Below are 72,089 nucleotides of genomic sequence, written 5' to 3' on the forward strand. Positions count from 1 at the left end.
GTAATTTTAGATAGGTAGGGGTTCTAAACTCACTGCAGTCAACTTGGTGTTTGTCTGTCTCCATAAAGAAGGGTGAAATTACATGATTTTTGCATTGCTTTTGTGCTTGTACAAACATCCGTGTCTAGCAGTCTTGCAACCTTTTGCCCCCCACAGGGCCTAATGATGTCAGCTATCATCAGATCAACTGCAGTCCTGTTAAAGTTAGACTTGTGCCATGGCATGTGCGTTATGTAATATGTTCTCTAGTCTGTAAAGTTAGATAAGTAGGGGTTCTAATCTCATTGCACTCAACCTTGTGTGTGTGTGCTTTTAGTGGATGTTATACAGAGCATTTTACCATTGCCTATAGTACACTGTCCTCATATCTTCAACAAACACTGCTGATGTCATCAGCTATATCAGATTATTGGATACATATTGCTCACAACAGGCCATGGGCACACAATGGCATGGCAGACAGGTAGACATAATCTCATGCAATATAAGACAGATAACAGTGACATTCCTTTTAAGCTATGCCTGAATATCATGACATCTCTATGTAATGTTGATGAACAGGTTGACACAGCAGATCACACGGAGTTCCCCATGGACTATGATGTATGTGGAGGATATTTTGATCAGATAACATGTTTACGAGACCCTGGAGATGTGGAGTTATGTTATACAGAGGAGAATAATGAATAGCATAAGGACTAACACAGAATATATGTCTGTGAATGAGAGGGAGGATAGAGGAATGGTGAGACTGCAGGAAGTGCAGTTGGAAAAGGTGTATGATTTTTAATACTTGGGAGCAAAAGGTCACATGGAGTATGGAAGGGAGGTGAAAAAGACAGTGCATGCAGGGTGGAGTGGGTGTAGAAGAGTGTCAGGAGTGATTTGTGAGAGATGGGTACCAATAACACTGAATGAGAAGTTCTACAAGAGTGCACTGAGAACAGCTATGTTATATGGTTTGGTGATGGTGGCACTGACAAAAATACAGGCATCATAACCGAGCTGCCAGAGTTCCAGATATTAGGATTGGCATTGGGTGTGCTGTAGATGGACAGGATTATTAATCAGTGTCAGCTCAGGTTTTAAGCCTTAGAGACAAGGCCAGAGAGGTGAGATTGTGTGTCTTTTGACATGTGCTTAGGCGGGATGCTGGGTATATTTGGAGAAGGATGCTAAGGATGGAGCTGGCAGGTAAGTGTAAAACAGGAAGGCCTAAGATAAGGTTCAGTGATGTGGTGACCGAGGATTTTCAGGTGGTCAGTGTGACAGAACAAGATGCAGAGGAAAGGAGGAACTAGAAGCAGATGATGTGCTGTAGCAACCTATCATGGTAGTATCCAAAACAATAAAATGATTAGGATGACATCTGAATGAGTGTACATTAGGAGTTTCTATTTGAAGGTTAGTATTTCTGGACCCAGTGTGAGCTTTAACAGTGTTTCCTTGTATTACCTGTTCTGTTCTGGTTTATGTGTAGAGACGTTAACACTTTGTCCTCATTCATACAGAAATGACAATATAGTTATTTCCCAATACAATCAGCTGCTGCTGTGTAGCAGAGCGAATCTTCAACAGCTCTAACTATCTGTTATACCCTCTGTTACATAACAAGCAGCAATTAAAACATTTTCAGATCAATTACAGAACCATAGATTTATCCTTAAGAAGGACCTCCAGATGTACACACCATAGGTTACTCCCTGAAAATACCATTCAGATCACATATACCCCTCCTTTTAGCATTTGTTATGCAGATACCAGGTTCAATCTTCCCATCCTCACCTATCAGTCTCCCTCTGTTTCCCTTGCAAGACTAGTTGACATGATTTTTTTACCCAGTGCATATAATGCCTCACATGGATAATTATAGGAGGATAAACTCACTTGCACAAACATAAGTGGATTTTGCAAACTGAAATGCCATGGAAGAAAAAGTGCACCACACCACAAGGGTCTGTAATATGTCAGACCTGTCCTCAACATTATGAGTGAACAATGTAATGGCACATGTATAGTGCCTGCGCTGTTAATCCAACCATAAAACAGTATGTGTAGAATTTGGAATACGTAATGAACTCCCTAAAGGAGGACTTAGGTTCAAAAACATCACCCAAGGTAACTACATCCTCCTAAGGGATGGTATAATCAATGTCCAAGCTCAGGTTTCCACAAAAAACATTGGCAGCTGTAGTAAGTTACACCCTGATACCCTGTCTATACATCTGCACAAATCTATACACACAGCCATGCCTGATACACTCAAAGACAGATCCGCTGGTGTATGTCTGTCATTGCTACATTCTACAGTAAGTGACAGAATCTGCTGTTTATCAATACAACACGTACAAAACAGTCCTGGAAGGCCACTTCCCTTTGTGTACCCCAACAAAAAAGATAACATGAAAAGCCCTCATATAGCAACTATGCTAATAATTTATGACACATATCTAGGGATAAACATAAGTCTGTCTTCATTTACATCTGCAAACTGATATATATCACTCTGATGTATTTTGAACTAATTGTGGGTGGTATTGCACACACTGACCCACTGTAAATTGCAAAGCTGCTAGCAGATACAGGTGGCTGAAAAGTGTCCTCCTTCTCAACCCCTCTCAACACCAAGCTTACTACATGTGTGCATCATCACCGCCAAACTGTGGTACCTACAAAAAGCAGAGTATTGGGGATTGCAATCCACCATTTGGTCTCAATTAGAAACTAACCAAGGTGAATGTCACACCTTCTTTTAACAGGTAGGTTGCAAATCAAATCACAGACCAATACTCACTGCTCTCTTCAAGACTAGGAGCACAGTCTCCATGGGACCAGATGACATTCCAGGCTGTGTTCTTCATGTGCTGCAATAGTGAGGTACTCCACTAGGCACCATATCGACCACGGTCTGAGTACTGGTGTTGTCCACACTGAATGGAAAACAATGACCATTTCCCATACAATGGAGGGTAGGCAACATACAACTGGAATTATAGTCACATAACTATATTCAAAATTCACATTAAGGCAATAGAAACAATCAGTAAAGGACAAAGGTGACCTCGAATGAATAACTCTGTTCCAGTTAGCTGTTCTCATGGGTAGCTTGTGCCTGCAAAACCTGTGGAAAATCAAGACTATGAGCAGAGACATATACAAGGCTGTGCACTCATTCTATCTTGCCTCAGCCAGGTCCTTCAATGCAATCCAACATTTGGTCTCAATGAGAAACTAACCAAGGTGAATGTCACACCTTCTGTTAACAGGTAGGTTGCAAATCGAATCACAGACCAACAATACTCAGTAAAAGTGGGAGACCCTACCTCAAGCAGCAGATGTATCACCCATGTGGTAACAGATGTGTCAGTGTTGTCTCCCCTCTTTTTTTGCCAAATACTTATCAAAAGGCCCCCCAAAAAACCACAGGATGTGGGGCAAAACATCTCTGTGCCACTAATGACTGCTGACGAAGCAATGGGTGTTATAACAACTGCACAAACACGTATCACCATACCCTCTATTAATAAGTGTTCCTGCTTACTTAAAAAAAACCCAGAGGATAGTATTCCCAAATTCTGCATCAATATACCTTGGAACACGTGTTGACTGCAAAATGTATGTACTGTGGGGAGGAAGGCATTCTACATGTTACATCCCATTAGCAAAGGCATTACATCGAGATCAATTTATTTTATCAATCCCCAATACTCAGCCATCATCAGCCCTATTAATGCCTATAATCCTCACTTTGATAAGTATTGTCCCAGACACCTGCAGGAAGTTGACAGACCTCAGACATCTCTGAGTAATAAAACATCAGGGGGTCTCCAACATATGTCTTCTGTGGGCAGAATGAAGTAGGTGTCAGTGTACGCAGTATCATATCTATAGCTTTGAGGCAGAATATGTATGCATTATATGGCTGTCTTTGGCACAAATAGTATGAATATGCTGCACATCCATAAGTCATATGGAACCACAACCACCTGTTCCAGGGACCTCAATGTACAGTATGATATACATAGGACATGCTGGGGAGACACATACCTGTCTCAAAGGTTGTCAGTCATCTGCATTAAGCCTCCATTGTATGTCAAGCAGAGCACATCCATTAACCTGCTTAAGGACAGGTTGGGTGACTTGATGTAAAAATGTTATCTACCATGGATCACTGCTGATTCTATGATTCATGGGTGGTCCTTTCTGTAAGAATAATGGAAATGCATAATATCTGCCATTTCATATTATATTGTGATGAATCACCTACGGTTCTATACACCATCAGGCCAATACCCTTGTCACAGCCTATGAACCTATGGTGATGTGCATGAAAAAATATATATATTGTATTACTGCTTTGAACTTTGTCTGCAGTGTTTGCATACAATCCAGAGTTCAGAATCTGAAGGGTTGACTTTGGATGTGCACACATAAGTTAGCACTAAACAATGCTTAAAGAGAGGGTTAGATATATTTATGTGACACGTCACTGACTGACTTCACAAGCCTTACAAAAGCATCAACTAGAAAGTAGAGGAATTATATTGCTAGCAGCTGTCTAACTGGCTAACTACAATATAACTGATAGTTACAATTATCAGAACAACAGCACGACTTGAGTTATAAAATACATAGGTTCATAGGTAGGTACTAGGCTATTGGCCCAAGGGCCTATGTAAGCCTAGCCAACAAGGCTCCTTGGCTTTCACCACCCTAGAATGATATTTTCCTGTGCCTCTGTTGAGCAGGGCCACAGAAGTGATCTCTGGGGTGAATTTCCTATTTCCCATCCACTCATCAAGATTTTTCTTCAAGAGTGCTAGGGAGGAACTCTGCTTGACATAGATAGGTGGCTTGTTCTGAGTATGGGAAATCTCTGGGACAGGAATATATCCCTTCAGCATGTTCTGTTTATTGCGGTGACAAGGTTTAGGTCTCTAGAGTATGTAGCTCAGAAGGATTGGGATTTCTTTAGGTGTAGCATGTCCAACAGCTCTGGATTTGACATAGCTTTGTATGCTAGGCAGAGATCACCTCGTTGTAGGCAATATGCTATGAAATAAAGCTGGAGTTTTTTGAGACAGTCAGGGTGGGGCATCTGTTTGAGTCCCATGATCCTCTTTGTGAGACATTTTTGTGCCCTTTCCAGCTGTTGCAGATGTCTTGTGAGGCACATTCCAAAATGGGCATTGTACTCAATAATGGGTCTTAATGAGAGCTGAGTAGAGGGGAGCAATGACCTTTTTTTTCCTGGATGAGAACCCTTTTGTGATGAGGTGTGCCATGTAGAAGGATTTCCTGACTACTGGGGTGATGTGATTATCAAAGGAGAGACTACTGTCCACCTGAGTCCCAAGGTCTTATCACACCTTTGGCGTTAAGTGGACTGCACTTATGTGGTAGTTCATGGGTACAGAGTTTTTAACAAAGGGGATGCCAATGCACTTTTTGGCATTGAGCTTGAGGCCATGGCTCTGACACGAGGCATCAGTCTCTGGGAGGCCCTTATGTAGGATGTCCACGTCATTTGAGGATTCGACTATGGCACCTAATTTACAGTCATCTGCAAACTTCGTCAATCAGGGGCCCTCTGTGTTAGACCATACTTCAGTAAAGTAGATCCCAGACAGGAGAGGGCCCAAGACTGAACCCTCTGGTACTCCACTTGTCACAGGGTTGAAGTCAGATTTGGAGTCTGCAGCTTTTACAGTGTGGGTTCTGTCAGTGAGCCAGTTGGCAATCCATCTTGTGACTTATGGATTTATGCACAGTTTAGTGAGTTTATCTATGATTCCAGAATGAGGGATGGTGTCAAAAGCCTTGGTGAGGTCAAGATAAGCTGTGTGAACTGCCTTACCCTCATCTATGGCTTTGGTGACTGTTTCAAAGAAGTCTGTCAGGTTCAGGAGACATGATCTGCCCTTCACAAACCCAAACTGGGTGAGGTTCAGAGTTTGGAGGTTACCAATGTCTTTGTTTATAAGTTCCATGATGATACATTCCAAGGCCTTGCAAACCAGGCTCATCAGGCTAATAGGGCAATAGTTCCCAGGGACTGTGATGGCTCCCCCTTTGTGGAGTGGTATAACTGTTGCTGTGCACCATTCAGTAAGTACAAAGCCTGTTGTGAGACTATGACTTAGCATGGTGCTTAGGTGGGGAGCCAGTTCATTCTGAAGTTTGTGTAGAATGCAGCCTGGGATGTTGTCCTGTCCCATGGATGCTGTGTTCATGGCTTTGGAGAGTGCAATTTTTACCTGCTCAGTTGTGATTGCAGGAGTACTGCATTCTTCTGGTATGGATATGGGTCCTTTAGGGGGTGAGGGGGGGGTAAAGTTAACACTGAACCTATCAGCCAGGATGTTGGCGATGTCAGTTGGTTCCGTAATTTTCGTGCCATTGTGCTGTGACTCAGACCAGATCTGGGTGTTGCCATTGATATTCTTGACATAGTTATAGAATGTTTTGTGGTTGTCCTTAGAGTCAGTGGCAATCTTGTTTTTGTAGCTGGCGTTGGAGGGTTTTATGAGGGATCCTAGCTTCTTACTGAGGCTGACCAGGGAGCTCCTCCACTGATGGGATTTTACTCTCTTTTGCAACAATTTATTCCTTCTGTTGCGGAGTTTATTTATTGCAGGGGGCCACTAGATTGGTTTCCTTTTTTTGGAGGATAGTGTCTTGGTTCTGTTAGGTATAGCATGATCAATGCACTAGTGTAAGTGCTTTTAGAGTGCATTTGTATAAGTTTCAGCAGTCGTAACTGTATTGTCCGTCTGCATGGGTGTCATGAAGTTGGCCACTTCTGTCTTAAGAAGCATGAAGTTAGCTTTGGAAAAATGTTTTACAGTGGTTTCCTTAATGGAGGTGGGGGCGGGATGTGGATATCTATGGTGATTAGTTTATGGTCGGATCTGACCAACGAGGAGTTGACTTCAGGTGTGGAACACCGGTCACTCATGTTGGTAATTATTAGATCTAGGATATTATTGCCCCTGGTGGGGTTGTGGATAATTTGATCAAGGGCAATGGAGTTTATGAATTCTAGAAAGTGCTGAGTGAAGGGGTTGGTACATGAGTAGTTTTCCCAGTTAATGGTGGGGTAGTTGAAATCACCCATTATTATGTTGTTTGGTTGAACCCTAATATTTTGTAGTATATCAAGAAAAGAGGAATGGGAATCCTGGGGCATGGCGGGAGATCTGTAGCAAGCTACAATATGGATTGCAGTTTTGCCCAGTGTTAGTTGCACTTGGATAATTTTGGATGCATTATGTTGGGCAACTAGCCTGGAGGTGTGGTTAGCCTTAATGAATATAGACACACCTCCACCCTTGGTGTTCTGGTCCTGGTTAGATGGCCAAAAGGTATGGTATGAGTTATATCCTGGTAATACAGGGGTGCTCTCTGGAGCCTTGAACCAGATTTCAGTCACTGCACAGTTATCGATGTTCTCCATTTTAAGGAGTGCATCAAGTGAGTGCATTTTGAGGTTTAGACTTCTAGCATTGAGTAGCATTACCCTCAGTTTTTTCTTGCCTGCATCTGTTACAGTGGTGGGTTTGTCATTTGAACCTTGCCTAAAAAAGGCATATTAAATGTAGGTAGTTGCCCTGTGCATCAGACACATATCTTTAGTATCCCTGAAGCCAAAAGATAGACAACAGGGATGTGGCACAGTCATCACTTACACAGTGTGGTTTGTGGGGGTGCAGAAGGCCTAGGCTGGCACAAAAGGTCAGTGTGTGTGTGTGTGTGTGTGTGTGTGTGTGTGTGTGTGTGTGTGTGTGTGTGTGTGTGTGTGTGTGTGTGCGTCAGTAAGGCCAGCGGCCAACAGGAAACATGTAAATGTAGCGTGTGTGTCAGTAGGTGCCCTCAATGTGACATTAGTATGTGTGTATGCATGAAGACAGCCAAGCTAGCCCTACATGCCTGTATGTAATACAAATGTGAGCCATGGATGGTAGAGCTGACAGTTCATCATCTTTATTCCCAGCCACAAGAACTGTCTCTGCCAGGAGTTGCACTGGTACCTCCATGCCCAAGATCAGATGGTGTGCTACTACCTGAGGGTGACTGAAGTCTGCTGGATATCCTTCCCTCACAGGCATGACCAGGACCATGAACCCATGGCCTGTTGCATCTGCATGTCGACAGCACACTCTCTAATACAGCAAGGGATGTATGCCACTATGAGAGGTTGATTGAGCATGGCCCCATTGGCTCTGAGCAGATGTATTTGCTGACCTACGCTAACAAAGTTGATGTTCCCCTCTAAGCAGATGTTCCAGCAAAGACAATGTACATTCCAAGATGGGTGCTCTGCACTCCTCACGAACACATCCCATTCATACATGTCATTGAACCATTCCAGTGTATCAACAACATGGTGGAAGCAGTCACATATGTCAGACTCTGCCACATGTAGAACCCTGAGCATTCTTCTGGAGTCACATTCTGAACGTGACTGTGCCTCCATTATGGCCTTAAACATAAGTCTAGTGACATGTGAAGCAATACCTGCACCGGGTGGTGGAAGGACAGCAGACCTCTGATGAGCACCCTTATTTACCTGTCTGTGTGGCACCTTACCAACAGTTTGGTTATGGACAGTGTCAACAGGCACTGAAGCTGTGGTAGCCACGCTTCCCCGGTCTATGTCCTCACCCTCCAACTGTCATATATCTGTGGCCTCAGTGGACTGGGTATGCGTAGGTATACTGGCTGTGTCCCGGGACCCTGAGTGTGGGTGCTGAATGTCAACTTTTGTGCTGGATTCAGCCTCTGCAACCCTCAACTCTGCCTCACTTTTCCCACCATCATCATCTGACTTTGATGACACACTGACATCAGGTGGCACAAGAGACATAGAGCTACATCTGTGTTCACCTGTGATAAAAAGAAAAACAGGCCAACATTAATACCTGCACTACTATGCTGCAATTTACACTTCTGTCACTATTAAAGACATTTAAATCTATCAAATGGTTTTTATTTGTTTTATTTAATAAATAAATGTAAATAAATAAATAAATAGTAAAGGCCCACCCCTTTAGCTTCTGAACCTTGAATTATCTCATTATCTTCTCTCTCTTCACTTTCTACTAAAAAAAAAAAAAGAAAAATGTACTTTCTACTTCATTTTGCTGCTTGTGCTTAGGAGTTCAACTGCATTTAGTTTGCCGTATTTATTACTGCTTGTTGGTAGCTTCACTAAATTGATGACAGTATTCATGAGCTACTGTTTCAAAGCAATCTACTGATTAACTATATATCATTGCTATCTACTGCAATTCATTACTGTTTAATTGGATTTTACTGCATTTCATTGCTGTTTAACTGTATTTTTTCATACTGCAAATTCTATTCTTTTGACTTAAAGTGATTAATATGTGCTTCATTGTGAGTTTTTTCTTACTGAGTTCTTAACCTTAAAATTGAGTAGGATAGTCTAGATACAGGTCTGCTGCATCCAGAGCTTCAGTGGCATGGTTATTAACCCATTTTGAGGTATTCCAGCAACAAATTTTCCCTCAGTAGCACTTGTTTTATCATCTAGTAGTACTACTCTTCCTCCCTTTACCCTATTACCTCTTTTGGTTTCTGACAAATATGGATGGAAAGTTTCCTACATTATCTCCTGCCAGTCTGGTCAATATGGACATCCTGAGACAGTGTAGCAACTGTCGCATGTACATGGACAACCCTCTGCTACTACAACCTAGGAACACAATTTGTGAGAGATGCAAGTACATCAAGCACCTAGGATCATTGCTCTTCTCCCCACAAACCAGTAAATCTGGCACTGAGAAGGTTGGCAGCATGAATACCACACCTCAAACACCATGCACACCTATGCAACACACTCCCACATATGCAGAGGTTGTCAACAAAAGCATACCCAAAAAAGAGACCTCCAAGGGATAAATACACACAAACTCCACTGCCCACCACACCAAGCACCACACATAGTCCACACACCTGTTTCTCACAGCCACTAAGGACTAAACATAAAACCAACATATTAGTCATAGCAGATGCCATTGTGAGACACACAGATGTTCCCCTCACCAGGCTGGATAAGGAGAAAGTCACAGTTAGTTGTTTGATGGGTGCCAGAATCTGCCACATCACCAATGCACTCAAGTCTCTTAACAGGTGCTGTATGACTCTGTCATAGTCCATGTTGAAGTGAATGACTTGAGATGTACCTACCCGAACTATATGAAGAGAGACATGATCGAGCTCACTGAATATGTGCCCCAGGCAGGTATGTCCCTAGCCTTAAGCAGCATTCTACCATCACCCAGAATGATGCCTCAATGCAAACAGAAAATGATTGACTTTAACAACTGGCTAAATTTCTGGTAGGATTCCAAGGAGATCCAGTACCTGACAGCCTGGGATGACATGATTGACAAGCCCCGATACTTTGCCAGAGATGTCCTGCATCTCTTTCCCTTGGACTTCAGGCTCCAGCCAAAGGATCTTGCCTCCCCCATAGTGCCTTTTTTAGGCAATGCCATGAGGTCAAAACTACCAACATGAAAATTACATCAAAATGTAAATTAAAGTTCATGCTGCTAAACGGTAGGAGTCTAAACATGAAACTGCACTCATTGCAAGCATCCATAACCCTGGAAGAAGCTGACATTTGTGCAGTCACAGAAACCTGGTTCAAAGCTCCATAGAGCATTCCGGCCATACCAGGTCACTCATTCTATCATTTATTCAAACCCCAAACCGTGAGCAGCAAAACAAAAGAAGGTGGACTTGCAATATATATATAAGACATACACACCTCTAGGCTGGTAAAACAGTATGATGCACAGGAAATACTCCAGGTGCAGTTAACAATTGACAAGACCCCTATTCAAATCATAGCTAGTTACAGGCCTCCAACTCTGACTCAAGTTGCCCACTCCACCTATCTGGATCTCTTTGAATCTTTCACGACTCAACCCTTTACCCTGATCCTGGGTGACTTTATCCAGCCATAGATTGGTAGAAATACTGCTGCCAAAACAAAAATACCCAGAGATTCCTTGATTTCATCAATCAAATGCCTTGGACTAGTTGGTTGACACCCCACAAGAGGTGAGAATATCTTGGACTTGGCATTAACCAACATGAATAACCACTGAAGCATCCCTACAGTATCATCATCCCTGGTAAGATCCAACCACAAAGCAGTCACTTTTGAAGTCACCATCTCCCCTGACCCCCTCCCCCATCAGCTAGGGTCAAACAAAAAACTTCTCCAGTGCTGATTATAATCTCCTGAGGGAAGGTATAAACAGCTTCACAGCCCCCTCCCCCTCCACAGGAACTGAAACATATGTCCAAACCTAAACCAAAGTACTGCATGAGCATTTATATAACTGTGTGGAATCAGGACCCAGACAGGATGGAATCCTCCTCCTCAAAGAAGACTAAACCTGTCTGGTGGACATCTACAATAAATAAACTCTATAATAAAAGGAAAAAACTGCTGTCCAGGACCAAGAAGGAGCAGGTGTCTAATTGGAAGCATTCTTTCCTTAGCCTGAACAAGCAAATAAAAGCACTAGCTGAATCCTCCAAAGCAACTTCGAGTCCAAACTATCCAAATCTGCTAAAGACAATCATAAGACTTTCTTCACATATGTCCGTAATCTCAAGGGAAGCACCCAGATCTGCTCAGAACTGGTGGTTAAGGAAACTGCATACACAAACCCTGTAGATATAGCTAACCTGGTGGCAGACAGATTCAGTGAAAACTTCACTCCTCTGTCCCTCCCATCAGTAAAACAGGACATCCCCAGTACCTGCTCCCTTCCCCTTATCTCTAGGGAAAAGTCATCATTGCCCTTTCAAAGGCAAAAAATACAGCCTCCATGTGACCCGATAACATCCCAGGCTGCATCCTATATGAACTCAGGAAGAAGATTGCTGCACCATTAGGTACTCTATTCAACCAAAGCCTGAGTACTGGCTTCATCCCAGCTGAGTGGAGGACAGCTGCTGTCATCCCTTTGCACAAAGCTGGAGCGTCCACCAATCCAGGAAATTATAGACCCATCAGCAAACTAGCTTGATCTGCAAAGCCATGGAGTGAATTATCATGGACCTTATTAACAACGACATTAGTAACCTCCAGACACTTGATCCCACACAGTTTGGTTTTGTCAAGGGGAGGTCATGCCTGTTAAATTTGGTTGACTTCTTTGAGACAGTCACAAAGGCCATAGATGAGGGGAAGACAGTACACACTGCCTACCTTGACTTGGCCAAGGCCTTTGATCCTGTTCCCCACACAGGTATAATAGATAAACTCTCTTAACTAGGCATCAATCCATATGTTACCAGATGGGTAGCAAATTGGCTCACTGATAGAACACACCTAGTCAAAATAGGGAAAGCCACCTAAAGTAGTAGTCCCGTAACAAGCAGTGTACCCCAAGGATCGGTCCTGGGGCCTCTGCTCTTTGGGATATACTTCTCAGAGGTGCAGGCCAAATCCAGTGGGCTATGGATGGCAAAGTTTGCAGGTGAATGCAAGCTGGATGCTGTCATCAATTTGCCTAGTCATGTGGACATCCTCCAAGAGGGTCTCACCCAAACAAATGACTGGTGCCAGAAACACAACCTCAAACTGAATGCCAAAAAATGCATCATCATCCCTTTTGGGGAGAGTAGTGACATCCCCACAAATTATTACATTGATAATAAGGCACTAAACACAATCAGTCATGAGGGTCTTAGGCACCCAGGTTGATAGCAAACTGACTTTTGACCACCATATTGCCTCCATTGTAAGGAAAGCTTTCTACATGGACTACCACATTAGTAAGGGTATCTCATCCAGGACAAGGTGGTCATAACATCCCTGTATTCTTCCCTTATAAGACCCATTATTGAGTACAATGCCCCTTTCAGCATCTACATCACAAAACACATGCAGCAGCTGGAGAAGCAACAGAGATTCCTCACCAGGAGAATCCAGAGCCTCAAACATCTACCCTACATGGATAGGCTAAAAGCCCTGTCCCTCTACTCAGTCTCCTACAGATTTCTCAGAGGTGACGTCTGTCTGGCATACAAAGCAATCTTAGAAGCCACCCTGATGGGACTGCTGCATATCCGCAAGTTAAGCTCCACTCGAGTAACCCACATGCGTGACCTCAACCTGGTTTGTGACATCAATAGGACTTGTTGGTGGGAAAGATTTGTGTCCCAGAGACTCCCCTTTTTGTGGAATAGACTCCCTCTCCATGTAAAGCAGAGTACCTCATTAAACCTTTTTAAGCACAACCTGGATTACTGTATGGGGAACAGACAATACACCCCTGGGATTCCACATGTGTCCCTGCTGGACAGTGGCATAGGGTGCTGACTTGCTGGAACATGGGCTACATTCTTGGCTAGGCTTGTAAGGGCCTCAGGGCCAATAGCCTAGTAATGTCCTATGATCCTATGATCCTAAGTTGATTAAACTGTAAATATTCAACATTGTACATTAAATAACAAGAGTGGTTGCAAAACCAACAGAGTAACAAGAGCAAAATAATGTTATTTACTGTGACCTAACAGATAATGAACTATGTCTCCCACTCAACATAACTGTCCACTCTAGATTGTTCCATAGCAGGACTTCATCTCTCTCACCATCCTCTCAAAACAAACGAAAAAATACATGGGTCATGAACAATGTTGTTAAGCAAACAATGGGGAAATCTTATCAGTACTAACAAAGGGTGTTTTCATGGAACATGTGTACATAGTTAGCACACATCATTATACTTATATGTCTACCCTACATTCTGTGTACCTCTCACATTGCTGGTAAAGAAAGCAATGTAATAAGTATGTTTCTAACAAATGCATATGGATTTACTTCACTTTTATTGTTATCTACATTCCCCAAAAAATGTGTATCTGGGTTACAATCATGTACTAACTCATCCGCATCAGTTTATCCAGCTACTCATTTGCTTTTTTATAATGGAGTACATCAATAATTGATTGCAGGTGTCCTACTCTGTGGATCAGAGATGGTCATTACAACATACACAGCTGAACTGCATGCTAATCAACCAATCCTGTGGAGCTAGTCAACAAGATATAAAAGCATCCATGTTGTCTCCATTTCCTTTTTTTTTTTTTTTTTTTTTTGTGGATTTAGAAAATACTGGAGTACAGATACAAAGAAGGCACAAATAGATTGTTATTGCCTGCTTCTTTTTGAATACATCTGTCTGTAATACAGGTTGAAGACACTGCTGATGCTGGCCATAGCCATACACACAGAAACTGAAACTTTTCCAGGGCACATAGACCCTGGAGGAACTGAGCGAGCTCTCTCAGCATTGACTCACAGACAGACATGAGTACAGGATACCCTCCAAATGGAAAGTAAGGTATGTGTTTAAATGCAATTTCTAGTCATAGGGGCACTTCACAGTGTAGCAGGGGGCATGCTTGGTGTGTACAGGCATCACCATCAGTGATCTTCAAAACATCACTGCATGGTATGCTACAACATGGTAAATGTCAACATTAGTTCTGACTGCATTTTCAGAAGAATGCAATAATTGTATCATGTATTGCATTATCCTAAATTAATGTGTGCCTTAAATTGGAGTCATGTACACATGACAACAATAAATGGGGAACAGGGTAGGGTCTACATTAACCATGAGGTCTACAGCTGTAACTGCCATGGTATGTTAAACAGCATGTGTATCATATGCCACATGTGTGCCGGCATACTTGCCAGATAACATGAATCACATATGTTCCCCTTCTCCTAAATGCTCCAGCTGTGTGCTCTGGGGGATATCTCACAGGCTCAGGGGTGGATGCCTTCGCTCCACACCCACCACATAACAGTCAATGCTTGTTCATGCTAGCCAGCATGGTATTACTTATTTGCAGACTGCATAACATATTCTAGTGTAATATCCTTAAACATTGTAAAGGCAATACTAAACAATTGTTTTAACACACAGTCAGAACCACAGTACCAGTCAGATTATTGCTGTTTGACCAAGGGACACAGCATGTTAGAACAGTGTCTTATATTTGAAAACAAGAATTATAACAGCCTGTGTATGGAGTAAGTGAATTATTTTGCAAGTTGAACATGCAATTACATGTATATCTAACATGTACTATTTCAAAATAGATGTACATTCCCTGTTGAAGTTGCTTGTGTGCTGAATGACTGTTACTGCTTGCTACATTGGTGTATGTGAAAACAACAGCTTTAAAGTAGCCGATGCATGCCTCTGAAACCACACTCCATATTGATTTGGATTGCGCACCAATGTAGGCATTTTCCCTGTGTACTAACAAACTGGACTGTATATATCATAAATTGATTTCTTTTTCTGCATGTTATCACTTCTTTTTGTTATAGTAAGCCCACATGAACCTTACAATGAAGACAAATGTAGCCACTGACTATGCAGCTTCTCCTGTGGTGCAAAGAGCTAAGTGACACTTTTAAGTTCAAATAGCCCTGCGTTTGGATCAAGTATTGCAGCCTTGTTTTTTTTTTTTTTTTTGTAATGTGTCCTCAAAATAGCTAGAAATGCAATGAATACTAGACATGTTTCTTGTTGCAGGAACAACTGTGAGTGTAGGACTGTAATAGCTAAGGTTCAGGGTTCTAATACTGAAGAATTTTGTCCTTTTTTAATGGTATCCCACTTCACATGATAAATTCTAGTAGCTGACCTAATATTTCCTATATAATAATTATTGTCAGGATGGAGGAGGCAGCTTTTTTAATGATATCTGTATTATTTCACATATTGTGCATATTTAGCTTCATGCAAACACATTGCCTGTGTTTGTGGGATGGTAAGCAGCGCGCACCATTTTCAAATGTTGCAGATTACAATGTTCTGCACCCTTAGTATATGTAATTGGTGGGAAAACACATTGTGCATTGGCGTTCATCCACATTACAGGTGGCTGGCATTCAGGGTGAAGTTTTGAGATTTCATTCTCAAAGGTGGGGTGTGCAAGAGTCTGTAGTTTTTGTTGGACTCCTAGTGAATGATTATGGTCTCTGACTGTTGCAGGTGCACTATCATGGATCAGATTACAAATTGGATGGATGGAAAAGTTTCTCCCTGGATTTGTCTGCAGTTACTGGTATCCTCTGCACTGGCAAACAGTGCAGAAATCACTATTGAGACCTCAGGATGAGGCAGACGGATATTCTTGATCATTGGATGGATGAATGTAGGACTGATGGCACTCCACAGATGTGTGAGTATCACTTACAGGCACAGCTTGTATGATAAACCAGCTGCATCTGTTTCTGACTGCTGATCTTACTGTGTTTATATTTTTCCTACAGCTAATGCAGAGATAATACTAAATGCGTGAGCCTATGAGGGAAGACTGAGAAGGATGACAGATGGAAGAGGTATGTATGCTTCAAAACAGTACTGGTATTTTACCATTAGGAGACAATTCAGCTTATTGTGCTAAACACTAGTATCACTTTGAATATGCATTTGTCCATTTCATTGCAATATTGTACATGCATTAGTATGCTTAGTAAAACAGCAGTCCAGTATTAAATGTAGATAGGGGTTGTCATTTAGAAAACTCCACTTCAAAAGTATACAGGACAAGTTTCAGATGACATATATATTGCAATGTAAATCATTACCTATACACCAGGGACACCAACAGCATTCTGCAGATTGTTATCATTATAACAGTAAACTTAAATTTACAGCAGTGTAATAGGAAAGAGTGTTGGCGTTATGCTGTAATCCAAATGGAAAGTACACTATTACATTGGTCACTGCTTGTGGTTTGGATAACACACTCCACAAATGTAAAGGCAGCTCCTTGCAATAATGTTTTAGCTTGTCTATAGGAAGACTGAGTACTGTTACCTATTCCTAATGATAGCAGTTGAAGTGCAGACCTCTATACCTGTGCCCCAGATGGCCTGCTGTCAAATGTAAACATCATACATGCAACATGCATATGTTCAAGATATGCAAGCATGAATGATTCCTGGATGCAATCTGATCTGTAGTATAGTGTGTCTGTGTTAACATAAGGGTAGTATTCCATGTAATAAAGGTATTTCTTAGCATTTGTTATTGTTATAAGTAACATATAACATAATATAGTACATTATTTGTAGAAAGCTTTGTACATTATCTGTGCAGTTACTAATGTTCTTTTTTTCTCTCTCACTCCACCCCATGCTTCTCTTCTTTTTCTTTTATTTTTTTTTTAATTATATTGTTATTATATTATGTTCCTAATCATATTTTCCATTACAATACTTATTTTGTATTTTGTATGTAAATGTTATTTTGTACATTATTTTGTATTATGTTTATGTTATTTTTTGAATTTTATTTTCATTTCATATAACTGCAGCATGGCAGGGTAGGACAGTTCCCCCTGGAATGCCTATAGTCCCTCCACCGGCTACAGCACCAAGGCCTAGCACTTTTGGGCTGCAGCCTTGTGGCACCCCCCCTTGCAGCCCCTGTCCCAGACAATAAGCCTGTGGTTCCCTCTGGAAGCAGAGACAGGGTGTTGATTTTGTTACCTGAGCTGAACTGCCAGGTTTGGTGTGTACGATTATGCACCACACAATTGATGCAAAGCTATGCCCAGTGGAGACACTGCTCTCCATAGTCATAATACCACAGGAGACACAGATGCCAGACACAGTTACCACTGGCACAGTGAAGTGACAGTGATGACAGTCCATTGGGTGGTGACTTGATTTTCACTGTCATCAAACATGATGTCCGTAGGCTCATGATTCCCCCACCCTAATCAAGATGTTCACCCCCCCCACTTTTGTTCTTCATCGAACGTGTCCTTGTCTTGTATGTGTTGTCTGTCTGCAAATGCGTCACCTTCCCAACTTGCTTGGCCCACACTTGCCTATGTTATACCTCCAACATTCCACTGTCTCCTTTAAAAATTAAAATAAAAAAGGAACCTGTCCCAAAAAAAAAACAAAATGTCCCATACATTGCTCCCCATTTCACAGATGTGTCTATTTGACACACCTAATTTGATCTAATTGGGTTCACAATTCAATTATGTTGTTGTCACCTCTCTGTCTGGAGGTAACAGTCCAAATACAGTTTAAAATGTGAACACGTGTCCAGTTGTTACTGTTGAAGAAATGTATTGCTATGGTTCTTCCTTACACCTGTCCTGCACATTCTTACCTTCCTGTCACTTTGCTTTTTCCCCTGCTTGCTCTCCATTTCACCACTTTCCTATTTTCCCCATTTCTTTTTGTCGCAGAATTATTGTACAATGGTGTGGGATGTGCAGCTCCTCTATGCCATTGCATTGCGACGTTAGGCTCCACATCACTCACCATTTCACCTCTTTCCTATTTTCCCCATTTCTTTCCTTTGCAGAATTATTGTACAATGGTGCATGACGTGCAGCATAACATCACAATGCAATGGCATAGAAGAGCTTATTCGTTTATTCATTATTATGTAATAATTTTCCACTCGGTGCACATTAGGCATAATCGCTGAAATGCGAGAAAATATGTTGCTGTAAAACATCATTTCAAACTGCCAACACATATGCAAAGAAACAAATAAAAAGAATTACATGATGCTTTTTTTCGAACCTACTACCATCTGACCCATAAATGTGAAGCATGGTCATGTTTTAATGCTAAACCATGACCACACCCCCACATAGTTAATGAAGCAACTGGTGTTCATATAGGTATGGGAACATATCAATTAACAGGAAGCAACAGGTGTTCATATAGGTATGGGTACATATCAATTAACAGTTTGTGTTTATAATTCTTTAAATGAATTGATACTTAACTTACTGTGTGGCCCTGTGCATTAAAACAGTGATATTTTAATTTGTGTTAAAGGCTATGGTGCTGGCTTCCATTTTATATGTGTTACCAGTTCTTCACATTCATGCACAGTGCACACCAGCCCACAGACATTGCATATGTCACAATACATGGGGAAGATGCCACAGAGAAAGCAGGGTGAGGTTTCCAATAGTTACTTTGTAACTGGCATGTTTTTCCCACCAATAGCTCTGATGTACAAATTGGGATACTTTTGAAAAGGTGTGTGCTGCTTACCATCATACACACACTTTAAAACAACTAACTTGGTTTGCATGATGGTAACTGATGTGCACATTTTGCAAATCTATGAAAACATAAGTTCCAAAAACTGCAGTTCCACCTTGAGTTCATTTCTGTCAGCTGCAATCTCAAAATAAGAGAAATAAAGTATGCATGCCCTGGATTAGGGCCCTGGGCTACCTGTACTGCAGTCTAATGCTCTACACATGTCCCCACATGCATTTTACCACTGCTAGTAAAAGAAACTGCATACTGTTGAATTAATATGTTGCTGAGTGATGCAATGCGATATGCAGCATCTCACAAACACTCTTGCTTGGGAAAATATGACAATTACTATTCATTGTTTAGAATACAGCTGCTCATTAATTGACTCTGTGGCTTTATGGTTTAATGCATTATTGTGGAAGTCCAATGGTATCAGGTTCAAAATAGGGTACCGGCAAAACTTTTACCAGCGTGCACTATAGTCTTCTATATATTTCCTTGCACTACTGCTGATTAACATTGCTTGGTGTGCATCACTCACGTCGCCCAATAATTATTTTAAATAAAAGAAGAGGAGATGATAGGAAATTGATGAAAAGGGGATCAAGCAGGGGGAAAGCAAAGTGAAAGGAAGGTAGGAATGTGCAGGAAGAGTGTGGGGAAGAACCATAGCTATTCATTTCTTCAGCAGCAATAGCTTGAGCACATGTACACATTTTAAGCTGCATTTGGACTGCCAGCTCCAGAGAGAAGGCTGACAACAACAAAATTGTGTTGTGAAGCCAATTGGACAAAATTAGCTGTGTCGAGTAGACACATCTGCGAAATAGACAGCTATTTTTTTTTGGGGGGGGGGGCAGGTGCCCTTTTTATTTATTTATTTTTTTTTAAGACAAAAGTGGAATGTTGGTGGAGAAACATAAGCAGGTATGGAGCAGGCAAGCTGGGAAAGTGAAGAAGCATTTGCAGAAAGACATGACATGCAAGACAAGGACAGGGTCGGTGAAGAACACAATAAGGAATAGAACACCTTGATTTGGGTTTGGGTGGGTGAGTCGAGGTCCCATGGATATCAGCATAACAGTGAGGCTCAAGTCCTAACCAATTGGGCTGTCAGCACTATTCCATCACTGTGCCTTTGGCTGCCATGACCAAGGTCTTGGCATATGGCCTGTCTGCCATACAAGGATAGACAGCATGCTCTCCATCTGGCATAGGCATGTGCCCATGGTCTGGTGCACAATCCTATGCACCACATCTGGCAACTCTGCATGGGTGATGTAAGCACCCTACATCACCCTCTCTGCATCTGTTCACAGAGGGGACCATACTCATGGTCCCTGGGTCAGATCTACCTGAGGGTCCAGGTGAGGCAGGGGAAGCAAAGTGGTGCCACCAGAAGTGCTGGACCTTGGTGCTGCAGCCAGTGAAGCGAAAGTAGGTGGATCACCAAGAAATGGCCTACCCTGCTGTGCTGTACTAATAATATAAAGAAAAAATGAAAAACAAAATAAAAAAAAAAATGAAACAAAATTAATCAAAGATTTTGCAAAAAGAAAAAAAATATAACAAAGGTTAAATAATATTAATGCAAACAGAATGATACATAATGAAATTTAACATAAGCAGAAGATACAATTATACATATTAAACAAAACAAAGAAACATAATAAAAAATAAAAATATATATAATAAGGTAAAATATGATTAAAGTAATAATATTAGAATAATAAAAAATAAGTCATAATAAAAATAAGTAATAAATAAATAACAAAAAGAAGATATGAGGAGGGGTGAGAGGAAAAAAAAAGAACATTAGCAACTTCACACATTATACAACAAGCTTTCAAAAATAATGTTATTGTCTTCTGTTACAATCTACTTCAAACAATAACAACTGCTAGTAAATCCCTGTATTACTTGGACTACATGTACAGTGCTTACACATGGCAGCAGGCCATTTCTGGAGGTATGCACTTCAAATGATATAATAATGATTACATAACAGTACTATATTTCTATTGATGAAAAGCTAACCCAGTATTGTAATCAGATGATTTTTATATTTGGGAGTGTGGTATTACAAGCCACAAGCAGTGTCTATTGTAATACTGTACTTTTCCTTTGGAATACGAGATAATGCAAACTCTCTCGTTTTACACTTTATAGACTAATGGGCACTGTTATCTGGGAATGTGCAACTGTTGCTTTGCATTTCAGACCACACCTCTTCACCTTTTAGAGCAGGATATCTGGACATATCTTAAAATATTGGGTGTACAAGGACCCATAATTAGGAACATATTTCAAATGTTGCTACTACATACATGGATAGTTGCATAGGAGTAGTTTTAACATAACTTCAACACTGATTTATTTACTGACTTCTAGATAAAGTACTTGCTAGACAACTATGAATCCTACAATGACCACAGCAAAGCAGTGATTCTTAAATCTGGATTTTCAGCATATAGAAGTAGTACTGAAAGGTACTGTGCAGATATGCCTTTCCAAAAATATGCAGTATGATATGGCAACTAATCCATCTATAATTGTTAGGGCTGCAATAAGAGTGCTTTATATAATTATTCTTACTTACCACATGCTTGTCTTATCCTCTCCAGGAGCCCTGGTATGGGATCTCACATTTGAGGCCCTCTGTTCTGCAGCTGTGGAAAAAGGGTAAAGAAAAAACAGTTATGAATACCACTGTTTACCATAACCAGCTTGAGTATTTTCAGGTAATATATGTAAACCATATTCACATATCACTGGGGTGTTTCCCACCTGCAATCCATAATCCACTGGTCAAAGGTATCCCTCTTTCTCCTTCAGAGGTCATCATAGTGGTGATGACACTGTTCACTGGTGCGTGGAATACCAGTTGCACTGATAAGAGCCCTTGCCAAACTATTCCTGGCATCTGCTTTGTATTGGGTGCCAGTACAGTGTTCCTGCAACAGGCATAGGCCGTAATCCCTAACCAGAAGCCAAGAAAAAACCTTGGACACCTGGAAACCCTAGAACTGTCTAGAATTTGATACATTTGAAAATTGTGCATGCCACTTACTGTGAAGCAAACCCTGTATTGTGTGTGTGTGTGTGTGTGTGTGTGTGTGTGTGTGTGTGTGTGTGTGTGTGTGTGTGTGTGTGTGTGTGTGTCTGTGTCTGTATACATATATATCAAACAATAGTTGTGTGATGCTAAGAGTGACACACCTTTTTCAAATATATTTGCAAAAAGCATCAACCAAGGCAATTCCATGGTTCCTGCTGGTTTCCTTACAGTACCAGTTTATTTGGATATGCTCCAATGTCAAACCATCATATAAAAAAATATGCATTCCCTGGATTAGACTCCAGAACCTTCTGCACCTTAGTCTAACATTTAACCCTTGTCTCCACAGGGGTAGTAACATCCCCACTGTAGTTTTACTACCTATTATTAACTCCAAAGTATGAGCGTAGCACAGCTCTTCTTAGCAGGTTTGCGTGGCGCACAACATTTTGCAGTGATATGTATTGAAAGCATCTTGTTTCTATTTTTAGATATCTGGGTCATGGTTGGTCCTGCTGCACAAACCTGATAAGCATTGGCCAAAGCTCCACAATGCATCATGCAAACATACAGGAAGACTAAAAAAAAAAAAAAAAGATTTGTGGATTTCAGCTAGTCATTCAAGATGGATGGACTGACCGTATACTCTTCTGGTGGCGCATGATGAGGGTGGACCATCAATGTTTACACAAATGTATTACCCATGCTGTTCTATGAAGCTTTGCAGCCAATGCAACTGGGAAACACAGAGCAACCTCACTTAGGTGTGATGCTCATCATGAATATGCAGTACACACTACCAACAACACTTCATAGTCATGTACAGGGATACACGGAGTTTATTGAATCCTGGGGTGTGACTTTACAGGATTTAGCCAGGTGGTCCATTTCTCTCAGACCCCAATCAAATGACATAGGCGAATGGAGATGCCTTCAATTTCTCTGTAAATGTGAGTGGTATGTGTGTGTTGGGGGGGGGGTGCGTTTCTGTGTATAAGGCAAATGAGCTATTTTTATACAAGAAGCTCATGGTTTTCTGAATGTTTTTAGGTTTTCAGAAGGATATGAGGCAGCAGATTTTACATACTTGCCACATTCTATGAGAAATGTTCTTCACTAAGTCCAGGATAAAGTTGCTTTTCTCTTTCTGTAGCTGATGTACCCTACCATCTCCCTTAAAGGTCTTTAGTTTTGTCCATACCCTACATCACCAGATCCCCTCTCTGCTAGCTTTCCTTACTACCAGGCTATAGTTTTCTACTTTTATAGTGTTTTATTATAATACATACCATTTTCACACATGCATGCTTGTTATATTCCTCCTTTCTTCTACAGCAGTACCATGATATAACACAGATCTTAAGAGTGCTCTGCAAAGTGGGAGTATGACCCCATACATGATGTCTGTCCCACACAGTTTACAGCATGTCATCTTGCTTATTTTATGCAGCCTCCACACTCTCTACTTGTCTGCTAAGAGCAGGGGTTACTGCCATCATAGTCCTTCTTGTCATATATCATTGACAGTTCATGCCACTCTAATGCATAGTATGCCTACAGTTTGTGTTGAATAAAGTAAAGCACCTTACAATTTTTGGAGTTAAGGCTAACTGTTGTTTTTCTGAGGAATGGTTTAGTCTCAACAGATCACTTCTTATGTTAAGTCCGATCCTCTTCCAATGTCCATGCCCCAGCATTGCTTCCAAACCAATCAATCTATCCTATCTGTATCTTAGTATATTTGATACAAACCGTGTTCTAACAAAAAAATACTTTATTCTTATTGATCTTGGCCACAACATGATACAGTGAAATAAGGAATACCTGACAAGTTCTCACTGGATTCATTAATTTGAGTCATGCATGTTCCAAGTTAAGGAAACTCTCCAACATTCCTATATCCTTTAGTTTGCTTTTCGGCTTTGTTTGGAATTTATCATCTGTCTGAAGTAAAGTTTTAGGATATGAACTGGCATTTTGTTGTTGAGCTCCACCTTCCCCTTGTCACACAGCTGAATTATTTTTTATCTTGTTTGAGCCCCTGCAAATAGCTTGCATGCAAGTAAGTGACCAGCTTCTTCTTGTGAAACTTTTCAATCACATGAAAGAGATCAGTAAAGCCACTGCAGATGCCATGCATAGAAAATAAATATGTAATTGTAATACACATGAAATGAATGCATTTTCACATATGGCTCTTCAGGTTTTCCTACATATAACCCCATATACATAATTTAAAGATCCTCCATCACATGATCATTATATCAAGGGAATAATTTAAACAAGTATTTCAAATGAATCATAGGTTAAAACCAGCCATTTAGTTAATAATGATAAAATAATTGCATTATACCATTATGAGCCTATTCCATATTTGATGTTTTGCTATTTCAACTCCCCCCAGTTTTTTTAATCAGCTTTAATGAGCAAAGTTGTTTAGCTCTGGAAATGTTAATGTTTAAAATGTAATATATATTTTTTATTTTTTAATGTTTCAGTGTAACTAATCAAATCTCCACCTCTCATCATAAAAACTACTACTTCTAAATCTTGAAATTTAAACTAATGTTTACCATTCATTGACATGACGTCTCATTAATGTGTTGCTTCTATTTCCATTAGCTATAACATTAATTTGTTCAGCAATATGTTCTTTGAAACAACAATTTGTCTTCCCAACATAAAAAAGATTGAGATGCCTGACATTTCATTAAAAAATCTAAATGTTAAGTTTTGCCATCAATATTTCAATTAAAAAAGTATTTTTCCAGTACTAGGCTGTGCAAAATGTTGGGTTTCATAAATACACATATAAATCACACAATTTCTACAGGATATATTCCCTTGTGAATTGATCAACAAACAGCAGCTCTGCTTTTATAACACTTTTGTCTTTTTAGCTTCTTCAAATTTGTATAAATAGAATTGGTTGTCTTGCCACTTATTCTATGGATATGTTTACTAGTTTTTAAAACATTCATGTTTCTCTTAAAAGTTTAATATATAACACTAATATAGTATTAATACATTTGGAAAACAATCAACTATTTTTGCACATTTCTTTGTGCATCTTTGTACATTCCAAAATAGGGTGCTGCTTCAAATTATAATGTTTGCCTACAAAATCTCTATAGATCTTATTCATAATGCTATTTAAATGATCAAAATTTGTAGTCAGCCCTGAAGCTGTCAATAACACTTTTAACAATGCTGTTGAAAATAAATGGAAGGTGCATACTATTAGATGTAAGCAATAATTTCTATTGCATTCTTTTCTATACACATCTCTGTCTATAGCACCATTCAAGTTCCTAGTAATGGTAATATCGAGAAATGATATAAGACACTGAAAATGTCTTAGACTGTAAATATGTTGCTTCCATCAGCTTCCCTGCTACTGTGGTAATGTTAATTTGATTGTACTTCTCTGGAGGAGGAATAGATTTCCTTCTTAAGTATAAACACCAATTGTCCCTCTTTTAATCCTCCAAGATTAGCCAAATTATCAGTGATCTCTTGCACATTGATTTAAATAAACTTCATAGTACCATAGACAGTTACTTTAGAATTCTCAAGAGACAGTGGTGCTAGCATTACAATATTATACATCTTTTCCCTGGCCTATTCTCTTTATATTTACCCACATATTGACTTACCCCCATTCTCCATCCTATATTCTTTCTGGGGTTGTAATTTACCCAGTTTCCTTAGTGAAAACAATGTCAAAGACTCCATTTAACTCTTCATTCTATCCCCTACAAAACGTAAATATATGATGTTAAGTTGTCAATCTCGCCTTCATTCTTGCTGGATGGGTTCGGAGCCGATCCTCGGCTCCGACTCGGCAATACTAAAAGCTCGAGAGCTAATTCCACCGGCTCGAGGCTCCCCTATATCCCACAATGCTAGTCGGTAACTACTCAGATCTCGTTTGCCGCTATAGCTGACGAGGTGCTCTTCTACCGGCTCAGGCAGGTTGGTTTAACTTTTACCTTTTTGGTACTTATAAAACTCGTTTTTGTGGTTTATATATAGCCCTTTTTAGTTTAACTTAGATATTTAGATCTCTCAACCCCCTCCTTTGTCGAGTATATTTATTTTCCCCTTCTTCCCTTATCTTTAGGCCTTCGGCCCCTTCCCTCCCCCACAGTCCTTCAGTGACTAAATTTAGTCTTCCCCTTTTTTTTGTTAATAAGGGTTTTTGTGTGTGTGTGTGTGTGTGTGTGTGTGTGTGTGTGTGTGTGTGTGTGTTTGTGACTTTAGCCTTAGTTATTAGTTAATAACTTTTTTATTCAGGGTGTGTCTGTGTGTTTTTGCTGTTGTCAGGCATTACCTTCGATGTCTAAAGAAAAGGTCTCAGGCTTCAAGAAGCGTGACTTGTGCTGTCAGAAAATGTCTCTGACAGATGGTCACACTTCTTGTGTGTATTGCCTGGGGCCGGTGCACCTGCAGGACTCATGTGCTGTCTGCCATGGTTTCAGCCCTCGAGTCCTGCAGGAGCGCAAAAACAAACTCATTTTAAGGGGTTTGTTAAAGCCTGAAGGCCCCCCGACTCAGTCCAGTTCGGGAAAACCTTCAAAGGCTTCAAAACAGTCGACTCCTGCTCCTGAGTCGACTGTAGAAATGTCGAAGCAGGTTCCAACATCGGCTCCGGCCAGAGCCGATGTTCTTGGGCCTAAAACTATTACCTCGGCTCCGGCTGGAGCCGAGGCTGTTAAGGCTTCATCGGCTCCGATACTATCAGAGCCACATTCTAAAAAGAGATCAAGATCCCCTTCCATAGGATCTACCTTTACTATTACTTCGGCTCCGGCTGGAGCCGAAGCTAGCAAGTCCCCATCGGCTCCAATACCATTATTGGAGCCAACTTACAGGAAGAGATCCAGGTCCCCCTCAATCGGTTCCGTACACTCGGCACCAGGATCTTCTCTCCTTTCGGAGCGGAGTCACAAATCACATTCCTCTCAGTCTTCCAGGTTGTCGGACTATGACTTGCAGAGGGTGGTGAGTAGACTTCTTAAGTCCGAGGCACTGGCCCAAATGCTACATAGCCCAACTCATCAGTCGTTGGCTATTCCCGTCCCTCATTATATTCCTCCTCCGACTCCTTCGAGTTCGGAGCCAAGGCTTGTTGGACCCATCACTGTCGGTGCGTCGGATCCGATACCATCATTTTCAGCTCCGTCGTCCGCTCCGATCTCCTCTTTGGAGGGATCTCGGCGCCGGGCTTCCCTCGTCGGCTCCGAGGGGGTGAGTGGCATCGGACCCTTGTCCGACCCTGCTCTCCCTCTCGGGGCTTCGGCGCTGGTGAGTTCGGCTCCGACATCGGCTTCGGAGCCGTCTCTGTCGGTGCCGGGAGGGGTCCTTGTCTCTTCAGAACGAGGGCCTCGGACCTTGCCTGACAGGGATGCCTTCGAGGTCATGCAGAGCGTGCTAGAACCGGGTTCTGCCCCGCAGTCGGTTCCATCAGCTCCTCCTTCTACAGTGCCTGCGGAGATTTCTGCTCACCCCCTTGTCTCACACCGTAGAGAACCAACTCCTCAAGTTTCCCCATTGGGAATTTCCTCCTCTTCGAGGTCTCTCCTGACCCTGCAGGAGATCCCCTAGGAAGAGGCAGTGCAAGAGGAAGCACATTGACTCCCTGAGTCTATCACCTCTGACACTGACTTGGAGGAATCCGAAGGGTCCCCGTTCCCCTCTGAGGATGTGTCCTTTGCGGATATCCTAGAAATACTCAAACAGAGGGGAAATTGGCCAGCCCTTAACCCCTCGGAGGACGAGTCAGTGTATCTTGAGGCGTTTGGTTCTCGCCCTTCTACCTCCTGGGTGTCCCCTCCCTTTGACCCCCTTATGGAAGTGGTGGCAAGGAAGGCTTGGACAGCTCCTGACTCAGTGGAACCCACCCCGAGGAGACCATCCAAATTTATCACTGCTCCCTCAGACAAACAGTTTCTCTCCAAAGGTGTCCCGGTTGATGCCATGGTGGTGGCTGCAGCCACAAAGAAGGAACTAGCTGATCCTTCTGTTCCTGTCCATCCTCCTAATAAAGAATCTAGGACCATGGACAGGTACGGCAAGCGGATGTTTTCGTCAGCGACCTTTTCTATGCGGTTGCTGAACTACTTATGCCACTTCACCCGTCTCCAAAGAGATTTACTCAAGGATATGGGTGAACTGATGAAGGATCAGTGAACAGCTGAGGGGTTCAAAGACACAATGAACTCCCAGTTGGCAACCCTAAATTCAATAGTGAACTCCTCCATGCGACTGGTTTCATACGCAGCAGATGGAGCGAGTAGATCTGCAGGCACAGGCATTGCCTTACGAAGGTACGCCTGGATGCGACTGTGCAACTTTGCGGACCCTTTCAAGGCATCCTTCACCAACTCCCCCTTTGACGGATCATCTTTGTTTGGTCCACAGGTGAAGGATACATTGACCAGGTGCGAGGTGGAAGGTAAGACTCTCTCTGCCGTAGGAGTCCCTTTTTCCACCCCTTCTAAACCCTATCCCAAAGGTCAGAGGGGAGGGAAGATGTGGTTTCAAAAACAATCTCAGGGAGTCTCATCTGATGCACAGGCCCGATTCCCCTCTAGAGGCAGAGGGGGGAACAATCATCGACGCCGCCCCAGAGGCAGAGGAGGTCCGCAAAACCAGGGTAGCAGAAAGGTGTTCTCTGACAAACCCTTTCAGCACCCCTGAGGGGCTGCCCGGCTGTCCGCCTTCGGAGGTAGTCGGGGGAAGATTATCACTGTACCCAGAAGCCTGGCTTTCCCTAACACAAGACAAATGGGTACAGTCGATCATATCCGAGGGTTACAAAATTCCCTTTATTCACATTCCAACTCAACCAAAAAAATCCCTTCCAGATGTTCCACCCGGTCTAAGGGACAAAGCAGCATTGGAAGTTTCAAAGCTGCTGTTAAAAAGAGTCATCCAACCAGTCCCAGCAGACCAGCAAGGATCCAGAATCTACTCCAAATTCTTTTTGGTACCAAAAAAAACAGGGGACTGGAGGCCCATTCTAGATCTCAGTCATTTAAACAAGTTTGTCAAGAAAACAAAATTCCGGATGGTCACGCTACAGTCCATCCTACCCTTTTTGGGTCAGGACAATTGGATGTGCTCGATAGATCTTCAGGATGCGTACTATCACATCAAAATGAACCGACGCTCCAGGAGATATCTCCGCTTCAGGCTGGGAGCCAGTCACTACCAGTTCAGACCCCTGCCGTTTTGTCTCACCACCGCCCCCTGGTGTTCGCCAAATGCATGGCAGTGGTCATGGCTCACTTGAGGCGCCAGGGATTCCAGGTGTTTCCATATCTGGATGATTGGCTCCTTACGGCCACCACCAGGCATCAGCTTCTACTATCCAGAAATTTCACCATGCAAACCTGTCAAGCTCTAGGCATCCCAATAAATTTCGAAAAATCTGCCTTGTCGCCTTCTCAGTCTATTACTTTCATAGGCGCCAAATTAGATACGCAGACTCTTTCAGCAACACTCACAGAGCAGAGGGGTTTAGACATTCGGAACCAAGTATCCCTTCTGTTGCATTTGGTCAAAATCAAAGCCAGACTGGTGTTAAAGGTACTAGGACTCATGGCGGCAGCTATTCCTCTTCTCCCCTTAGCTTGCCTTTACATGAGGATCCTCCAATGGATGCTCTTTACCCAATGGTCCTTTCAACGTCTCCCAATGTCCCATACCATACTGATAACTCAAGTATGCAAGAACCAACTATCTTGGTGGGTCACGTCACCTCAACTCCTCCAAGGAAGACCCTTCACTCTCCCCCCTCCAGTTGCCACGTTGACAACAGATGCCTCCCTGATCGGGTGGGGGGGGGCATTATCAGGGCAGGTCAGTCCAGGGCACGTGGCAACCCTTCGAGTGCCATTTGCACATAAATGTCCTAGAGATGAGAGCAGTGCTTTTAGCGTTGCAAGCCCTTCACGACTCTCTTCCCAAAGGGACTATTGCAATTCTAACGGACAACATATCCGTGGTGTGGAACATCAACAAACAAGGCGGAACCAGATCATACCCTTTATGTCGAGAAGCACTCAGACTTTGGCAATGGGCGATCTCTTCTCAACGTTTTCTGACGGCGATGCACATCCCCGGGAAATCCAACGTCATTGCAGACAGGTTGAGCAGAGCAATTCTCATGTCACACGAGTGGTCTCTAAAGTCATCAGTTCTAGAAGAGGTATTTCTAAGATGGGGCCATCCTTGCTGCGATCTTTTTGCTACTCCCCAAAACAGCAATTGTCAAGACTTCTTCACGCTCTTCCCGTTACCAGGCCATCCCACCAGAGACGCTCTAATCCACGATTGGCCCTGGGGACTTCTGTATGCTTTTCCCCCCTTTCCATTGATACCTCAACTAATTCAGAAAGCCATCGCATTGAGAGTGACTATGATCCTCATTGCCCCTTACTGGTCTCGACAGATATGGTTCCCCTTTCTTCATCGTTACCTGTTGGAGCAGCCTTGGCATCTGGACCCAGTACCAGATCTGATTACCCATCAGTCGGGTCAGCTGCACCAATCTCTGTCTTCCCTAAACCTCACAGCATGGTTTCTCCAATTCCTACCTTAGCCAGGCTTCCCTCAATATCTCGCTCGGTCCGAGATATATTGATAGCCTCTCATAAATCCTCTACCGGAAGATTTATACTAGTAAATGGAAACGTTTTTCCCTTTGGGCATCATCAAAAACATTGATCCTTTTACTGCATCTATCCAGTCCATTTTAGACTTCCTGGCAGAACTTTTCATTTAGGATCTTCTGCATCAACCATTAGAGTTCAGTTGGCTGCCATTTCAAATTTTCATGTGGGTGTTTCAGAATCCAGCATTATGGCTCACAAGCTCTGTAAGGCCTTCCTAAGAGGTATATTTCTCCTCAAACCTCCGATCAAAGACCCTCCACCTCAATGGGATTTAAACTTGGTTCTGGCATCTTTAATTCTTCCCCTTCGAACCAGCGGCTTCATGTTCTCTGAAATTGCTTTCCTGGAAGACACTTTTTCTGGTAGCTATAACTTCAGCGAAAAGAGTGTCAGAACTCCAAGCCCTCTGCAGTCGTCCTCCTTACCTAGTTTTTCACAAAGACAGAGTATCTCTCCGGACGAACCCATCCTTTTTACCAAAAATCTCTTCTCAAATTAACCTAAACCAGATTATTGATCTCCCGTCTTTTTCCCTAACTATTCAAATAGATCAGAGCAAAAGCTGCATTTTTTGGATGTTCATCGCCAACTGAGATATTACTTAGACAGAACTAAACAACTCAGGAAATCTGATCAATTGTTTCTGTCATATGCAGAAGGAAGACTAGGCCTTCCAGTTACCAAAGTATCTCTGTCTAGATGGCTAACTTCTACAATTACTTTCATCTATGAGATTAGACATCAGAAATTACCCTCAAGACCTAGAGCTCACTCAACCAGGGCATTAGCTACATCCATAGCCTTTCAGGACAGGTTGCCAATAGACTCAATCTGTGCAGCAGCCACATGGGCTTCTCCTCATACATTCATTTCACATTACAAATTGGACATGGTTTCCAGAAGCTGTGCCAATTTTGGTTCCATTGTTCTCAAGAGTCTGTTCCGATAGGCCACCCGGGATAAGGTGCTAGGGATGCGGTCCCATCCAGCAAGAATGAAGGCGAGATTGACAACTTAACATTAAGAAGTTATGTACCTACCATAACGTTCCATGTTAGTTGTCTTCTTCTCGCCTTCTTTCTTGCATCCCTCCTCCTTCCCCAAGCCTGGACAGACCGACCGGAATTCTTTGTGTTTCTTCTTCCGAAACTTGTTACTCCATTTTGGAGACTAGTATTGCTTGGTATAGCTACCAAACGAGATCTGAGTAGTTACCGCCTAGCATTGTGGGATATAGGGGAGCCTCGAGCCGGTGGAATTAGCTCTCGAGCTTTTAGTATTGCCGAGTCGGAGCCGAGGATCGGCTCCGAACCCATCCAGCAAGAAAGAAGGTGAGAAGAAGACAACTAACATGGAACGTTATGGTAGGTACATAACTTCTTATTTTGCATTACTGATATAGCAATTCTCCCATTCTCATATCATGCTGTTTGTATGAAATCTAATATATATATATATATATATATATATATATATATATACAAACATATATATCCCCATTTATTTCAATCTTTATTGTACTGGAAAGTTCCTTTTTACCTGTCAGTTAATAAATCCTTTCTACCCTTTGATGACTCTCTTAGCCTAGGGTATGATTTTGGGTATTCATCCCTTCCCCAATTTCCATTTGTATGTCTCCTCTCTTTATACTTATGGCCATATGACACTCTTATGAGAAGACCATTTTCTGTTTCTTCTGGCATTTGCAGTTCCTTTTTATTTAGGTCTTCACTTCTGTCTACTTTTACACTAATCATTTAATCTCCACTGTAGTTTAGTATTTCTTTACACTGCCTTTCCTTAAATAGTGACCCATACAGATGGCTGGTAACTTCCTGACAAAGGTGCTTTAACATCCACCTCCTCTAACCTATATATATCTCCTAAATGATTGTATCCAGAACACTATTGGGCATTGCAAGATTTTGTGCCAGTTGAGTTAGTTTTTTGCTGGAGTAGACTCTCCAATTCCTTACCTTCTCAACAACTGATTCTTTATGAAGAATGTGTCCATTTTGTTTTATCTTCATCCCTTAACTTGTTTAGTCTGTAACATTTCACTTACATTACTTTGTGTTCTGCAGTAACACGTGATGCACATTACTGCTTAGTTGGGCTTTGTTAGATGGAGATGTAGTCAATTACATTATATTGCTTCAAGCTAGTGACTGCATGCAGGTGCTAAGGTGATAATCTTGCCTTTTTATCCATCTTTGTTCCTCATTAATCAGACTTGTTCAGTTTTCTTTCTTGCATTGTTGCATGCTGTGTAGATTTGCTTCCACAGTGGCAATTGTTAAAAGGTGCCCATCTGATAGCCTACTGTCCTTCTATTCCCCTCTTGGCTGCTTGACCTCTTGATTCTGTGACATCGACCACTACAGACTTTCCTACTCCAATAGCTTTTGTTAATGTTTAAAAGGGCCAGAGTCTCAGATAAGTGGCAGATCTTTGCCAGCAAATGAGATTAAGTAAAACATTTTCCAGCTTCTATTTAGTCAATGTGGACCAGACACTCAGACTTAATGATATATAAATAAAGACATTTTAGAAAACAAACTCACTCTCGGCATGTTTTTATGTATTACTAATGCCATTCTTGTAAGTGGAGATCATTTGAAGTGTTAGCTGGATCCTAGAATTGTACAAATGTGTCATGATTCATCCATCATTCATGGTAAAGGCAATATCATAATTTTTACTGAGTACTTACTTATCTTCCAGATGGAATTCAAACAGGTCACAAAAAGTATCTTTTTCCATTGCAATTCCAGTTCGATATTTTAAAGGCAATATGCTTGGCCATTGCATTCTCCATACCTAACAATACCACATTGTTCCCAAACGTCTTGTTTTCCAGAGGTTTACCAGGAAGGGCAGCCCATAACACATTCATTTAAATCATGCATGATGACAATTGATCAGCCAGTGAGAATCCTGTAATGCTAAGATTTTTGTCAGAGAACACGGCTCTTCTTTGATTATTAGCTAGTACAATTCAAAAATATTCCCTTCTCTCATCACAGCTGCTCCTGTGTATGACAACTTTTCACATTTTGCATAAACCTCTTCTCAACTTATAAGTTCATAGGTTCATAGGTGTGTACTAGACCAACGGACCTGGATCCTTTACAAGCCTAGCCCATAGAAGTGCCCTGGCATCATGCCACCGTTGGTTCCCGGTGCCTCTATCAAGTAGAACCACTGGAGTGATCCCAGGGGTTGAACTTTCTATGCTTCAATTTACAGACATCAAATGAAATTTTGAACAATGTCAGGAAATTATGCATGGAAATGGGTAGAACTATGTGTAAGGCAGTATTAGTACAGTTTAGAACATCCCAGATCTTTATATTATTTCCTGTTATGGCCCATCCTACTACGGTATAATAATAAGCAGTTCAACTAATATTGCACAGAAAATAGTGAATATATGGAAAACATCTCAACAGAAGATGAGATGCCGTGATCTATAATGTTCTTTCCAAAAAACAAAGAAATGGTGTTAGACTTCCACTTTTATTCATGTGTAGTCTCAAAATGTCAATGATTACATTAAAATAAGTCCATGAATTATCATACACACACACACACACACACACACACACACACACACACACACACACACACACACACACACACACACACACACACACACACACACACACGCACACACACACACAAATTATGTCAACTCCTTCACAGCATTTCACACAGATGACTTCTGTTCTTTAAAAAAATATTTATATTTTCTCATAAAATATTTACAAAGAAGCTGATTATTATTATTTTGAAGCTGCAAGTACTGTTATAGTTCATCTCTCTGGTTGGAATTTTTGCTTAGCCTGAAAATTAATGTCAAGATCAGCCACTGAATCTAAGTAGCAAAAGTTTTATTTTAAAACCTAATTTACAGGATCTTTACATCAATCGCTGCAACAGCCTTTTAACTGGACTACAACCTATAATTTATTCTCAACAATTAACTACCTATTCATGCTTGACTTACACTTAGCACTGTAAAATATAATTGATAATCTAGTTTCAATTGTATCAAACGATACCTCTATTATTTACCAAAATGTGAGTTCACTATTTAAAGGATATAATGTTTAATGCAACTATTTAAATCATGGTGTAATATATCATAATGCCCCAAGCAAATTATCAGTCCTATAATTTATACAGCATAGAGGAACTAGATCAGTCTTCCCTGGTAAATACTTTGAACTTGCCTTTTAACCTATAGTACCAGGCATGATATTCGCTAATACAAGTTGGGTTCTTGTAATCTGTCAGATGAGCTTAAATCAACTTGGATTTGAAAATGGACATGATTCTGGTATGAGCCTCCATGGAAAGGAAAAGGTATGGTTCATTGCAACACGAAGGTTCGCCACAGGAAGTTAATCACAATACCTGATATGTCACTATAGAATGTAAAGCAAATTACAGTATAGTAAAGAAAACTCTTATTTTTGAAAAGAAAGGCTGATCAGGACTTGCTGGTTCATCTAACTTTTCAGGTACCTCTGATCTGCATCTTCTACAACCTGCATTACAAATTATTGCTGTCAGTGTACACTAGCTGCCTTTTCATGTGTTGCAGTATGCACTCACAAGAGGTTATAGAGGCATTTATGTATGGGCTGACAGTTCAGTAATATCTGTTCCAGATTCACAGATTCTACTGGTGGAAGTTCCATCACAACAGTATAACATAGGGATGATGTAAGCAGGGCAGTCTTGGATAATAATAGTGGGGACGTGCAGAAAGCACACTACAATGACAAAATGGTATCTGCAGTGCTACATGGGGGGAGGGGGTCACCCACTACCACCATGACAGAAGCCCCTACAGAGGTGCATACTGAGCACACAATATCACTAGTATATGACAGATGTCTGACCTGAAAGTCCATCATAGGTTCCACCTGCATCCACAACCCATTCATCATCCAAAATGTGTGCCACCTCTGAGGTGTGCATGACCTTCATAGGTAAAAGGCAAAGAAGGAGCATTGGTGTAATTACAGGTCTGTTGTTGATTTGACTAGGACACGTGGTATTAATCTGCAAGAGTGCAGGTCAGTGACCCATGCACAGAAGACTGCTATCCATATTACTATGGAGAAGGTGAGAGCAGTCCTTGGCTTTGGGGTGACATTTATTAACTGTACCATGACAAGTGGCAAAGGGACAGGGATCACACAGTCTTGTTGTGGTCACAAATGATGCCTTCATAGGTGCTTCCATGAGACATACTGAAAATGCCATTTTGTCTGGTGCTGAATGCCATGCAGATCTTGGGCAAGGGTGGCTCCATGTGCAAAGTGGTCAGGCAAAGACCATCCCAACTCAAAATACACAGACCTTTGCTAAGACAACATCATTCTGTCTTGTGGGTAAAAGACGTGCCATCCCTAATTGCAGGCATCCTCCAGGTCATGGCAGGCAGAAATCCATCAGCTCAGCATATGATATGCTTCACCAGGATGCTCAGACATAATCCCATAGTTCAACCACTTTTCTTTCACCTGAGAATACATGGACTGCTACCTCTGCTCTAGACTGCCATCCAGATCATTTGCAATGCTGCTGATCAGGTTCATCACATGGGATACACTATCATGGTACACTGAGAAGTTCTTGTAATTATATCCTTTCCATGCCATGAACTGTATCAAGCCTTGACACTTCAAGCCAAAAGAGTGGACATGGCAAACAGTCATGTTATTGCAGCTTGACCCCATCATTGTGGAATGTGACCCCTAACTCATCATAACATGTTAGAGTACATGACTGCCATATTCACCTTCCATGACCCTATAAAATAATATTGGGTAAAAGTAACATGGACTCTGCCCCCACACATGTCCAGGTGATGTTGACTGGGCCCAGGGACCCACTAACCTGTGTGTCCATGGTGGTCTGCAAAGAGTGGGTGTGATACTGTATATATATATATATATATATATATATATATATATATATATATATATATATATATATAATTGTATTCTGTGTTTTCTGTGTCTCTGCCCTTAGTTGCAGACCAGGCTTCACCTTTTTCCAGTGCTAAAGTTACTGTGTAAACCTTTGCCTTGATTGTGGTACTGCTGTTGTATGTTTCTTCTGATACTGTCCACACTGTTCTTCTGCTGCTGATTAAATTGGTATGTAAGATCTTGACATGATGTGCAACATTTTCTCCATATGTCTGCATAATGTCATGTTGTATAACGCAACAGACATTACAAATATTTTCCAGCAGATGTCTATACTGTATTACCAAGCATCTCCATGGGTGTTTAAACATTGGAAGCATCCCTTCAGTAGTCAAAATATACAGTACTCTATATTTTGTGCTTTCTTATGGACTGCATTGTAGGCATTTCTTTCATGACCCAATGGGTGTATATGTAAGCAATCAGCCATTATATGTGAACTGTTACCTGCTTCCATGATACCTGTGTGCATACTCCTATATATCTAATATGCATGTGCACCTGTGTACCTACCAGCTCAATGACTCCACTGGAAGCTTCCCTCACAAGAACTGTTGGTATAAATTGGACAAATGTTAAATGAGATACTCATGTGAGCCACCTGGGTGGTATGCACAAACATTACAATAATGTCCTGAGAATTCCAGACATATGGCACTTCTGGGAGTTGAGGACCTTCCTGTTATATATCCCAGGCCCTTGTAAACAGGTGGAGGCTTTGACATTAGCATGCATAAAATCTGAGATTCCCAGGACCTCAGAGAAACTGGAAATGTCACAAAATGTTCCAAAGATATATGCTCCCCACTGATGTACTGGTGAAGCAGTTATACTACCCCATGTGGCTGCAGCATTATACTGAGGAGCTCCTTTAGGATTCAGGAGCATGGCTAGCATAGGTTACTGGAAAGTCTGTTTATTTAAGATGGGCAAGGCTAAACAAACCATTTATCCTCGGTAAAAAGTATATCACAAATCTCCTCAATTCTCTCTCGGTGGTGACACAAATCAGATGGGTCATTTATAATATGCCCGTACTCTTCAAATCTGAAACAGTGCATGCTTTTCTTGGAGTCTATAGCAAATAGCACTAAACAGTTTCCCAGTTGGACAAATAGGAAACATTTAATTATGACAACTCTGGCAGGACATGAGAAAAATTGTGATAATTTTGGGGCACAATAGATGAGTTTGTTGACTTATAATCTGATTTTCTTAATGTGTTTCTGAACGTTAAAGATTAAATCTAGCCAAATATCATGGTGTTTAATGGAAGTGATGCTTTCTGTGCTGCAGTTGTCTTGTCCAGGACATTTGATATCTTGTGTTTGTTCTAAATACAATATATATATATTTTTTGTACATGTAAAACATTTGTTCATGTCAAGGACATCCATTTGAACCTGACTTTGAGAATTTTGGTGTCTGAGACTAGATTTATAGAGGACCATATTATTAGCATAAAATAAAAGTTGCTGATGGAATAAATCAAACTGATGCCTGTTAGCAAAGATGGAGAAATGGACAGGGGCGAGCACTGATCTCTGTGGTACACTGGATTGTAAGGTGGCGTCAGATGAGAGGGAAGAGCTGACTTTTACTCTGAAGGATCTGTCTGTGAGAGATGCTTGGAACACTTCAACTGTCTGCGAGCTCACACCAATATCAGTCAGGAGGCATACTAGAGTGGCGTGATCCACCATGTCAGTGTTTTTTAGAATTAATGAAGAGACCACCCAATTGTTTGATTCTATCCATGTTGCTGAGCATGTCATCTGTTAAGGTTCAGAGTGCAGTCATAGTACTCCTCCTTGACTATGCTTTTTATGAGACAGTAAGTGATAATTCTGCAGGTATGTGGTGAGCAGATTACATATGAGCAATGTCCCAATAAAGCTAGATCTCACTAGTTGTAATCAGGTTGTCTATGAATGATTTAGCACTAGGTTTCCCATGAATGTGCATTGCGCTGCTGGAGAGAGGTGCCCCCATCTTTCCACGTTTCTAGTGGGGTTTGGCTTTATTAGTCTAAAAACATAAGTGAAGACTTAGAAAAGTAAAATGACACTGCATTCAGAAGTCATGTAGCTGGAACACCTATTATGTCATCAAGGGATCATTTTTGTGTATCCTGTGGGCCTCCACTTCATGATGCTTTGGGGATAACACAGTGCAGACACTAGCTTGGCTGGGTTTTTCTTGTAATTTTTACTAATTGGTTTGTCTGAAAGCCTATTTTATTCTTTGATTTGGATACTATTTAGGGTATTTTATTGTATGCATCCTAATGCATATGGATATTAGACTTGTTTCTAAACTCTGTGTTTTCGAAGTATGGCTAAACACTCCACTTATGCTGTGGAGTTTAGGAAAAAAAGGTGAAACACAGCACGTCTCATCATGAATATGGAAGGGAGCTGCCCTTTTTCCAGCAATGCAGTACATGTTCTTGGGTACAGACAGCTAAATCATTTGCAGATGACCTGATTACAGATAGTGGGGTTTGGCTTTTAATTTGTTAGAATGTACCTGCAATGGCAAAAGTAAAAAGTCATGGACATTCAGAAGTTATGTAGCTGAAACACTGGTATGTCCTTAAGGGGTCAATTGTATATAACGCATGGGTCTCCACAATAGCAGGTTTAAGGTATTACACAATGAAGACCAAATTGGCTGGGTTTTTCTTGTTGTTTATATGCTAAGTTATGTTTTCTACTAATATGTACTTTTTTCAGGTTCTCTTTGTTATGCATACCTAGGTCTCCTAATACCAATTTGCATTCTTTGAGAAGACATATAAAAATGTAAAGGAATGACCATCACCATTCATAGCTTGTTTATAAACTGGAGAATGAACTGACCAATATTTATTCAAGTGTTCAGTCACTCACACATCTATTTGTTTGCTGTGTTTGTCTACTTTGTTTCACTTTGCAAATTGATTTTAGGCTAAGGAGAAATGCCATTTCATAACAAAAGCCTGGGAAGTTATATTCAAGAAGTTAAATAATTAAATGAATGCATGATTTATGATAATATTAATAGGTACAGAAGAAAAAAATATATTCATGTTATAATAGAAGAAATATCAACAAAAATGAAGGCACAATAACAGAGGATAGTACTAGGCGTGATTGTAGCATTCATACATATCACAATTAATGACGCTCACAACACTGTTTAGTTTCCTTGGTTTTGCGTAGAAAGAGAAAATGATTTATGTTTGCTACATGTTATGACATATGGAAAGAAAATCACAGGAAAAGAGAATTCTGTATCTGCACTGTATGCGGGTAGTTGTGGCTACTCTCATCCTGTGGAGGAAAATTAATGAAAAAGTGATGGATTAAAGAATTTCTTTTTTTAGAGGAAATTAATAGGATAATAAATATTAACAATTTAGAAGTAAAGTTTCCAGGAAAAATTATAATAACTGTAGAATGAGTTGTTTAACTGTTTCTACAAACAAGGTAATTACTTATCTGTAAGTATGAGTTGTAACATCAATCTCACCAAACCCTCCACTCAAACCACAAACTCAAAGTCCATTTGCCTTACAACACTTAATGCACAAAGCCTAAAAAACAAAATCCTTAACCTCCATGCCTGGCTCTCCCATAACCACCCCAACATTACTGCCATTTTTGAAATCTGAAAGGAAAACCTATATAAAAGATAGTGAAATCCTACCACTGGGTTTCCAAATCATTTGCAATGACAGAGCCCACGTGAAAGGAGGTGGAGTAGCAATAATCTACCCCACCTCCCATACCATAACTCACTACTCCAATAAAATACCAACCTTTGCCAATGCTGAAATTATAATAGGTTTACTAAAAATAAACAACCACAAGTCCATATGTATCAGTGCCCTCTATATTCCCCCTGGTGATAATATCAAAACTCTTGAAAACATCCAGTCCTGGTTCTCCTCCAATATAAAAAATGAAACCTATATACTCAGTGATAGCAACATCAACTGGAATACTATTAACTCTGAAGCTCTGTCCCACAGAATCGACCTGTACAACTTCTCCCAACTAATACAATCTCCAACCAGACCAAATAAAGATGGTAACTCTGGTACCATCATTGACTGGATCCTAACAACTCACCAAAACCTTATCACCAAAGCCGGAACATTACCTGATCCTCTCAATGATCACCTATCAGCCTTTGCCAACCATCTCCCATCTCCACTGCATAAACAACACCACTACATCCAAACCTGCAACCTCTCCTCTTTCAACCCTCTAACTTTCTCTGAATGCTTAAAGCATACTGACTGGTCCCCTCTAAAAACCCTTCCTCTAGATGATGTCATTTCCTACTTTAACCACTCATTCCTAACCCTTCTCAATCAGCAAGCCCCCCCCCTCAAACCAAATGCATCAAAACCAATCCCTGCCCATGGTTATCAAAAGACACTAAACTAGCCTTGCACCAAAGGGACAAAACATGGAAACAATATCAAAAACATAAAAACCCTAACACCCTCGCAGAGTACAAGCAACTATGAAACTCTGCAAAAAAAATAATAATTAAAAACTGCAAAGCCCACTACTTCAAACTCCAGTCCTTGGACTCAACAAATCCCAAAAAATTCTGGGACTCCATCTCATCCATGCTACATCCTGGCCACAAAGAAAACCCCTGCCCAGATCCCAACCTCACCAACCTTCATAGACTACATAGCTAAACTATCAGCCTCCTTCCCACCGGCCATCTCCACCACCACCTCCTCCTGCTCCAACCACCACCCCAATCATCAACCTTCCTCTACATCCTTCTGCCTCAAGCCCATCCCAACAAACACTATCAAAAGACTTCTCCTCAAACTCAAACCCTGTTGCAATGCACCCAACAACCTTCCACCCACCTTCCTCAAACAATCTGCACACAGCATTGCCTATCTCATCTCTATTCTTATAAATAGATCCATACAAGAATCATACGTCCCTTCTATCTGGTGCCATGCTTACATCATCCCCCTCCACAAAGGTGGCAAAATGCTGATACCACCAACTTCAGCCTATTGCCATCCTTTCCCCTCTTTCTAAAATACTAGAGAAAACAATGCAAGCACAACTCATGGCACACCTAACACTAAACAATCTCATCTCCACTACCCAACGTGGCTTCCACCCTGGCCACAGCACCATGACTGCCCTTCTTTCCTTTCTTGAAACCATAAACCTCGAACGTGACTCAGGCAAGTTCATATCCACACTATTCCTACATCTGTCAAAGGCCTTTGACACCATCTCACACACCCTACTTATATCCCAACTTTCCACCCTACACCTCCCTCCCACCACCATCACCTGGTTTTCCAGGTACTTGTCCAACCGCCAACAAGCTGTCCAATGGAAAACTTCAACCTCCCTCTTCCTTTCCACACCCACAGGTGTCCCAAAAGGTTCTGTTCTTGGCCCTCTTCTCTTTGACCTATTTATTAACAACTTTCATCAATCCATCCCAGACTCATCTATCATCCGATATGCAGATGACTCAACAATCATCTGCTCAGCCTTCTCCCTCGATGAGCTCCTAGCAAAAACCCAACTAGCCTTCTCCAAAACAGAAACCTGGATGCAGTCTAACCATCTGACACTAAATGCAAATAAAACCAAACTAATGTTTTTTCCCCTACCAAATATGCCATTGACAAATCCACATTCACCACACAGAGCCAAAACAACACCCTCCTTGAAATTGTTCCCAACACCAAGCTTCTTGACATCATTATTGATGAAGAACTAAAATTTGACACCCACATCTGCTCTGCAATCAAGAAAACCCACCAAAAGTTAGGATTCCTCTACTGGCACAACCGCTTCCTAAGCCCCTCTACACATCAAACTCTTGCATCCACCTTCCTACTCTCCTCTCTTATATATGGTACACCTCTTTTCACTAATCTCCATCTGGGCCTTTTTGTCCAAACTTGAATCCTGCTACCACAAGATCTCTAAATTTGCAACCAATTCAAAAAATTCATCCCACCACTGCCACTCACTCCTCACCCTCAACTGGCTTGAACTACTCAACTACCTCAGTTACCTACAACTCACTATTGCCCACAAGCTCATCTTTAAACCTGCCAACTGCCCAGTGCTCGCTACTTCCTTAAAACCTTACATTTCCACTGCTCAGATCCAAAAACCAAAATCTCCTTCAGGTCCACAAACCTGCATGACCTCCTGGCCATCTACTGCTGTCCCATTCCTTAGCTAAGCAGTGGAACTCTCTCCCCACACACCTACGCAACCTACCTAACCATACAAATTTCAAATCTCAGCTACTCTCTCATCTTTCTTCCAAATGGGAATGCCCTTGCCACGCTCCAACTTAACCCCCCCCTCATTCCACCTTGCACTGACTCATCCAACTACCTCTGCTATTACTTCATCCCACCCAAAACAATCCCTCTCCTACCAAAATCTAATTTTCTCTCTAATATCAATTGTACTGTACTCTTTAATCTCAAATATACTATTACCCTCTCCATGCAAAATATTTTCCTAACTTACTAATAACTAGTAGCTATATATTTTGAAATATTAAACCTACAATTGAGTTTATAACAAAAATATTCACTTTATGTAAATGTTGAAATTTTTCTATTGGATTATGTCTTTTCATTTTTGTAACATTGTGACAAGCCAATTGCAAATATCATCAAACTTATCTGTAAATGTTTTATTAGCTGTATGAACTATGTCCTTTTGTAACATGTGAAATATGACTTGCAATTATTGTAGAGCTTTTCTCCCTGGGCCTCCACTGAAAACAGACTCTTCTTGGCCCAGTGGACTTCCTTGGTCACCAAACTTAAATAAATAAATAAAATAAATAAATAAGAATATTGTAAAGTAAAGTACAAAGCATAGTTTATTTGAATGCATCATCAGACTGTCTAAAATGTATACAAAAGATAATCCTAGCCTCATCTAAATCAGTTTAGTCTAGATCATTGTTTTATCCCTTGTAACAAAAAATATAACATCAGTTCACATCTAAAAGTCTTTTCTAAGTCTAATACAATATATAGTATTATCATTTTCAGCATAAAGATTCATTGTTCACTAAGAATATGTCCATAATATAGCCATACAAGAACCCATGTTAGGCAGCAGGAAGAGCATTGTATTAGATTGTTGCACGATTATTTATGTATTAATTTGTGTTCATCATCAGATCACTGCTGTAATAACAAAGTTATATGGGATACATCCTGACAAGTATTGGATGGGTAACCTACGGATGGATGAAGGCTGAATTTCTGAGAGTTACTTGCTTGACATGCATCCTGGCAGGAATCGCAGCTCCCTCATAGGAAATGACTTTTGGTGAGCTGTGCCAGCAATGATGCCTTTTTCAGGGATATTTCCTGATACTCTGAGTTGGTGTGACCATGGAGTTTGTATATAGGATCAGAGTTGTGGAATCCCCCCTGCAAAAATCACTTAAAAAGTGTTTTGGTCATTCTTTGGATAGAATGCAATTTGGGAATTCTTTTCCTTGGCAGGTTTAACTTTGTCCACTCGTTGTTGAAGCGGACTGGACATGTGACCAGTATATAAAAGCTTGTGGACACCTTTCAATTGCACTATTCATCTCAGGAAGCAGAAGGGCATGTTGGTATAAAAGGAGATGTGCAGGCACCGAAATTCAGAGCTCTTTTACTACTTAAGCATTAGTCATACACTTGTCTACACTGTGCCTTCAGTTTTGATGGTCTGCTAGTGCGTTGGCTTCTGGGTAGATAAGTTTGCCACTGGGGACCTCTATATTCTGACTAAAGTTCTGAGGTCTAAAGTTTCTTATGTCAGCTTAAAAGGGAAATGTCTGCCTACTGAATCAGTAAAGGCCGATAGACTATATAAGGTACCGGATTCACATAAATATATTTTCCAAAACTCTGTGGTAGACCCTACTGTTACTACCTTGAATAAGGATGGATTTTTCAAACCCTTAGCCTCGTTAAGCCCCAAGCCCATCGAAAAATGTGGAATGATGTTTAGCAGTTATGTCAAGAAGGTTTATACCTTTATAATCCATCCCTTCAGAAAAATAAATTATGATGATGTGTGACCAAATTCCTTTTTGCCACATTATCTGACATGAATCAGATAATTTCTAATTTGCCTCCAACTAATCCCATATCTCCCCTGATTAAGATGCTATCTTTTGTATCTCAAGTTGCAAAATATATCCTAAAATGTTTTTATAATGCAGCTTATGCAGTGTCTTGAGCTGCACTCACCAAATTTGAAATGCCATCATATGCCAGGTTCAGATAACTGCATTTCCTGAGAAAGTTAAATCCCAAATCCGTAATGCCCCATAATGGCCCATAAGATGAAGAGCTCCTGGTTGGCAGCTCCTATGCTGAGGGCTTAAATTGTTTTGATGAAAAAAGCAAACTAACTTTTTCAGTCCCAATTCCAAAGCATAATAGAAACTATACCTCCATCCATGGACCTTATTTCAGAAAATCTTTTGAACCAGGCAACACAAGTCAAGGAAACAACAAATGAGAAAAAAGGCTGTAGAATACCAAGAAAAAGATCAAGTCTCCTAGAGGCCTGCTTAGAGAAAGATGCACATCTGTGTGAGCATTCCTTCTGTCACCCCTCACTACTCTGTCCTGCCCTTCCATGGAAACAGCAGAAACTTAGGCTCTTTCCCTGCCATATTTTGGGAGCAAATGTGGGTTCTTAGTATTAGGAATAATAGGGCTATATATGGCAGGGGAGCTCATACCATTCAATGTCAGGAGTAATCCTTTATCCAAAAAAATCAAACCAACATGTTTCTTCTCTTTTTCACAAACACTATTACAATGGGTGATAAGACTGGTTTCCAAATACCAGCAGAGAAAAGGATTTTACTCATACATACTGCTAATATCCAAGAAAAAAGGCAGGTGGAGGTCACGGTTAGACATTTCAGTTCTAAATATATTCATAAAAATCCCAGTGTTTGAAATGCTTAGCCTCCAGATTCTGTTTCCCCTCACCCCTTCACATTGCTTTCTGAGACTCTAGATCTCAAGGATACTTACCATCATATACAGATCCACAAATATTTCAGCCCTTATTTAAGATTTTTTTTGTATCTGGATTACATTTTCAATTTACAACATTACACTTTTGACATTCCAAGAGCATTCAAGATATGCCTGGCTCCCATAATTGCCTTTTGCAAAATGCAATTAATCCATATTTTTCCTTATATGAATGATTGTCTCATCTTAGCCAGAGTCCATATCAAGAAGATTCAGTGGTTCCACAAATTATTCAGGGGCCCAGCACCGGCACAGTCTGTCCTTTCCTGTCCTAGGCCTGAGCTTTTTCAAAAAGGAACTCCTATGATATGCAAATCAATACAATTGAACACATATTTTTTTCCTGTCTCCCCCAACCCACTCTATACAAACAGATGCTACAGATTTTGCCTGGTGGTAGCAGTATCCAATAACTCAAAGTTTATGAGACTTGGGATCCACATTTCAAGAAGAATCATATTAACATCAAAGAAATGATAGCCTTGATAAATGTGTTAAATGTCTTGAATCAACTGTGACTACAGGGTCACTCTCTTTAGGCAACTTACGTTATGTCAGACTGAAACACTGTAGCAGACACTATGAATTGAGTTAGGATATACCCTCACAAATACATATTACACACACAAGTATTTCAAGGGATTGTCCACTAGTGAACTATACCACAAGAAGATCTGTTTACCTCCATTCACAATAGACAGTTAAATTGTTTGGAAGGATGCCTTGTAGAAAGGCATGGAAAATAGATGCCATTTCTTTCCTATATATAAAATGTTCCTCTATGCCTTTCCCCCCTTTCCTCAGAGTTCTTCTAAATATACAGATGGACATTGCAAGACTAACTCTGGTAACTCCCTTCTGGCCCCGACATTAGTTGTTCCTTCTCATGAAAATGATTGAGGCAATTAACCCAGACATTAGTTCTTCCTTCTCATGAAACTGACCAGGTGGCATGATGCCAGGTTAATCCTATGGGCTAGGTTTGTAAAGGCTCCAGGGCCATTAGCCTAGTACACACTTATGAACCTTTGAACCTATAATTATGTCGTACTTCTTTAGATTGTTGACCTACTCACACAAGACAAGGGAACACTGATTCAGCCCAACCTAAAGATCCTACACCTGACAGTCTAGAATATAGATATTTTTTTTTTCTGTTGATGTGCAAAGGTGTTAAAAGAAATTAGAAAACCTGCAATTTGAAAACTGTATTTGTCAAAGTGGAAAAAAAAATTTAGTTGTTGCCAAAGGAGTGGCCAGGACCCATCCAGTGCAGAGGCCCTTCTGATTCTCCAGTATCTGTTTGAATTTCTCAAATCAGGGCTACTTTACACTTCCATCAAGATGCATCTAGCAGATATTTCTGCTTGATTTCCTTTGGATCCCCTCTTTCTACTCCAAAAATCTACTTCTGAAAGTTATGTTACATATCCATCCACCTTGAAAGCAGCTGCCCCCATCATCAGTTCTTAAGTTTGTTTTAGAAAAGCAAACAACTGATCACCCATTTAATCCAGATTCTCAGGCCGACTTGAAATTCCTCTTCTTGACTTGCTCACTTGTCTGACTCTCAGCTAGAAGAGCGTCTGACTTGTAATTCCTCATGTCTATCCAGCTCTTTCTTTTCTTTCACAGGGTTGGGATAACCTTAAAAAAAAATCCCTTACTTTATGCCTAAGGTTGTGCCTACATTTACTTTAAATCAGTCTTTTCATCTCACTGTGTTCTTTCCTGAATCTCAAAACAAGGGAGAAGGAATTCTCTGTATGTTGGATGTCAGCAGGCAACTATATACTTCATCCTGGTGAGAGGGAGGCAATCCTGCCTGCTACAATGTTATTTAGTTTGCTTATCTGGGTAGTATACTGATTGTAAAAGATTATTTGCATATACAGCCCAGGGAGAAGAGGTACATACCATGCAGTATATAGATGGAGAATGTGCACTTTGCTGTATCAAGCTATATTTGTGCATTAGCCTTCATTGCATTTGTGTGGGAGCACCCTTTATCATAAACTAGAAAATATTGCAATCCCTTGTTTGTATGAGCATGTACATCAACTTCTAGGGGTAGAGATAGGGACACAAATAAATAAGATTGATAGGTACCTAGATGATAACCTCCCATGACTGGATATTGTCCAAACAGAATGAATGGACTGATCAAAAAATGGGAAGACTAGTGATCACCAGATATAGGGAGAAAAAGAAAGACGGATTACTGGGATGTGGAGCTGAATAAATTATATGTACAGTGTTCCTAAGCTTCCACCTGTGATTCTGGAATCCCTAATTTTTGTGATTTAGCGTGGCATTAGTTGGCAGGAGAAATAACTGATGCAGCAGTGATTCAGCAGAAACAGACTTACCTTCACAAACTCAGTAGTTTCATTATTTCTTTATTGTGTAAGGTAAACCACAATGGGTTTTACGATAAGTAGTGCTCAGGGAGAATACATTTGGAATGGTGAGATTTAACTTTACGTACATAATCTGCTGTGCTGTGAAGCTTGTAACAGGGGCCTTAAGATAGCTGTTAAAGTCCCCTGCATTCCATGGATCTGAGAAGTCAAGGAATCCTCATTAACTCTTTGTACTGCCCTACTTTAAAAGGAAGTTAATTTCCTTTAAGACATGTTTGGTTCAGATGTGTAGTCACTTGTGTGTTTCCTAGATGTTAACTATGCATGTATTTATGATAGATGCACTGACCCAATTACCTTAAGCCATTCCTGTCTTCTTTTAACGTGGTGCTAGATCATATCCTTTAATGGTTCTATTATATAATAGCTTAACCAGGTTAATCTGTTGCTTTTAAGCCTCATCAACTTTTCTTGTGTAAACTATATGGTGAACACATTAATATTTTATTAAGTAGTTAACTGTCTTGTTCCATGCTGAGAATGTGAAAAATACAAAGCAATCAGCTTTAACTAGATTGTTTGCAAATGTTTTCTTGACATTATTTATTTTGTATTTCTGAAAGTAATGGCATTGAGCACATATTAAGAACTGTGAATTCAACCATATTTCAAACTCAGACAGATAATGAGTAAAACAGGTTTTTATATATCCACTTATTCTTTCACATTCTATAGTCTCATATTAGTTTTCATTATTTTGAAGTGAAATGTATGTAATGTTCCAATTCTACAGACATGCACTATTTTTACACCAGTAATTTCTATGCAGCAGCTACATGCACATTTCTAAGCATCTATTGAGTGATGTTTTTATTGCTGTGTACACAAACTAAAGTGCTGCAAAGTCCTGTAATGATGTGATTTCCATGATATGTCCTACACAAAGTACAGGCTACATAAACAGCACTTTCAAACAGAATTATATAGTGCATAAATAAAACAATGAAGCTTAAATTAGTAAGAAGCAATAAAGCATCAACTTACATATGATCAGATTAGTCCATAGCTGGGATTCATTGACAATGGTGCAGGCATCACTACAGATAATTAGTGTAATAAGCAGCAACACTCATTGAATATGCATGCTGCTCATTGCGTTTACACATTTGCAAACACTTTTTTGTGGACAGCAGTAGTGTTGGCAGCCATGAAACAGAGCAGGTAAGTGTCAGCACATAGTGTAAACAAAATTGCATGCCTGTAGGCAAACCTGTTGTCCAAACATGGGAGAACAGCTTATATGAAGTAAAGTCAAAATGAGTACAACAATTAAAATGTAGGGGACATTAAATGGGAAGAATGTATACAGGATACAATGTCAATAGTGTAGACATAAGTGCGAGAGGAGGGTAAATGGAGAAAATCTACTTAGTTAATGCATTCAAATGTGATTATCTCACAAAGAAGCATTTTAAACAGAAAGTCATCCGTATTGATGTAATAGTAAGTAATCCTGCTTTCAGTTCTTACCCTTGTAAATAACTAAAAACACATGCTAACAATGAATGTGAGAGCGACACAATGCTAAATTGTAAGAAAGGCTAGTAAATGTGATATCAATGTTGATAATATGCTGAGCTGAGATATGAGTTAGCAAGGAAAGTGGGTACATTAGGGGCTATTTGCATACACTGCAGTTAATGAATATGACATGTTTATACAGGGAATGTATGTATGATAACTGACGTCCTATATTCTCCACTTCATCCTGCATAAACAAGAAGGAATGAGCTGTTGTGTAATGCATATCAGAAAGGGCGTGTTTTACCATTTTTTGTCATTTGACAGCCATAGTCAGCAGTATTTATAAATGGAGGGCATCTATTATCTTAAATTAATGTACTTCATAAACAGTAATATAACAGAACTCAAAATACACAAGTGGCAAATGACAACACATATATGATGATTTTGCAGTAGTTCAAGGTCTGTATTTGTAAATGGATGGCATCTACTACATGATTATACTGGACATCCTCACAAGACATTATAGACAACATTGCTATAACAGCATGCAAAAAACCCATACACACAAGAAAGAGTCCTAACACAGGCACAATCACATGTATGATAATATGGCATCATACCGTAGAGTATGAAACATTATGTAAGTCCTCGTGTCCTATAAAGCTGTATAGTGTGAAGAAAACAATTGCAGTAATACGTAAGTGTTTGGAGGAAGACATGCATTCTTCCTTGGAAATTAAGCAATGTCTGGGGACACTTAATTACATACTCAACATTTACATCTTGCCAAACTTGAACACATTCCAGGATAGACATCTGAAAGATGCATAGCAACCTGTGACACCACAGAAACAGGCCTACTGTGTTTGTCATGATAAACACACTTGAAGGGCTTACATCACTTTCCTATTGTAATGGGTATAGATTCTCTACCTTGGAGGGTGTTGCCTTAAAAATGTGTGCTTATGAATGTGCCATAAAATGCCTCCTTTGCCTAAGACACTCCTATCCGACACAGTTACCTGACAGACCCAAATTCAAACCCCTGTCTATCATACTGCACATTCTACAGAGCTGTGTATTGACTGCATCTACCACATGACATAGCAATGGATCTTGTGAAAACTAAAAGAAATTAATGTGTGAAGTAATAAATGACATTTTTACACAATATGATTTTTTGTCAGAATATTGACTGGGAGGTAATTATGTTAATCTTCATACAACTTTGAAAATATCAATGTTTCTCAGCAAAGAAAGCTGATCCTGTTCTTTTGTACAACATTTTACCAGAACTGAAACACACTCGTTCTATGTAGATATACAATACAGGTCATTACTGACTATATTAGCTGCAGGAGCAGTTACAAAGTGACATTCACAGTGCAATTGTTTCACTGGTAGGATGTTACAAAATGACTTTATATTTCTTTCTCCAAAGTAAAAATTGAGAATAATAAATTCATGCAGTGTTCTTTGTGTAATGTCAGTACATACACACAATGTTACCATTGACTGAAACTGAACTGCAAGGTATGTACAGTAAGTTTACTGATTAATGATGTCTCTGAATCACATGCACCATAGTGGAACTTTAAAAAAAACTGTGATACGCCCCTATGTGAAGTCATTACATCTATGGCTGTGTTGCAAACAATTTCTTTGAGATAAAAGGAATGGGAAAGGTTTCACCCACTGTAATTGTACACATTATAACAGCTGTGGATGTCATTCATGCATAACAGCATTAGAACACACAATGATTACAGTCAGTCAATGTGTGGTTTGAACACCTAATTATGTGGTGACAGAAGCTATATGATATTATGTAGAATGAATGTACCAAGGTGAAACTATTGCTAAAATTGTGAGATAATTGGATTTATGAAGCTGTGACACTGACATCTTCTTATTGCTGCAAGGAATATGCGTGCACCTGAATTTTTTTTAAAAGGATGTTCTATGTTTTTTTCTCACACAATATTGCCTGCTGCTTGTTATACCTAAGCACACAATGCATAATTCAGTCATCACTGTGATAGGAGAATGGAAATCATGATCAATGTGTGTATAAACAAAGATTCAAACATATGCCTAAGGCAACAGCATGCAGAACATTGTCTGATGTCCTAATGACACAGTGACGCCTTAGTACTTCTCATGGGAAAGCCACCTGTCATCCCATGGCATCATCATTATGAAATAAAGAATTTATGTCCACAACATTAGCATAAATTCTTGTAATAGGAATCTCTAGCCATACCTGTACATATCACATACCTGGGTGGCAGCATTGTTACCTACATGCACATTCACAGTCATATTGACACAAGTGGGTCTAAGGATAAATGGATGAATTTGAACAGACTACCTATGATCACAAGGTACAGAATACCATCTGAACTGCATGCATCACATGAGATGTTGTTTGGCAATTTGCATGAATTACATCACAATTTGTTAATACATTGATGTTCATCTAAAAAGTATTACAAGTGCACAGTACCACTACACAGCTACATGCATTAGAAGCTTTCCCTGCACAACACAACAGACAAACTTGCATATACAATATTCAAAGATCACTGTATTCAAATCTCCTCTCTCGCTACTTATGTGGTCTAGAGAGCAAACTATCAACACTCAGTTCCATAGGACAACTCATATTACGATTGTGATATAATTAATTTTTGATAGCATGATGTAACCATTGCCTTTCCAAAACTAGGCATTGCCTGGGGGTAGTAAAAATTTATAAGGTAATCCTCTGTCTGTGAAACAATTGCATACGACAGTAGAAACACTCACATTATTTAACCAAGGTTGAATTCAAACATCCTGCCTCCATAATTGTACAATCTGTAGAACACAGAATTAGTTACAAGCATGACAGAATAAGTCTGATGGTTAAGGGAACACAGTACACTTTTGACATCATGACCTCATCAGTGTATTGCAGAGAAGATGTCTGTAGTAAAAGTGGAATAAAGTGATGGTGGAATAATTGCCCAAGTTAACTTGCTTCCTGAATGGAAGTTGATACAACATGTCTGTTTAAGAGGCTATAAGTACCTGGCATTGCAGCTGCAACACAAGTTCACTAGTGTGAGATTTGAAACTCCCGCTTATCTATTTACAGAATGCAGTGAACACAGTCTTAGCTGCAAAAGCCCAGGAGAAGTCTGCTCTTAAGAGGAGAGAGTGCACTTTTGACATGATTACTTCCTCAGTGTGTTGCAGAAATGATTTTTGTTGTAAACCAGGGTAAGGGAATGGTGAAAAACTCACCAGGTTAAATATTTGCCATGACTTGAAGATGATACAGCATTTCTGTTCAGGAAACTATCTGTACCTGATATTGCAACCACAGACACACACACATACACAAACACACACACACACACACACACACACACACACACACACACACACACACACACACACACACACACCACTATGAAATTTGAGTCTCCTACCTATCTAATAATACAATCTATACAATGCAGTATTAGCCACAAGTGCCACAGGACAAATATGATTCTTAAGGGAAGAGAGTGCACTTTTGTCATGATGACCTCTTCAGTGTAATGCAGAGAAGATATTTGTGGTAAAAGTGTGATAAATTGCAGAGGGAGCAGTGTCCTAACTTGAATATATTCTCTTGAATGGAACAGCACTTTTGACAGTGAGGCATTGCATACAAGTCAATAGAACCCCCACACACACGTTCATCACTGTGAGAACTGAAATTCTTACTATCTAGTCAGATAGTCTAAACAGCACGATATGAATCACAAGAGCCAAATGAGAAGTCTGAGTTTAATGGTGTGAAAGTGCACATTTGTAATTAGTAAAACTTCACTGTTTGGAACATCTTGTAATGTGCATTACAGATCTTTGGACCAATGCATGTGTATGTGGACAGGCCAATTTAACAGCACTATGCTTGGCCCATGTAATGACATACTTCTCTGATAAGATGTATATACTGTCATTCATATACATTGCATTCCTGTGAAAGGAATATACCTGTTTCTCAGTGTGGGGTGTTAATGACAATTACCAGGGGCAGTTCATGCTATAGGACTGCAGCCCCCCCCCCACCTGTAGAAGAAAAGAAATAAAAAAATGAAATACAAAATTAAAAAAAAAAAAATCGCAAGTCCAGGAACTCCATTCATGTGCGCTTGGAGTTCCTGGTACTCACAGAACTACAGATTGCTGTGTTAGGCAGTCCGGATAGGGGAGAAAGGCATTTCTGCCCTGCAGCCACAGAAGTCTATGTGGTGACAGCCACACAGAACTGAAGGACACCAATCTGCATTGCCTGCAGGCTGGAGCCTGCAGCCTAATCTCGCAGAGCCAGGAAACCCCAGCCTACTCTCACGGAGCCAGGAAACCAGCTGTTGATTTTGCTGCTGTGGATTAAGGTGTGTAAAGCCGTTAGTTTGCACAGGCAGGCTAAGGAAACCAACCGTTGCTGCAACTGGATTAAGGTGTGTGAATCCAGGGCTGCTGCAGATCATTCAGGTAAGGACTGCATGCTATGGAGAAGAGGTGTGTGTGTGTGTGTGTGTGTGTGTGTGTGTGTGTGTGTGTGTGTGTGTGTGTGTGTGTGTGTGTGTGTGTGATGCCCCAGTTGCTATATGCTGGTGGCTAGAGAACACATGGTGGTGGGTAGAGAATACTCAGGCTTGAACCCTGTACCTTGGGTGCAGGTGACAAGAGCCTGAATTCCCTACCCACCACCATTTGTAAAAAGTTTGCAGATTTTTGCCTCATATTTGTTCTGTTCCTCATAAAATCTGTGGTTTCCGTAGGTTTGTTTTAACTTGCAAATTCAGTAGTGCAGTGGTGCACTGGTAGCATTATTGCCTAACAGCTACAGGTTCTCTGGTTTGATTCTTGGCTGTGGTGCCTTCTGTGTGGAGTCTGCATGTCCTCCCATCTTACAAAGACATGTGTCTGGAGTGTTTGTCCCTGCTCTGCTGAAAATTGGCTTTTGTTCCAAGTCTGACTTTCCTGGTTAACAAAAGTTAAATAAAAATAACAGGCTTTTGAATTTCAGACTTCATATTCTTCAGAAAGTACATGGTAACACAAAACCTTTTATTCCAGCAATTTTCTAAGTTTATAACATGGATATTTGAAAATTGTCCCTATTTTAGGGACTGTATTTCCCCATTATTGGTTTCGTCCAAGTTTTTTGTGCTAAGATTAAGAGCTGTGGTGAGAACTGAATTCACTGAATATGTTTGGGGGCTATATTCCCCGATTACTGGCTTTGTCAACGTGTTTTTGCTATGAGGTTGAGAGCTATGGTGAGAACTGAATTCACTAAATGGTAGCCATTTAAGGTTTAGTCTTATTCTCTTTCAGAAAACAGCTGATTTGGCATAGTGGTATGTTGCTCTGACTGTTTTGCACAGGGTCCCCTGGGTTCAAGACTTGGCTGTAAAATGTATGGTGGTAACACAGCATTTTGTTCAAGCAACTTTCCAACATTATACAAGCAATGTCTAAAATGTGACCCTGGTTTTTGGGCTTTTGTCCCCCCCCCCCAATAAATGTTGCCTTTTTCCAGATTTCTTGTGCTGCAAAGCTCAGAATTACAGCTTAGTGTCAAGTAGATTTTACAAGAAGCTGAGAGCTGCAGGGGAACAAACGTTTAGTGCTGCTTATGCTGAGTCTGCTTGCATTGCTATTAGCACAACAGGTAGTGTACATGCTTTTGATGTAAAAGGGTGTGGCTTCTACTCCCACAGTTAATGGATGCATTGCTGATACTGTACTGCCTTGTAAAGGGGGTGGATGCTGCAGTCCTTTTTGGTGAAGATACTAAGTAACTATGAACCTGTTATCAGTTTGCCATCCATTCCCTATTGTGATATTACTAGCTTATCATTTTTTTAATGCAACATAGACAATTTATTCCTCAAGGGCAACAGGCACTTTATTTATAGATGAAACAATGACAAATAAAGCTGTTTGCTAGCAGCAACCTCTTCATTATTTACAGATTTCTTTAATGTGGTATTATTTAGATGGCTTTTACTTCTTCAGAGATTGTGCATATTTACTGATACTGGTGGACTGTAGAAGTTTGAGTCGACTTTTATGATAGAAATGTTCTGAATTGGGCAGTTTTGTCATTATTGGTGCATGCATTTTGTTTCATTGCTTACTGGAAAAATGTTCAAAACAATAAATTTAAAATGCCGTTTAACAACTGTACTGTATTGTACAAAGTCAGGAATGTGTATCACAGAGCATGTGTATGTTTCGTGTTCAAGGGGCCTATGATTTGAAAACAGCCCAAAGTTAATCTTTATCTGCCACTGGCAAAATGTATTTTCTTTGAATGTGGGTTTCAATACTGTTTCAATGAATGTGAGTTTCAAGATCAGAGAAGTTTTAATGGTAAGTCTATTTTCATTGAGAGACTGCATTGCTTTGTTTAGCAGATATCTATTAGGGTTTGTGCTGTAAAATGCAAAATAAAACTTTCAAATGAAATCCAAATCATCGCAGAAGTAAAGCAGTTTGCACATTACAGTGTTTATGGTAAATGGGGTGAAATAACCAAGGAATGGGAGATTGGAATGGCTGCAGGGGGAAGGCTCCATTCGACAATGAGTTTGTGAGGGGGAAGGGCAGCAAACTCAGACAAACCCAGCTGAACTATACCTCTCAACTGTCCAGATTATTGCAGAATGAACAGATTTTTGCTTCTTATTTTCGATTTGTTCCTCATAAAATGTGTGGTTTTCTGGCAAATAATTTAGGAATGAAGTCACTAAATAATGACAGACATTGAGTTTCAGACGTAATAACCTTCTGAAAAATGCATGCTAAAGCAAGACCTGTTTTTCTATCAACTGTCTTAAGTTTATACAAGAGCAATTTTTAGTACTGTTTGTATGTTCCTCCAATATATTTGGCCTTGTGCAGATTTTCTGCATTAAGAAGTTGAGAGGTATGTACAAATAAATTGCTTTATAGAATTAGGAATATCCAAACCTCTCAACTGTCCCCAATTTTGGCTCAAAATGTTGCTCTCCCCCTAATAATCCCTCCTCAAAATGGCAATTTTGGAAGAAAATGTGGAGGGTTTACAATTATAAATAACTGTATTGATCAGAGTTATAATTTGCTTTTATTTCAGAAATGCATAAATTTTGTCAGCTGCTCAAGTTAACTACTAATATTTAAAAGGTGTCCCTTCTTTGACAGGATCCTAGCTGTATTGTGTGGCAATTTTATATTTTTGCATCACATTTTGGCCTGTCATTACACCAAAATCTAACAACTGTTAGAGTAACTGTTTCAAAGGTGTGCCTTTACTCTGCCTCTACTCTGTATTCTCATAGTACAGCATATTTAAGAATATTGGCATGAAAAAAAACTAGCCAACTGTTGCTGAAATGAAAATCTTCAGCTTTTGCCATAAGAAGTTAAATACCATTCACCATCACTCAGCATTGGTGTGCTATGCTGACCTCTATGCAAATGCCAAGGGCAAAATGTGAAGGCTTTTTGATGGATCATTTCTGGCCACGTGTGTTGTGTACGAAAAGAGGTGGAAAGGACATTATTGAAAATTGGGGTGGCAAGCAGAAGGTAGGATGTAGGCAAAAGAATACAGGAGTTTGCCGGAGGGTGGTGAGACAGCAACATGGCTATCCATTTCATTAGAACATAATAACCAATAACCCATGCAGTGTTTCAATTAAAACAATAAAAAGTAAAAAAAAAAAAAACACTGCTATATATAATTTTTCCTCATTGGCTAATACTTCCTTTTTGGTTCATCATTTCAAAAAAGGTTTAAGTGTGTCCCATCTAGTTACCTCAAGGTAATGGATACCCTAATTGAATGCAAACTGTACACTAGGAAAATGAACTTCAAATAGTTGATGATATCTAACAATGAAAATGTTGCTAACAATGAGTTGGGGAGAAGTAGTATTTTTAATCCCCCTTTAGCACCACCTACTGGGCTTTTTGAACAGTTATGTGAAAATAGCATCAGGGAATGACGCCACAAGAAGAGAAAAAGATTTTATACCTTAACTCCTGATGAAAGAGATCTTTTGTTCAAGTTTTCTAATGATAAACGTTTATGTGTGATGAAGACAGATAAAGGTGGGGTTGTTGTTATTATAGACCACCACTTGTATTCGTTTAAGATGTTTGAGTTTTTAATAATGGTGATTTATTTGTAGAAGTCTCATGAAATGAGAATAACATAGCCTACTGAGGTATAGACTATGCATTAGAGGATTTATATCCTACTTTTGAAATACCTCCTAAGATGTGAGACTTCCTTGAGGTCAAGTATCCTTGGGTTCTGGAAATATTTAGAATCCCTAAGATTCACAAGTCAGTGGTTGACACCACCCCCCAGACCTACCAGCATGGTCAAAGACTGAACCACTAGCTAAACTGGTTAATTTTATGTTAAAATCTTTTTCAGTAGGAAAAAGGTATTTATTAAAAGACTCCTAGTACTTTCTTCAGTTTATTGCAGATTTAAAATTTTTACCTGATGTCTTTTTTTGTGATAATTGATATTAAAGACTTTTTGTCTGTCATCCGACATGATGAAGGTTTGGAATTGTTCCTGGGTGCCATGGCTAAGGGTACCAGTCTTGACTAGGTTAAGATTAGTTTAATTTTCCAATGTATGGAACTGGTGCTAAAAAACAAATTTGTATGTTTTGAGGGGGAATACTATAAGTGACACAGGGGGTTTGCAATGGGGCAGCCTTGGTCCATGTTTTTGAAACATGGTTTTATGGTAGGAACTATAAAAATATTTGTTGTGGATATAAAAATATTTGTTTCACTTCTCTTTTCCAAGGCCAGTGGTTATATGAGATACCTGGACCATATATTTATTCTATGAAAGGGAACTTTACCAATATGCAAGAATTGATTGACCTTTTAAATTGTTCTACTGATTTCATATACTTTTCCTATCAGACTAGTGGTAGCTTGATGAACTACCTAGACATTTCTCTATACAAAAAAAATCTAAAAGGAGGTATGAGTGGAAGTTATTTAGAAAATAATTTTTTTCAAAAGCCTTTTTACATTTTCCCAGTCAGCACCCTTGATGGCAAAAAAAAGAAACAGTGTTAAAGGACATTTTATTAGACTCAGTAGATTGATTTCAGATTATTTTTGTGTTTAAACAAGACATGGATAAACTCTGTACTGTGTTCATTGATCATGGGTACCATTTGTCATTGTTGGGGATCTCAAAAAATGGATTCTTGAAGTTAGGCATACACATATGGTCCATTACTGAGTTTCCCCAAGGATTTGACTGTTAACAGGAATACTAACAGTACTGATTCAACTCAGGATTTTGTTATTCAATATAATGCTGACATTTCTTCTTTAAAAAGTTATTGAATATCACTGGAAGACAGTATTTTGTGATTTTGGGCTGCTTGACAAGTTGTGGCAGCAGCCAGAATTTGTGTACAAGGAATAGTAAGCGTTTAAAGGCTATTTTAGAGGGGAAAAACATGACATACAAAATGTATCAAATAAGAACTGGGGCATAAAATGTTCTGGGGCATGTAAGCTATGCAAATATGTTTTACAGGGGCCATATTTTTCAGTGTCTGGCTACCTAGGATTGCTTTCAGTAAAGGGACATTACAATTGTACTACTAAGGGGGTAGTATACATTCCTTTTTGTTTCTCTTGCCCAGCATTTTATGTTACAAAGACAGTTGGACCTTTGTGGAATACAATTTACCAACACAACTATACAATCAGTAATGGGCTTGTAGCTAATGCCTTTTATAAACTCTCAGTTATATGTTGTGATTTTACAAAGTTTACATTTAGTATTCTTGAAAAAGTTACACCTAGTAATAGAGGGGGTGACTGGGAAGTGATTCTTGAACACATAGAAGTGTTCTGGCAACTGTTACTTATAGCCTGTAGCCTAGTAGGCATTAGTGATATCATTTCCATTAAACCTATGTTAAAAGTCATAGCTGCCAAAATATAATTACTTAGAATTTTTTAATGTTTTGATACCAAGTAAATGTATTGATTATTGTTTTTAACATTAGGATTTTTATTGTGAAGTTTTTTGCATGCATAATTCTTTTTCAAGTTTGAAAGTTTTTTGAGTGTCTGTACCTTTAAATGCTTTGAGTTTTGATGCCTTTGAGGCTATTTAAGCCTTGTTTCTGGTGGATGGATATGTTGTGGGAAGTGTAAACATGGCAGCTGTGTTTCTAATGAAGTTCTGCTACTATGATGAAAAAAAGCACTTAAACTGTGGATTAAAGTTTAAAGGTTGGTTCAAATATCTATTTCAGCAATTTTTACTCTTTATAACATAAATGTAGAACTGTACAAAGAATGTCATGCTTTTGGAGAGTCAGCACACCAAGGATCGGTAACAACAATGAAATAATGTTGTACTGCCAATTGAACTGAATTGTGTCAAGATCACACACAGGTGAAGTGGAGAGCTATGTATGGGGAGTATTTTTGTGGGACAGGTGCCCTTTTTTTTGTTAGAAGAGAGAGGAATGTTGGGGATGGTACTAAGGAATGAAGGGGTCAGGTAGGCACAGTAGGTTAGGTAGCAGGTGCAGATATACAGGAAATGCAAGACAGTCATGGATGGTGATGGACGCAAAAGGTCAGGAGACATCATGATTGGGAATAGGTAGGGGATCTTGGAGGCTCATTCACTTCAGGCTTGAGAACAGGTAGAGTCTATACCTCATCTTTATAAGTGCATCACTGGGTTAGCAATGGACAAGGCATCGTTTTTATAATACCACACATGACTTTTTCAAACATGCCAATTTGGTCAAGGCCCCTCTCCAAAATGCCCTACACCAGCTCTGCCAGTTCCCAATGGGTGACAAAATCACCACCTGCACTACTACTGCTCCTTGAGGATACCAATGCACCAGCAGCTGAAGCAGAGCTACCTGACATAGATGGAGCAGGTGGGGGAGGATATAATATAGTATTGCAATTAATGTCTCATAAATACTGCCACTTTTGTGTTGGGACATGAATAAATGAATCTTCATGGGTTCTGTTTTGGCAGCTTTATTACATATAAACACATTACTACTGTTGACTATTGACTCTAACTTAAGTAACTTATATACAATTAATAACAACAATCATGCATGCTTCCTTAGCTGCTTCTACAAAATGGCACTAAGGTTGTGCATGTGTGTGGGTTATATATGTGCATGTATACCCTCATATACTTCTTAAAGATACAAGCACACATACTTTACACTCTGATCTACATCCTCCCTCTTTGAGAAATAGACCATACAATTGTTATGAGACTGTTTAGCATGCAGAAATCACAGGTAATCCATAGACATGCATTATACAATACTAAATGGACAGGTATGTACAATCAAGTCCATGTTGTTGCATATTTCATACTTGGTTTAGATATTTGTCCATATTGCGTAACATAAAATTGGGAATTTGATTTAGCAAATGTGACAGTTTCTTCAAAATGGTTGACCTGTGGAATGTTCAAATCACTTTCTGGAACAGAATCAGACTTTTGAACACATTCTAGTCTGGAAATAGTGTCTGATTCATTCTTTGTTTGAGAGCTTGCATCACAGATACAATGTTGTGATTGCAATGATGATGATGGCTCTGGTACAGGAAGAAGATGTTTGTAATTTCTCCTATATTCCATTCCTTCAGAATTTACCAAGTAAGATTTTGGTTTGGCACAAATACCTGTAATCTATCCTATTCAATCAAAACCTTTTGTTGTCTCAATTTGTACCATCTCCCCTTCCCTCAATGGATGAAGTAGTTTGCTCGATTGGTTGTAACTAGATTTCTGGATATTACACTTCTTAAACAATTGAGCCTTGATGGTTTTAGTGTTCTTAGACTTATGCTGCAACAATCTGGAAGAAATATGTAGTGTAGTTCTAGTTTGCCTGGAAAGAAAACTCTGAGCAGGTGAGCCAAGAATATCATTCAGAGGTATGTTTGTGAGATTAAGTAAATCCAAGACTATATCTGTATTGACTCACTTTGACCTTTCAAGTAATTGCATTGGACTCTGTACTGCTCTTTCAGCTAGACCATTGGCTTGAGGATATTCAGGACTACTAGTGACATGTATGAAGTCCCATTCTCTTGCAAATTTCGGAAACAATTGGCTAGTAAATTGAGTACCATTGTCAGAAGGAAGTTTGTGTGGACTACCGTGAACTGAGGAATGATATTTCAACTTAGTAATAACAGTTGTTGAGGTTAAGTTTGGTAGTAGATGAATTTTGAACAAATTTGAATAAGAGTCTACCAAAACTAAGTAGAGTTGATTGTTCCACTCAAAGATATCAGTTGCTACAGTAGACCAAGTTAGCTCAGGAATAGAACTTAGCTGAAGTGGTTCACTTTGTAAATGCGATCTGGTACTATTGCATACTGAATAAGTAGAAATAACTCTATCAATGTCTTTTGATAATGAAGCCCACAATAGTAATTCTTGTGCTCTTCTCTTAGTAGATGTAGTTCCTGGGTGACCATGATGTAAAACTGTGTGTATTCATGTTGTAAGGAAACAAAAACAACAACTTTAGGACCTTTGAAAATAATACCATCTTCCATCAACAATTCATCTCTGTATGGAAAAAGTGCTTGCACTTCAGGCGATACACTAGACAGTCATCCAACATTAATTTAATGATAGAGCTTCTGCGAAACTGAATCAGAGTATGATCTCTTAACTCATTAAGTCTAGTGGTGGAAAAATTATGAACAGACATCACATCAAAGTCAAAAGTCTCTGCATCAAGCTGTTCTGTTGTAAGTCTAGGAAATCTGGATAAGGTATCTGCCAGACAAAGCAATTTACCTTTAGTGTAGACCAATTTGAAATTGTACTTTTGCAGTTTGAGCATCATTCCTTGTAATCTCACTGGAATGCATTGGTGTCTATAGAATAGTAACTAAAGGTTGAAGATCAGTTTCAATTTGAGTAGCTCGACCATAAATACAATCATGAAACTTGAAGCATGCAAATACTATTGTCAAGAGTTCTTTTTCAATTTGAGCATATTGCATCTCAGTTTGTGTTAGTGTTCTAGATGCATAGGCTACTGGTTTGCCGTCTTGAAGTATAACTGAACCTAAACTAAATTTTGAAGCATCACAAAAAAGAATAACTTGTTTGTTCATGTCATAGTATCTTAATGTTGGGGGGTGGCAACTTTCTGCTTAATGTAATCAAATGCCTTTTGATGATGTTCTCCCTATGGGCATGCAACATTTTTGCATGTGACCTCTCTTAAAGATGCTGATAACTTAATGAATTCTGGTATAAATTTGCCTAAATAGTTGACCATGCCCAGAAAAAGCTGCAAACTTTGTACATTATCTGGCACTGACACCTTCAGAATAGCTGCTTGCTTGGTCGGATCAGGTCTTAAGCGTGTACTCATAAACAGATGACCTATGTACATAATTTCTGGAAGTCTTAATTTGCACTTCAGAGGATTCAGCTTTAAGGTGAATTCATTTGCTCTGTCTAGAATTTTCTTAAGGTTTTCTTCATGCTCTGCTTCACCATTGCCTCCAGTCAACAGATTATCTACTATTATGGCACATGGATAACCTAAAAAAGTTTGCTCTATTGCAAGTTGAAAAACTTCACTTGGTGAATTTATTCCAAATGGCATCCTTAGGAATCTGTATGTGCCAAACAGAGTATCAAAAGTTGTTAGAAATGAGGATTTGCGATCCAGCATCACTTGCCAACATGAACTCTGCATACAAAACAGAAAATACAGTGACATTTGGTATTAGAGGTGCAACCTGTTCAACTGCGTGCATAGGATGATATGGTCATTTTAATACTTTGTTCAGATCTCTTGGGTCAATGCATATTCTTTTTTGTGAGCGGCTACTATGGATGACACCCATTTCTTTGGTTCTGTGAGAGGACAAATCATACCTTGATGTACCATTTTATCCAAATGAGCTTTAACTTTATCTTGCATTATTATTGGAACTCTTCTTGCTGGTCTGACTGCTGCAGTGATCTCTGGGTCTAACTTCATGGAATGCACAACTGGAAGTTTGCCTAATTTGTCATCGAAAACATCAGCATACTCTGAGAAAATGGCTTCTGAAAAACTGGAACTCGGAACTGCACTTACATGATGAACTTCTTTGGTAAAAGAAGGCAGATTCATTCTTAAGCTATCTCTGAGACCCAATAAAGATTGCACTGGTCTTTGGACTATGTAGAATAACAAGTTGTAACAGCTCTCAGCCAAATAACATAAAAGTATCACTGAACCTTCGGTCTAAATTTTTTCACTTCCATAAGCAACAATCTCGCACTGCTGGTTACATCAAGTTGTTCATTAGTTCTCACTCCTGCAAATGTGTCTGATGATACAACATTACACTTTGAGCCAGTATCTGCTTTGAGCTTTGTGGAGTTTCCATTAATCTGGACAGTACAAAATACTTCAATTCTTGTTAATAAGTTCACTGCATCAGCTCTTTTACCAAACACTGATACACCATCTATATAGAAAGCTGTTTGGCTTTAGTTGATCTACTTGATTTTTTGTGTGACCTTTCTTTACAACTGTGTGAGGCTTACATGATCTGCAGAACTTTTGGAAATGATTCAATTTTTACACTTGTGACATTGCTAACCATATGCTAAGCACTTCTCTCTTTTAGACTAATGATTCACACCACAATTGCGACAGTTAACAATAAAGCGAGATTTTGATTTTGCTGATTCACACTTGTGTTGCACTGAGCTGGCATTGAAGCTTGCACCTTTCTTGGAACTTTCTGGAAACTTGCTCACCTTCTTTGGAAATCCTGTAGCTGTGACATGTTTAGTCCTGTTCTTGTTTACCATGTTTTGTGTACTATCCACATCCACCCTGGAACCAACTGAAACCATGCTCTTGTCACTCACAAGCATACTTGTGTGTTTTTCTGTGACCTCATGGATCTGCCAAATCTCTATGCCTTTGCTCAAAGTTAAATCACTGTCACAAACTAAAATCTTCCTCACAGCAGGACCAGTGGTTCCACATACAAGCCAAACCTTTATCAACTCATCTTTTAGATCACCAAACCGACACATCTTAGCTCTGTTTCTCAAGTCAGTTATGTAGGCTGCAAAGCTTTCCTCTGGCTTCTGATCTCTTGTATAAAACAAATGCCTCTCTAATGTAATATTTGTCTGGGGGTTACACATTTCTCTGAACTTGCTCTCCAAACACTCAGGGTCTTCTCTTGTTTCAGCTTGTACAATAATATGGCAGTCTGCACCTTCTCCTTCATATACTGCTGGTGCATACACAAATGAACGTTGTCTTTCTATGGCCTCTGACCGTTCTATGGCCTCTGACCCAGCTAAGTTTAGCTAAATGAATGCCCTCGTGTGTGCATCTCTATCAGGTCTATGTTATAAGATCGGCATTTGAAAACATTGAACGACATATGGTCGACACCATCTGGTCGATGTCTTCAAACATCGACCTTATAAAAAGACAAAAAAAAGAAAAGAGTACCCTAATGGGTTTAAACAGGGGGGCAAGCCCCCCCTGCACCCCCACCCCCACCCCAAGCTACTTAAATATACCAACTCCAGGACCGCACTACATTGCAGTAAATGGAAATCTCCCCTTATGGAGATACATAGAATAACTTTAGTTATACCCTTGATACAATACAAAGTTGTCCCTCTCACCAGGTTGAATAAGGAGAAAAATAGTCAGCTGCCTGTCGGGTGCACTCAAGTCACTCCACAACAAGTACAATTATGACTCTGTCATTGTCCATGTTAGAGTGAATGACTTGAGACGTACCTCCCTGGACTACATGAAAAGAGACATGGAAGAGCTCTCGGATCATGTGGCCCAGGCAGGTATGACCCTAGCCCTGAGTAGCATCCTGCCTTCGCCCAGAATGATACCACAATATAAGGATAAAATGATTGACTTCAACAATTGGCTAAGCTTATGGTGTCATTCAAAGGGGATCCAGTATCTGTCTGCCTGGGATGACATGATTGACAGACCACGATGCTTTGCCAGAGATGGTCTGCACCTGTCGCCCTGGGATTCAGGTTACTGGCTAAGGCTCTTGCCACCCCTATAGTGCCTTTTTAGGCAAACTTCAAAGGACAAAACCACCACCGTAACAGGTACAAGCATGCAAAATCTGAAGGTAATGCTACTCAGTGCTAGAAGTCTAAACCTCAAAATGCACTCTCTCGAGGCACTCCTAAAAATGGAGAACATCGATATCTGTGCAGTAACTGAGACCTGGTTCAAGGCTCCAGAGAGCACCCTGCAATACCAGGCTACAACTCTTACCACACTTTTCGCCACCAAACCAGGACCAAAACACTAAAGGTGGAAGAGTGTCAATATTCACCAAGGATATTCACACCACCAGGCTAGTTAGCCAACACAATGTGTCTGAAATTCTCCAAGTGCAACTAACACTAGGTAAGACTGCAATCAAAATTGTAGCTTGCTACAGATCCCCACCATACCCCAAGATTCTCACTACACCTTTCTAAACATACTGGAAAATATTAAGATAGAACCAAACACCCTAATACTGGGTGATTTTAACTACCCTGCCATTAACTGGGAAAACTACTCATGTCCCAACACCTTTGCAGCGGTTCTTGGAATTCATAAATTCCAACACCCTGGATCAACTAATCCATAGTCCCACCAGGGCTCCAATATCCTAGACCTGGTCATTACCAACATGGGAAATCAATGCTCCATACCTATGGTCACCCCTCGTTAGTCAGGTCTGACCATAAGCTAATCACCCTTAACATCCACATCCCACCCCACCCCCCAGTAAAGAAACCACCATAAAAACCTTCTCCAAAGCCAACTTCATGCTACTCAAGTCAGAAGTGACAAACTTCATGACACCCATGCACACGCTAACTGAAAGTTCCACTGCTGAATCCTACACTAAGGCACTGTACGAGCACATCCACTCATGCATGAATCGTGCCATCCCAAATAGAACCAAAATGCTCTCATCCAAAAAAAGGAAGCCAATCTGGTGGTCCCCTGCCATAAACAAACTTTACAACAAAAGGAAGAAACTTTTGCAGAAAAGAGGAAAATCCCAGGATGCAAAACTCCTTACTAGCCTCAGTAAGAAACTGAGATGCCTCATAAAATCCTCCAAAGCTAGTTACGAAAATAAAATTGCCAAAGATTCCAAAGACAACCACAAAGCATTCTATAACTATGTCAAGAATCTAAATGGCAATGGTCAGATCTGCTCTGAGCTAAAACAGAATGGCATTAAATATACTGATCCGAAGGATATTGCCAATATCCTGGCAGATCGATTCAGTGCCAACTTCATCCCCCTCTCACCCCCTAAATGGCCCATCTCAATACCGGAAGATTGCCAAATTCCAGTAATAACGGCCACACAGGTACAAAACGCACTCTCTAAAGCCAAGAATACAGCATCCATGGGACCAGATGACATCCCGGGCTGTGTACTACATGAACTACAATATGAACTGGCACCTCACCTAAGTGTCATGTTTAATCATAGCCTCACCTCAGGTTTCGTGCCCACTGAGTGGCGCAGAGCTACAGTTATCCCAATCCACAAGGGGGGATCCACCTTGGATCCTGGAAACTACCGTCCCATCAGTCTGACAAGCCTTATCTGCAAGGCCATGGAGTGTATTATCATGGGACTTATAAACAAAGACATTGGCAACCTTCAAACACTGGACCCCACCCAGTTTGGGTTTGTGAAGGGCCGATCTTGTCTCCTGAACCTGATTGACTTCTTTGAATCAGTCTCCAGAGCCATGGACAAGGGTAAGGTGGTCCACACAGCCTATCTAGACCTTGCCAAGGCCTTTGACACCATCCCCACTCTGGAATCATAGATAAACTTACTAAGTTGGGCATTAATCCCTATGTCACCCAATGGGTTGCTAAATGGCTTACTGATAGAACCCACACTGTAAAAGTAGCCGACTCCAAATCCAGCTCCAGACAAGTGACAAGTGGAGTACCTCAGGGTTCAGTCCTGGGGCCGCTCTTGTTTGGCATCTACTTCTCTGAAGTACAGGTCAACACTAAGGGACTCTGGCTAACAAAGTTTGCAGATGACTGCAAACTGGGAGCCATTATTGAATCCCCAAATGATGTGGATACTCTACAAAGGGCCTTACAGAAACAGATGCTTGGTGCCAGAGCCATGGGCTCAAGTTCAATGCAAAGAAATGTATTGTTATCCCCTTTGGGAAAAAACATGTATCCATGAATTACCATATAGGTGGCAGTACACTAAACACAGAAAGTGTGATAAGAGACTTAGGGACACAGGTGGACAGTGGTCTCACCTTCGATAACCACATCGCCACAACAGTCAGGAAATCCTTCTATGTGGCACACCTCATCACGAAGGGCTTTTCATCCAGAAAAAAGGAGGTCATTGTCCCACTGTACTCATCCCTCATTAGACCCATTATAGAATACAACGCCCCATTTGGTATGTACCTCTCAAGACATCTGCAACAACTGGAAAGGCCTCAGAAATACCTCACTAAAAGAATCACAGGCCTAAAGCAGATACCCACGCTGGCCTTAAAAACTCCAGCTATACTCTGTCGCATATCGTCTACTCAGAGGCGATCTCTGCTTAACATACAAGGCCATGTCAAACCCAGAGCTGTTGGACATGCTACACTTAAAGAAATCCCAATCCCTCAGAGCTACATGCTCCAGGGATCTAAACCTTGTCATCACAATAAACAAAACATGCTGGAGGGATAGGTTCCTGACCCAGAGACTCCCCAGACTCTGGAATAGATTGCCCATACATGTCAAGCAGAGTGCCTCTTTGGACCTCTTCAAGAGGAACCTTGACGATTGGATGGGAGAAAGGAAATTCACCCCAGGGATCACGTCAGTCACCCTGCTAGACAGGGGTCCAGGAAAGTAAATAATGTGGGAAGAAATAGCCAGGGAATTGTTATGGCTAGGCTTGTATAGGCCCTAGGGCTGATAGCCTAGTACCAACCTATGAACCTAAACACTAAAATGTCCCCAAAATGCCTTACTAGACAACACTTTACAGTATAAAAAGAACTCTGTAATGGTGGTACTTTGTGAGTTGACACACCCAGCACAAGAAACTTTTGCAAAATAACTGTACTTTGACTGGATTACACAAAACATTTGCACTTTGCACACAACAAACTCTTTGAAATACATGCCCAGTAGCAACTACACACTGTAAGCACTTTTACACACTCTGAGATACATAGAATAACTTTATTTATACCCTTGATACAATACAAAGTTTTAGTTATGCCCAAATACAGCACTTTGCCAAAACACATGCAGTTATCTTGCTTTATTTTTGCTTAATGTGCCCTTTATTTTCTTTATTGTAATTGTTTTGCTCATTTAAGCTCTTTTTATGCCCAGTATACTTTTCTTGTGCTCGTTTTACTCTAAACATGCCCAACCTTGCTTCAAACATACTTGTTTTTTGCTTTACACATGATTGTTTTGCTTTACAGTTAATAGTTTCATCGAATACCTTTATTTTAAACATTTTCTTTAGTTAACAAACTTTTCGTGCTTTCTGCTTCCCTGACAATGCAGTCTGTGCCCTTATTGTTGTTCAGATCAAGTAAACAGTTCATGTTATTTCTTATTACCTTTGTTTCATTCTGGCTATGTTTGTGCACTTTTCTCTTGATTTTACCTTCGCTGTCATCTTTACATCTCGTGGCTTGGAATATTCTTTTCTCTTCTATCCCGGTTCTGACACCATGTCACTTTTGTGTTGAGACACAAATAAACAAATCTTCATGGGTTCTGTTTAAGCAGCTTTATTACATATGAACACATTACTACCAGTGACTATTGACACTAACTTAAGTAACTTATATACAATTAATGACTACAATCATGCATGCTTACTCCTCAGCTGCTTTTACAAAATGGCACTATGGTTGTACATGTGCACAGGTTATATATGTGCATGTACAGCCTTGCATGCTTCTTAAAGATACAAGCATACATGCTTTTCACTCTGATCTGTAAATACTATATTCTATCCCGAACACACATAAAATTAAGCTGAAGTACTCAATGATTATTACAATAGCAAAGTGCTATTGGAGCTGACATGTATACGAAAGTTAAGGTATGCCTGCTCAAGGTGATACACAGTGATGGACTGAAAATTATTCTCTGTCTTGCATACAGACCTGATGCATACTTATCTAGTGCTTCTGTAAGGTAAGTTACTCTGTCCTCATGCACCTCATAATTTTCTGCTATCTCTGCTACGGCTGTACAGTAGAGAAAAGAAAAAAAAATAGATATGTGAAGGCATGATAAATAACTGAGTTTAATGGCTAATTAATGTTGTATCATAGACATGTTATGGGTTAGTATACTTACACAGTTGAGGGGTGTTTGAAGTCCTAAATTTATCCTACTTTCAGCTCAGGAGGTCTTGCTTACACCTCTTCATGTCACTGTACTGGTAATGACATTGCTTCCTAGTGAGTAAGATGCCAGCTGCACTGAAGGCAGCTTAGGCCAAGCTTTCTCAAGCCTCAACCTTATACTGAGACATTGTGTATTTCCCCTGCAGTAGCCTCCAGCTGTAGTACTTCACAGAAAATGCAAGAAAAATCCTGGATTCCTCAAAAGCCCACTTTTGCACTATAAATGGAATACCACCTGTACTGTTGCCATCCATGTCTGCAGCTATCCTGATAAAAATAAATATCTAAATTAGCACCCAATTCAGGTCTCACATTTAAAACATTGTACACAAGGTACAAAGCCTTGACAGCTGCATTTGTATAACTGGAAGCACAGTAATGGCTTGCCAGACTCATTGGCACTGAGGACATCAAGAAGCATAAAACTTTAAATGTCAGTGAGATTAGGCCATGGGTAATGCTCAACTACTAAGACACATTCCAGTCTTAAACACTGATATGCTTTTTGATGGGTTTTTTTGTAATCTTTGTTTGGAGGGAACATAGTATAACTTTTGACATATTCGACTGTTGGAAATTACACACTGGTAAGATTGAGTAATTCTACCTAAGAACTGAATCCAGCAAAATTTGCTCATTTACTGTCACAGACTCAGAGGAACTTACTTTGTAAGACAGCAATTAGATGTCTAATAATTTAAGACTAAATGGAGAAATACTTAGGACATGGATATATGTCTGTGACTTTTATTAGTTGTAAGACTGCTTTGTTATGTAAAATGCAGAAATTGTGTTTGTAAAAGCATCTGAGATGCATGAAGTTGCATAACCTGACTAAGATATGTTGGGCTAGGGTACATGCATACTTCACAAGATGTATTATCATAAACACATACTTATGATATGTGAAATCCCAATAATTATAACAAAAATATTGTTCACATCATACATCACCCAATGGGTTACTAACTGGCTTACTGATAGAACCCACACTGTAAAAGTAGCCAACTTCAAATCCTGCTCCAGACAAGTGACAAGTGGAGTACCTCAGGGTTCAGTCCTGGACCGCTCTTGTTTGGCATCTACTTCTCTGAAGTACAGGCCAACACTAAGGGACTCTGGCTAACAAAGTTCACAGATGACTGCAAACTGGGAGCCATTATTGAATCCCCAAATGATGTGGATACTCTACAAAAGGGCCTTACAGAAACAGATGCATGGTGGCAAAGCCATGGGCACAAGCTCAATGCCAAGAAATGTATAGTTATCCCCTTTGGGAAAAAACATGTACCCATGAATTACCATATAGGTGGCAGTACACTAAACACCAAAAGTGTGATAAGAGACTTAGGGACACAGGTGGACAGTGGTCTCACCTTTGATAACCACAAAGACACAACAGTCAGGAAATCCTTCTATGTGGCACACCTCATCATGAAGGGCTTTTCATCCAGAAAAAGGGAGGTCATTGTCCCACTGTACTCATCCTTCATTAGACCCATTATAGAATACAACACCCCCTTTGCTATGTACCTCTCAAGAGATCTGCAACAACTGGAAAGGCCGCAGAAATACCTCACTAAAAGAATCACAGGCCTAAAGCAGATGCCTTATGCTGACCGCCTTAAAAATATCCAGCTATACTCTGTCACATATTGTCTACTCAGAGGCGATCTCTGCTTAACATGCAAGGCCATGTCAAACCCAGAGCTGTTGGACA

This window comes from Protopterus annectens, chromosome 2.part0 (assembly GCF_019279795.1).
Source record: "Protopterus annectens isolate FY-2018-M chromosome 2.part0, PAN1.0, whole genome shotgun sequence".
NCBI classification, from domain to species: Eukaryota; Metazoa; Chordata; order Ceratodontiformes; family Protopteridae; genus Protopterus; species Protopterus annectens.